Genomic DNA, 70198 nt, shown 5'->3' on the forward strand with positions numbered 1-70198 from the left:
AAAGATTAAAGGAAAACCGAGATTTATTGGAGGAATAATGGTCTTTTTTAAATCTAATATTTCACGGCGTATTCTACAACTATGTCTTACCTCGTGAGGCTTTGAGCTGTCAAGATGTGATAGCAGGTATTCCTCTACATCCTTTTCACTAACAAACATGCGGGTTCCATATAAGGCTCAACCGCACTTGTCCCTGAGCTTTGCTTTCTCACAAGGCCAAAGTTGGCATCCAATGTCACTATCACATCTCCATCCGCCTGGAAGACAAACACTTACAGTAATCCTGGTTTTGTATATGCAACAGGTTGATACACTTATACTATTACTATTCTATTATAATTCTTTATACAAAAAATTAAGAAATTTTTCAATTTTTATCAATTCAATGCCATAAGGTAATGGAGAATGCATTTATGGTTAATCAAACAAGTACCACGCTGGAACTAGAACCAACCTTTGGACATGCTGGACATGTGGTCCCATCACCTAATTGTGGGCAAACATCTACCAAACTTATTTTTCGGAAGTGGTGATGCCTAAAATGAGATATGGATTCTCCCACCAGGGCTCTGTAAAGTGCGTTAACCTACGGTATAAGCAGGAGTCAGTGAAAACATTACTGTATCCCACACTCACATCTGTAGACTGTGGTTCACTGAGAAGTTGTTATTTTATAGCAAAATAGCAAGAATATGTTTGCAAGCAACTGTAAATCCAAGATGGTTTGTCTATATGGACTCATCAATATTCTATGAAAGTAACAGAAATGTTCACATTATAGACAGGACTTCAAACTGACCTCTGAAAACTGGCTTACCTCTGCAAGTGTAAGGTTATTTTTCCAGCGCAGGGTGTTGCAAAAACCCTCAACAGAAACCTGACACTCCAGTGACAGACAAACAAAAAGCTCTAGCAGAGGGATGGAGAAGGCTGTCTGATGCTTGTCGGCTGTTGCTGGCCAGAGCCCATACCTTAGCAGAGTGCACGTTTCTGGTTCACACGCACACATATTGACTGTGACGGTGCAGAGCCGTCCTGCAAAATAAAAAAAAACATAAGCAAGTACTACTATAGAGACCTTATCAGTATAGACTAAATCCCTTGAGTGTGTCACTAATAACTTAATAACGCAATAAGCCTGCGAAGCAGTGCATTAAAGTGAGTTTTATAACAGCTAAGGGCGTTGTGGCACGATGCTAAACAAAGTCATTAAAACCCCCTTTGCTGTTATAAAACACACTGTTACCCCCTGCTTTTAATCAAATAAAGTAAACGAAGTGTTATTAAGGCTATGTAATTCAGTCAGCTTGTATAAATCGGGGTACTTTATAACGTTTTAGAATTTGGCTCAGCCAATCAGAATCAAGGACCAGAACTGACCATTTTATAAATATTGTTACTATAATTATTAGATATTTTGACAAATTTTGATGAAATCCTTACTTCACATTTAAACGGATTTGATTCCTTTACCTTTTAAGAAAATTAAATGAATTTGTAAAATGACAAACCTGTGCTGACAATGACCTTCATGTCCTTTGTGTAGAATGCATGGGTGCCATGGCCTTCAGGTAAAATATAGGAATAACCTCAGGGTGGATGGTTCATAGTAAGCATTCTGTAAGAAAGAATTATAGCTCTAACAAAGTTTTTAAAACAATAAACTTGAGACACGAACAGCTACATAGTTCAAAAACAATTTGAAGAAATTAATGAATAACTGTGAGTTTATTGTCTGTGTGTATGACTGCATGCTATTATTCTTACGTTCCACTTATCAGGAAGGTGCAGTGAATTTCTGTGAGTCCTTTTCAGAAAACACTGCAGTGGTGCTGCACTCAACACACCTATAATCTCCATGTTCTTGGCAGACAACACACTGGGTAGTGATTGGTGCTGAACCTTCAAATGACACCTTAAGCATGTCATCCTTAACTGCATCTCAGGCATGAAGCTCTCTCTTCTTTGCCTTACTGTACGCAGTCTCAGAACATGAGCTGCAGCTCGGTACCACATCATCAGGTTCAGCCTGTTGAGGTGTAATAGACCTGTGAGGGTCTGAAGGGGGGGTCAGTTTGCAGTTGGGCTCGGGGAGACCTTGATATAGGTAAGAAACCTTTGCAGGGCCAGTGATAGACCTCCTCAGCACCTTAATCTTAACGCTCCTGAAGCGTACGCCCTTAACTGCTTTTCCCATATCTAAAATCAGAATTTTTGGCAATTATTAGTTAAGGCAAGCAGCAACCAATACTTCTCATCACAGCCTAAAAGACATAAACACCTCATTGAACATGGGATGCAGACGAGGTATATGTATTTGGTGACACTATTAGATAGACAGACAGATATACACATTTAAACACATATAACTTTATTTGCTATAAAAGTACGTCTTGGGTTTGAATACTTCACGCAATACGAGTATAATATAACGTTAGCTTCAGTGAAGCGTTAACGAGTAGATAACTTAACGTTATAAAATGCAATAAACTGTCTTACAGCATGAAACAGTTACAGAGTAATATTGCGTTAAACTAAACTTCAGACAGCAAACGTTAATGCTAACATAAAGCATGTAACTATAACGCAGTCTACTATGAAATCTAAATCGTTATGTCATGTCAACACTCATGTCACGCCAATTAAAAGACATTTTCTGCATTTATTTACTTATTGGCAAATAAGTTAGTTTAAATCCCCAGTTTATCATTTAAATGGTCTTACCTGAAAGTAAGTGAAAAATGATGCGGGAGTGAAAATATCAAGCGGGAAAAAGCGTAACGTCACCACGTTATCTTGTAGACGTTCGATCAGCTGAGCTGGATTCCTCTGGGACTGGATCTGGAGTCTTCTCTTGTATTTGAAACGGTGGTTAACCATTAGGATGGATGATAACAGCCTTCTGAGCCTACCAGTAGCCCCATCTGGACCATATGAATCAGCTGATAACCACTGACAACGCCCATTCAATCCACTGATAACATTCGAAGCGGGTGATTTTCCCCTGTACGAGCATTTTGGCGCGCGCGCTCATTTAGCAGCCGCTTATAGAGCGCAGTTTAATTGAACACTGCGCGTGCCCGCTGTTGATAACTGAGGTAAAATAAAAAAGATAAAAAAACATTTTTAATTGATCTTTAGATACAGTGCAAATTAATTATATTCATTACCAATGTTGGGTATGTTTCCTCAAAATGTAATAATTACTAATTACATCGGGCTACATAAAGTACACTCTGCTTTATACAAAAACTCATTAACCTAGTCCACATTGACAATATAAATATTTTTTTAATAAATTAAACATTACATGTAACAAACTGTGACCATTAGTAACCCTTATTTATTTCAGTAAAGTAACCGAATAAAAGGAAATATTAATATAAAAATATTAAGTCAATTTAACAAATGCAAGTACATTACAAATGACTAATAAATGAAGAGTAATCCCCTCTGTTACATTTTATTACAGTAATTAGACTCTGTAATCATAGACACCAAACACTAATGTTAACACACTTCAATAAAACTTTATTCTTTTGTTCAGTTGTGCTTGATGTGCATCTTAAACATTGACGTCATCAAGATCGCTTTTAATTGATGCGCTTGATCGGTTTCCATAGTAACAAGCAAAGTTTTGTTTAGTGTTGCTATTTGATCGCTGTTCACGAGAGCACCTTTCTACATCCTCGTTGTCGTCTGATTTTAACTTCTTATATTCATATTTGTGTTATTAATATCTATTATTGTTGTGATTAATTACTTGCCGACCATTATCTGTTCATTTCTATTGTATTTCTGCCAATTTATTACATTCATTGCATCTGTTTGTGTGCAGGGGCATCAGAACGCAACATGCCGTGTGTTCATTATAAGTTTGTCAGTAAACTTACACACGACACTGTGATCTTTGAGGGCCTTCACATCACTCTCGGAGATTTGAAACGACAAATCATGAGACGAGAGAAACTGAAGCGATGTGACCTGCGCATCTCCACCGAGCAAACTGATGAAGGTAAGTTCAGCTATTTTACATGTAAACTTTGACTTATTTACTCTCTTTAACGGGTATAAAGTATTAAATGTGATTATGGAAAAATAGTCACGGAGGGCAGAGGTCACAGGCTTTATCCTTTTATCATTTTGATAAATGATTAAATGAACATTAAGAAAAACGCTGCAGGTCACCTCCGTTTGGTACACTCACTAGTATGTATTGTATTGTATTATATTGTATGTTTATTATAAACTAAGGTTGTAAATAGTATAACTATATTATATATTGATATGTACTGTGGTCGGTATACAGTATCCTGGTATTATTTTAGTTGGTGTGGACAGACTGTAAATAAGTGTGTGTTTCCCACAGAATACACTGATGATGCAGACATCATCCCCAGTAACACTATGGTGACAGTCAGAAGAATCCCTGGCACTGGGGTGAAATCCACATATAACAGACCTGCAAAGTAAGTCACTTGATGATGTTATGAATATGAATCTTTTAATGAATATCAATCAGTCATTAAGTCTTTGTTGTTTTGATTTGCAGTAACTGGTCTAAACCATCAAGTGGATCTTCAAAAGCAGTATGTAAACAAAAGTGTTGACTTGAATGTTTATATTGTGCTGTATGATCTCTTTAAGCTGGTCAGAGTTAACCATGAAGAAGCCTTGAACAATAGGCCTGAGTTTATTTTTACTGTAAAATTCAATAAGTTAAAATTCATTGTTTAAGTAATTCATGTCATCTTGTTTTATATTTTCTGTCATTAACTTATTTCAATATAAATATGTTTGTGGTTTAGCTAATATACGTGCGTTTAAAACTCTCTACTAAAGTATTGCTGTAAAATGTCATTTGGTGGGTTTCTGTTTACATTGTGTTAAGTGTCTTTAGTTTGTCTTTCTGGGTGTGATGGGGTTCTGAATGGTAATAAATCTCTTTGGTCTTCTTTCAACAGCAAGTGAATGGTTCTTTAATGTCACTTGAGCAGCTTTTCAAGGTACTGAAATCCACTAAACAATATGAAAACTATGTAAACTGTATGTTTGTGTAGAAAAAGGCGTATAAATCATTTATTTGTAAATGAACAGACGGAGAATCTGGCTGAGGCAAAGGCATCAGAGGAGGACAAAATTAAAGCTGTCATGTTCCAGTCCAGCCGCTGTTACTATTCTACCAAGTGAGTATAATAACGCTCACATTGTGACCTGAATTTTCAAGTGCTCTCCATCATGACTCTCATCACTTACCAGTGAAGCACTCAAGCTGGTTGGAGGCCTTCCACCAAACTATGTGTGCTATAAATGTGGCATACCTGGGCATCACATCAGAAACTGCCCAAAGACACGGGTAACACATAACTAACTGTGGACAGGATTTGTGTGCACGTTTTGCAGTGAATGTTAATGCAACCTTGCTTGTGCCGTCACAGGATCCAGCATTTATTGGGAGCAAGCGCATACGGAGAAGCGCAGGAATTCCTGTCAGCTTCTTAATGGAGGTGGATGACCACAACATGAAGGGAGTGATGCTGAGCAGCAGTGGAAAGCATGTCATTCCCATTATCAACGCGTAAGTTTACAACTGTAGAGACCTCACCACTGACACACATTTGCATTCGGTTAATAATTGTGCGCTTGTTCTGTTTAGTGAGGCTTATGCAACTCAAAAGAAAGAAGATCCGCCCTTCTTAACCAGGAGTGAGTCCTCCTCATCCACCCCAGATGAAGATCCGGTGCCCGATGCTCTGCTGTGTCAGATCTGCAAAGATCTCATGACTGACGCTGTGATGACGCCCTGTTGCAGCAACAGCTTCTGCGATGAGTGTGAGTCTCTACACAAGCAAATATCACTCAGTTTTGTTTGACCTTTGAGAACATATGTGATTGTTTGGTCGCAGGTATTCGAACGTGTCTGCTGGATTCAGATGAACATGTTTGTCCCAGCTGCACAAAGTGTCATGTGTCTCCTGATGATTTGAATGTAAACATGTTCTTACGGCAGGTAAGATTGTGAAACTGTACATCAGGCTTTTGTCAAGCATCAAGCTCTGTCTTCTTTTCAAACCGGTTTTTTGGTTCTTGCTCACACAGGAAGTGAACTGTTTTAAGAACAGAGCCGAGGGGTCTGGTTTCTCACACACTCGAAAACCCCTGAACTCTTATACGGCGTGTTCCTCCACAAGCCAAAGTCTCAGCCATCGGTCCAGCTCAGTCGTTTCTGAACCCCACGATTCCCGCACCAACTCATCCTCCGGTAAGAGGCGACGGGGTTTGCGTGATGATGGCAGTGAAGACAATGACTCCGGACCTCTGCTCAAGAAATCCAAGAATGCTTTCTGATGAAGAACATCCAGGGAGATTCATCATTATGTATATATTATGTATATAGTTACAGTAGATATCATAGACATATAGAATTAATAAATATTTTTAATTTTACATTTTATTCAGGTTTGAAAAGTGTTTTTGAAGCCGCACACGCACACACACACACACACACACACACAAAATACTAAAACAAAAACATTCATTATTATTTCTTACCTTTAACTATAATTTAAAGAAATCTAAATCATTATCACTTTGAACAGACAATAAGAAAAATAACTTAAAATACAGAAAAGTACCCAAGTCCTGCATAATTTTTTTAATTATTATAAATTATTTTTGGTCCCTATACTGAAGTTTTACCTTATATATATATTTTTAAATATATTGTATTAGCAGCTGAACATATAAAGTGTGACTTTATAAGAATTTGCTCACTGGGCCACATGCAGCAATACATTTTTATGGTGTGCAAAACACTTCTTTATTAAGATTTATGTCTTTTTTAAGCAGGATTAAAAGTAGTGTCTTGTTCTTATTGGACCAGGTGAGTCTTTGATTTAAGACAACTAATAGCTGTCTCGCTGCCATAATTTGACCAAACTCCCCATAACATTCATACTTTATATAGATTACGCCTTTCCTGTCAGATGCTTTTCCAGCTGATGTGCTTTGGAATAATAGGCTGTATAAAAAGAGCTCACAACTAAAGTTAAATTAATTATTAAAGTTAAAATGTAAATGTAATACTAAATATAATTTTATATTAAATTATTATTAAAACTCAAAAAATGGCACTATGGTCGAAAATGATTTAATCATGTTCAGTGGTTCCACATGTTAGAGTCATGTTTTCTTAACATTAAATTAACATGTAGCAAGAAAATAATTTAATTAAGTAACCTCAACATGAAATTAATATGTAGAAGATCAAACCATCATTATTGTGATCAGTGTTTGCTTTCGCTTTGGATGAAAGCGTCTGCTAAATGACTAATGTAAATGTAAATGAAACCGTCTGTAACAGAAACATTTCAAAAGATATTCAACAAAAAATAATCATAATAAAGGTAATCATAATAAATAATTATATCCAGAATAAATTCCAACTTTGAATTACATTCTTGTACTATCAAAACCTTTTTGAACATCTTGTTGCGATGTGGATATTACTTTATTTCAACACCTAAATATAACTTGTCACAAGAGTTACTGTTTGGTCTTGTTTTATTTTCGTAGTAAATACACATGATATCTACGTTTTTAAGCTACTTTAAGAAAACAGACCACTTTGGTATTTATTTGACATTTTAAAAACGTTTTATTTGGGTTGCATGTTTTTAAATATAGGCTGTATTTTTTTAAACGTTTTAAACGTTATACTGCAACATTATCTAATTTCAGTTCGTAACTAAAATCCAACATTGTCAAATGTTGTAAAATGTTTTGTGTTTGGTTGTAAACACCATTTAAATAATTGATCTTCAAAACGAATTATCAGGTTTACTGTTTGCAGAAAAAAACAATATTTTATCCCTGTTGTGTCATTATTTACAAACGAATAAACAACATTCACAGCCTTTCTGAGCAATAGTGCCGATAACAGTCTCTTCACGCCCCCTGGTGGTAAAATCGCGAGTTCTCGTGTGACGGTCTTTAGTTACAAATCTTTGATTAAATGAAGATGTCACAACATGAGAGAATGTAGCAGCTGTAATGTTTGATTGATTAAGTTCTTCAGATAAATGTTCTAATAAAATAAGTCCAATGATGTTCAATCTTAACATGTTTAAATTGTCTGAACCGCAGCATGGAAACATTAAATTGATGTATGGCACCTTAGCATAAAGGGAAAAGTTTTTTTTATTTAACATTAAATGATTTTTCTGCTATTTACAGTCAGTGTGATGGCCAAAAAGCGCTCACTCTAAGCGAATTATGAGACAAATTTAACCGATAGTATTTTATTGTTTTATAAGGGAGCCTAAACCACGCCCCCTGTTGACATATGACGCATCTGAGGCGTGAGCACGTGTGTAGCAGTTAAACTAAGGAAGTTTACTGCTGGACTGTTTATGTGGATTCTGTGTTTTTTCTGTGTTCACGTGTGAGTTTATTCATCTGTTGTTTATGTTCACGTGTGAGTTTTTATTCATCTGTTGTTTATGTTCACGTGTGAGTTTTTATTCATCTGTTGTTTATGTTCACGTGTGAGTTTTTATTCATCTGTTGTTTATGTTCACGTGTGAGTTTTTATTCATCTGTTGTTTATGTTCACGTGTGAGTTTATTCATCTGTTGTTTATGTTCACGTTTGAGTTTTTATTCATCTGTTGTTTATGTTCACGTGTGAGTTTATTCATCTGTTGTTTATGTTCACGTTTGAGTTTATTCATCTGTTGTTTATGTTCACGTTTGAGTTTATTCATCTGTTGTTTATGTTCACGTTTGAGTTTATTCATCTGTTGTTTATGTTAACGTGTGAGTTTATTCATCTGTTGTTTATGTTCACGTTTGAGTTTATTCATCTGTTGTTTATGTTCACGTTTGAGTTTTTATTCATCTGTTGTTTATGTTAACGTGTGAGTTTATTCATCTGTTGTTTATGTTCACGTGTGAGTTTATTCATCTGTTGTTTATGTTCACGTTTGAGTTTTTATTCATCTGTTGTTTATGTTAACGTGTGAGTTTTATTCATCTGTTGTTTATGTTCACGTGTGAGTTTTTATTCATCTGTTGTTTATGTTAACGTGTGAGTTTTATTCATCTGTTGTTTATGTTCACGTGTGAGTTTTTGTTCATCTGTTGTTTATGTTCACGTGTGAGTTTTTATTCATCTGTTGTTTATGTTCACGTGTGAGTTTTATTCATCTGTTGTTTATGTTCACGTTTGAGTTTATTCATCTGTTGTTTATGTTCACGTTTGAGTTTTTATTCATCTGTTGTTTATGTTCACGTTTGAGTTTATTCATCTGTTGTTTATGTTCACGTTTGAGTTTTTATTCATCTGTTGTTTATGTTCACGTGTGAGTTTATTCATCTGTTGTTTATGTTCACGTTTGAGTTTATTCATCTGTTGTTTATGTTCACGTTTGAGTTTTTATTCATCTGTTGTTTATGTTCACGTGTGAGTTTATTCATCTGTTGTTTATGTTCACGTTTGAGTTTATTCATCTGTTGTTTATGTTCACGTTTGAGTTTTTATTCATCTGTTGTTTATGTTCACGTGTGAGTTTATTCATCTGTTGTTTATGTTCACGTTTGAGTTTATTCATCTGTTGTTTATGTTCACGTTTGAGTTTATTCATCTGTTGTTTATGTTCACGTTTGAGTTTATTCATCTGTTGTTTATGTTAACGTGTGAGTTTATTCATCTGTTGTTTATGTTCACGTTTGAGTTTATTCATCTGTTGTTTATGTTCACGTTTGAGTTTTTATTCATCTGTTGTTTATGTTAACGTGTGAGTTTATTCATCTGTTGTTTATGTTCACGTGTGAGTTTATTCATCTGTTGTTTATGTTCACGTTTGAGTTTTTATTCATCTGTTGTTTATGTTAACGTGTGAGTTTTTATTCATCTGTTGTTTATGTTCACGTGTGAGTTTTTATTCATCTGTTGTTTATGTTCACGTGTGAGTTTTTGTTCATCTGTTGTTTATGTTCACGTGTGAGTTTTTATTCATCTGTTGTTTATGTTCACGTGTGAGTTTTTATTCATCTGTTGTTTATGTTCACGTTTGAGTTTTTATTCATCTGTTGTTTATGTTAACGTTTGAGTTTATTCATCTGTTGTTTATGTTCACTAGTGAGTTTTTATTCATCTGTTGTTTATGTTCACGTGTGAGTTTTTATTCATCTGTTGTTTATGTTCACGTGTGAGTTTTTATTCATCTGTTGTTTATGTTAACGTGTGAGTTTTTATTCATCTGTTGTTTATGTTCACGTGTGAGTTTTTGTTCATCTGTTGTTTATGTTCACGTGTGAGTTTTTATTCATCTGTTGTTTATGTTCACGTGTGAGTTTTTATTCATCTGTTGTTTATGTTCACGTTTGAGTTTTTATTCATCTGTTGTTTATGTTCACGTGTGAGTTTTTATTCATCTGTTGTTTATGTTCACGTGTGAGTTTTTATTCATCTGTTGTTTATGTTCACGTTTGAGTTTTTATTCATCTGTTGTTTATGTTAACGTGTGAGTTTTTATTCATCTGTTGTTTATGTTCACGTGTGAGTTTTTGTTCATCTGTTGTTTATGTTCACGTGTGAGTTTTTATTCATCTGTTGTTTATGTTCACGTTTGAGTTTTTATTCATCTGTTGTTTATGTTCACGTTTGAGTTTTTATTCATCTGTTGTTTATGTTCACGTTTGAGTTTTTATTCATCTGTTGTTTATGTTCACGTTTGAGTTTTTATTCATCTGTTGTTTATGTTCACGTTTGAGTTTTTATTCATCTGTTGTTTATGTTCACGTTTGAGTTTTATTCATCTGTTGTTTATGTTAACGTGTGAGTTTATTCATCTGTTGTTTATGTTCACGTGTGAGTTTATTCATCTGTTGTTTATGTTCACGTTTGAGTTTTTATTCATCTGTTGTTTATGTTAACGTGTGAGTTTTTATTCATCTGTTGTTTATGTTCACGTTTGAGTTTTTATTCATCTGTTGTTTATGTTCACGTTTGAGTTTTTATTCATCTGTTGTTTATGTTCACGTTTGAGTTTTTATTCATCTGTTGTTTATGTTAACGTGTGAGTTTATTCATCTGTTGTTTATGTTCACGTGTGAGTTTATTCATCTGTTGTTTATGTTCACGTTTGAGTTTTTATTCATCTGTTGTTTATGTTAACGTGTGAGTTTTTATTCATCTGTTGTTTATGTTCACGTGTGAGTTTTTGTTCATCTGTTGTTTATGTTCACGTGTGAGTTTTTATTCATCTGTTGTTTATGTTCACGTGTGAGTTTATTCATCTGTTGTTTATGTTCACGTTTGAGTTTTTATTCATCTGTTGTTTATGTTAACGTGTGAGTTTTTATTCATCTGTTGTTTATGTTCACGTGTGAGTTTTTGTTCATCTGTTGTTTATGTTAACGTGTGAGTTTTTATTCATCTGTTGTTTATGTTCACGTGTGAGTTTTTATTCATCTGTTGTTTATGTTCACGTGTGAGTTTATTCATCTGTTGTTTATGTTCACGTGTGAGTTTTTATTCATCTGTTGTTTATGTTCACGTGTGAGTTTTTATTCATCTGTTGTTTATGTTCACGTGTGAGTTTTTGTTCATCTGTTGTTTATGTTAACGTGTGAGTTTTTATTCATCTGTTGTTTATGTTCACGTGTGAGTTTTTATTCATCTGTTGTTTATGTTCACGTGTGAGTTTATTCATCTGTTGTTTATGTTCACGTGTGAGTTTTTATTCATCTGTTGTTTATGTTCACGTGTGAGTTTTTATTCATCTGTTGTTTATGTTCACGTGTGAGTTTTTATTCATCTGTTGTTTATGTTCACGTGTGAGTTTTTATTCATCTGTTGTTTATGTTCACGTGTGAGTTTTTATTCATCTGTTGTTTATGTTCACGTGTGAGTTTTTGTTCATCTGTTGTTTATGTTAACGTGTGAGTTTTTATTCATCTGTTGTTTATGTTCACGTGTGAGTTTTTATTCATCTGTTGTTTATGTTCACGTGTGAGTTTTATTCATCTGTTGTTTATGTTCACGTGTGAGTTTTTATTCATCTGTTGTTTATGTTCACGTGTGAGTTTTTATTCATCTGTTGTTTATGTTCACGTGTGAGTTTTTGTTCATCTGTTGTTTATGTTAACGTGTGAGTTTTTATTCATCTGTTGTTTATGTTCACGTGTGAGTTTTTATTCATCTGTTGTTTATGTTCACGTGTGAGTTTATTCATCTGTTGTTTATGTTCACGTGTGAGTTTTTATTCATCTGTTGTTTATGTTCACGTGTGAGTTTTTATTCATCTGTTGTTTATGTTCACGTGTGAGTTTTTATTCATCTGTTGTTTATGTTCACGTGTGAGTTTTTATTCATCTGTTGTTTATGTTCACGTGTGAGTTTATTCATCTGTTGTTTATGTTCACGTTTGAGTTTTTATTCATCTGTTGTTTATGTTCACGTGTGAGTTTATTCATCTGTTGTTTATGTTCACGTGTGAGTTTTTATTCATCTGTTGTTTATGTTCACGTGTGAGTTTTTATTCATCTGTTGTTTATGTTCACGTGTGAGTTTATTCATCTGTTGTTTATGTTCACGTTTGAGTTTATTCATCTGTTGTTTATGTTCACGTTTGAGTTTTTATTCATCTGTTGTTTATGTTAACGTGTGAGTTTTTATTCATCTGTTGTTTATGTTCACGTGTGAGTTTTTATTCATCTGTTGTTTATGTTCACGTGTGAGTTTTTATTCATCTGTTGTTTATGTTCACGTGTGAGTTTATTCATCTGTTGTTTATGTTCACGTTTGAGTTTTTATTCATCTGTTGTTTATGTTCACGTGTGAGTTTATTCATCTGTTGTTTATGTTCACGTGTGAGTTTTTATTCATCTGTTGTTTATGTTCACGTGTGAGTTTTTATTCATCTGTTGTTTATGTTCACGTGTGAGTTTATTCATCTGTTGTTTATGTTCACGTTTGAGTTTATTCATCTGTTGTTTATGTTCACGTTTGAGTTTTTATTCATCTGTTGTTTATGTTAACGTGTGAGTTTTTATTCATCTGTTGTTTATGTTCACGTGTGAGTTTTTATTCATCTGTTGTTTATGTTCACGTGTGAGTTTTTATTCATCTGTTGTTTATGTTCACGTGTGAGTTTTTATTCATCTGTTGTTTATGTTCACGTGTGAGTTTATTCATCTGTTGTTTATGTTCACGTTTGAGTTTTTATTCATCTGTTGTTTATGTTAACGTGTGAGTTTATTCATCTGTTGTTTATGTTCACGTTTGAGTTTATTCATCTGTTGTTTATGTTCACGTTTGAGTTTTTATTCATCTGTTGTTTATGTTAACGTGTGAGTTTATTCATCTGTTGTTTATGTTCACGTTTGAGTTTTTATTCATCTGTTGTTTATGTTAACGTGTGAGTTTATTCATCTGTTGTTTATGTTCACGTGTGAGTTTATTCATCTGTTGTTTATGTTCACGTTTGAGTTTTTATTCATCTGTTGTTTATGTTAACGTGTGAGTTTTTATTCATCTGTTGTTTATGTTCACGTGTGAGTTTTTGTTCATCTGTTGTTTATGTTCACGTGTGAGTTTTTATTCATCTGTTGTTTATGTTCACGTGTGAGTTTTTATTCATCTGTTGTTTATGTTCACGTGTGAGTTTTATTCATCTGTTGTTTATGTTCACGTGTGAGTTTTTATTCATCTGTTGTTTATGTTCACGTGTGAGTTTTTATTCATCTGTTGTTTATGTTCACGTGTGAGTTTTTATTCATCTGTTGTTTATGTTCACGTGTGAGTTTTTATTCATCTGTTGTTTATGTTCACGTGTGAGTTTATTCATCTGTTGTTTATGTTCACGTGTGAGTTTTTATTCATCTGTTGTTTATGTTCACGTGTGAGTTTTTATTCATCTGTTGTTTATGTTCACGTGTGAGTTTTTATTCATCTGTTGTTTATGTTCACGTGTGAGTTTTATTCATCTGTTGTTTATGTTCACGTGTGAGTTTATTCATCTGTTGTTTATGTTCACGTGTGAGTTTTTATTCATCTGTTGTTTATGTTCACGTGTGAGTTTTTATTCATCTGTTGTTTATGTTCACGTGTGAGTTTTTATTCATCTGTTGTTTATGTTCACGTGTGAGTTTTTATTCATCTGTTGTTTATGTTCACGTGTGAGTTTTTATTCATCTGTTGTTTATCTTCACGTGTGAGTTTTTATTCATCTGTTGTTTATGTTCACGTGTGAGTTTTTATTCATCTGTTGTTTATGTTCACGTGTGAGTTTTTATTCATCTGTTGTTTATGTTCACGTGTGAGTTTTTATTCATCTGTTGTTTATGTTCACGTGTGAGTTTTTATTCATCTGTTGTTTATGTTCACGTGTGAGTTTTTATTCATCTGTTGTTTATGTTCACGTGTGAGTTTTTATTCATCTGTTGTTTATGTTCACGTGTGAGTTTTTATTCATCTGTTGTTTATGTTCACGTGTGAGTTTTTATTCATCTGTTGTTTATGTTCACGTGTGAGTTTTTATTCATCTGTTGTTTATGTTCACGTGTGAGTTTATTCATCTGTTGTTTATGTTCACGTGTGAGTTTTTATTCATCTGTTGTTTATGTTCACGTGTGAGTTTTTATTCATCTGTTGTTTATGTTCACGTGTGAGTTTTTATTCATCTGTTGTTTATGTTCACGTGTGAGTTTTTATTCATCTGTTGTTTATGTTCACGTGTGAGTTTTTATTCATCTGTTGTTTATGTTCACGTGTGAGTTTTTATTCATCTGTTGTTTATGTTCACGTGTGAGTTTTTATTCATCTGTTGTTTATGTTCACGTTTGAGTTTTTATTCATCTGTTGTTTATGTTCACGTTTGAGTTTTTATTCATCTGTTGTTTATGTTCACGTGTGAGTTTTTATTCATCTGTTGTTTATGTTCACGTGTGAGTTTTTATTCATCTGTTGTTTATGTTCACTTTATGTTCACGTGTGAGTTTTTATTCATCTGTTGTTTATGTTCACGTTTGAGTTTTTATTCATCTGTTGTTTATGTTCACGTTTGAGTTTTTATTCATCTGTTGTTTATGTTCACGTGTGAGTTTTTATTCATCTGTTGTTTATGTTCACTTGTGAGTTTTTATTCATCTGTTGTTTATGTTCACGTGTGAGTTTTTATTCATCTGTTGTTTATGTTCACGTTTGAGTTTTTATTCATCTGTTGTTTATGTTCACGTTTGAGTTTTTATTCATCTGTTGTTTATGTTCACTTGTGAGTTTTTATTCATCTGTTGTTTATGTTCACGTGTGAGTTTTTATTCATCTGTTGTTTATGTTCACGTGTGAGTTTTTGTTCATCTGTTGTTTATGTTCACGTGTGAGTTTTTATTCATCTGTTGTTTATGTTCACGTGTGAGTTTTTATTCATCTGTTGTTTATGTTCACGTGTGAGTTTTTATTCATCTGTTGTTTATGTTCACGTGTGAGTTTTTATTCATCTGTTGTTTATGTTCACGTTTGAGTTTTTATTCATCTGTTGTTTATGTTCACGTTTGAGTTTTTATTCATCTGTTGTTTATGTTCACGTGTGAGTTTTTATTCATCTGTTGTTTATGTTCACGTGTGAGTTTTTATTCATCTGTTGTTTATGTTCACGTGTGAGTTTTTATTCATCTGTTGTTTATGTTCACGTGTGAGTTTTTATTCATCTGTTGTTTATGTTCACGTGTGAGTTTTTATTCATCTGTTGTTTATGTTCACGTTTGAGTTTTTATTCATCTGTTGTTTATGTTCACGTGTGAGTTTATTCATCTGTTGTTTATGTTCACGTGTGAGTTTTTATTCATCTGTTGTTTATGTTCACGTTTGAGTTTTTATTCATCTGTTGTTTATCTTCACGTGTGAGTTTTTATTCATCTGTTGTTTATGTTCACGTTTGAGTTTTTATTCATCTGTTGTTTATGTTCACGTGTGAGTTTTTATTCATCTGTTGTTTATGTTCACGTGTGAGTTTATTCATCTGTTGTTTATGTTCACGTGTGAGTTTTTATTCATCTGTTGTTTATGTTCACGTGTGAGTTTTTATTCATCTGTTGTTTATGTTCACGTGTGAGTTTTTATTCATCTGTTGTTTATGTTCACGTTTGAGTTTTTATTCATCTGTTGTTTATGTTCACGTTTGAGTTTTTATTCATCTGTTGTTTATGTTCACGTGTGAGTTTTTATTCATCTGTTGTTTATGTTATTGTTCCAGATTTGATCATTAATTCGCCAAACAATCGAATCACAAACTACGTCGTAGAAGTGAAACGAAAGTCCGTGTGACCGTAAGCTTGAATCTTAGTGCATTTCTGTTGAAATATGATTTATTTTTAATTATTTTAATTGTCATTTTCACATTATTCAGTCATTATTGTTTAATAAGTAATCGAGTTTCTGACGTTGCGTGTCGTTTTGTTATATTCGGGGACACACAACATCAGTGCAGTCCTGTCATGATTTACTATTAGTTAATGTGAACACCGCACATACACGACATTTATGTTTGTCCATACATTATATAATGATGTGTCGCTTATATATTTACAACAGTTTTATTTGTTTCTTTTCTAGAGAGATTTCGTGTTAGTTTTACTGTAAAATAAATAATGTAACATATAGACTGCTTCGCAAGATGTAAACACTGGTCCAAGGCACTTCCCGTTTCATTTTTTAAAGTTTTTAATTAGACATGTACAATTAATCTTAGTGTTATGGTTAAATCCATATCATATTCAACATGATGTTGAATTACATATTTATTATATATACAATGTAGTGTAGGTTTTACTTTTGGGGATTCCTGTACTATAAATTCATCATTTTATTTAGTCTAAACATCAAAAATAATTGGTGTTGGGAAACAGTTACCCTGTAAAAAAAATGTGGATAGTACTAAAGATCATGTGCTCAACTCATTGTTGATTCAGTGTTATTCAGGTAACATATATATCTTTATATGTATGCAGGGCCACTAAACAACTTTTTACAAACTAAACAAAATAAATCAAAGGCCTTATAAGTTACAAAGTGCAACATTGATGTTCATTTTGTGTTCACTTTAGAGATAATCTGCTACCACAACTTTTGTACAATTGACCTATTGGTAAGTCTTGCCCCCCTTAGATACTGTTGCTAACAGTGTCTTTCAATGGCAGTTTTATAAAGATACCTCTTCCACCTGCCATTCGTAAATTCTTTCGTGTATGAGATCATAAAATCCACACTAGGACTGCTAGCACAAGCTGGTCATTAAATAAATGGGTGTAGCCCCCTTCGTCGAGTTTAACTATATTAATAAATATTGACACCTGCTGCACCATCTAAAGCAGTGGTTCTCAACCTTTTTTGAATACTCTGAGATAGCACACATACATCTGGCTTATGTCTGTTTGATATCAGCACTTACATCTGCAAGACATCTCCAATACATAGTTTGCTCATCTGCAATACGTCTCAAAGATGTCTGCTGTCAGACGTCATATGGACATCTAGAAGAAGCTTTAAAAAGCTTTACTGGTGTGCATTTTGAGACCAAACAAGGGCACGTATATAATTAAAAAAAATTCACTACAAGCCATTTTCAGTTTTGACAACTCTAACATTTACTTCAATCGTAAACCCTGTCTGAGAGTAGAGGTCAACCGATATTGGATTTTGCTGATAATGTTAACTAATGTGGTCAGTACCCACCTATACCGATTAATTACCGACAGATTTTTAATGGTTTATTTAAACAAAAAATACACAAGGTAAATTAGCAATGAAGTGTATCACATCAAAGAACACGTTGCTTGAACCACTAAACTATATTTTTGATTTATTTGAACTGTATGATTTAAACAAAACTTTAAGTAGGTAATTTCTAAAATGTTAATAATTTAAAACATTCTTGGCACCAGACTAGCAGAATGACGGATCCATTGTAATAGTTTACAATATATACTGTTCTGTTCACATGCGCGCACACACACACACAATACAGACAAATGCATATCCATAGTTACAATAATACCATTTAAACATTTCTGCGTGTATTTTTGTCACCATGTTATAACTTTTTAAGCTAACGTTAAAAGGCTGCTAATGTTAGCGCGCTCTCAGCCCTGTCGGCAAAAATATTGCTTTTCCCCATTGAATGCAGCATCCATAGTCAATAACTTCTTAACATCATGTTTACTGCAACTGGCTCTATTGTCATTGTGAAACTTTTATACCCCTATCTGATGTACTCCGCTCCCCCAAACCAAACAGGCTGTCTGTTTAATTTCCACCTCTAGAGGTCGCTGTTTTACACTTTACTTGGAACTCTCCACCTTCATATCACAGTAGAGCTTTCCCTACTGCGTCTGGATCAAGCTCAACCGGGAGAAACTATCGGTGGGGATTATTGCCGATAGCTCAAATTATCGCTATCGGTTCCGATTAATCGGCAAAAACGATGAATCGGTTGACCTTTAGAGTTTTTGGCTTCATTCAACTTAAGGATATCACCCAGCACCCGATATAATACACAAATACTTCAAAACACCTTCCATTATTAGCAAACGGTGGATAAATCCTTGAAAATGTTCATATGAGCCCATCAAATCACAGAGATGGCGATTCGCAGGCTTAAGATCACAGACAACCTCTGCAATTAATACAAATGACTAGAGGTCCCCAGGTAATACTAATCATGTGTGAATTGTGCTCAGGGCACATCAAGAGTTCTGTAACAAAGCAATAGTGACGCATAGTACAAATATGTTTTACTCACATAAGATTGCTGCGCCATTCCTATTGGATCCAATACTGAAGGCACAGCGATGCTTTTTAATTTAGTCTCTCCACAAATTCAGTGTTGTTCACGAAGGAATCCTCGGTGAAACGAAATTAACAAATGCTTCATATTTTCCTCGCGTGAGCTGGAACGTCTTTCTGTTCCTGAAAATCATAGCGCCTCAGCGGACCTCAGCCATAACTTTTGTTACATACACAAGATATGAGCAAAATAAATACTGATTTGGAAAGGGCTTGAACATGGTATCAAAAACTGTTATCTGTGAACATAAACATTAAAAGATATATAAAAAAAACTATGGCTTAATTGGGCATTTGGTTGTATTAAAATACAAGTTCCGCCTGATGATGTCACGAACATACTCATTACCACCTAATGCCACCTTGCACCGTAGTGAGAGCCTGTCATTCAAAATGATGGACAATTAAAAATTATAGCGCAACCTGTGGTGTGTACGTTTGAAGATGCGTGTGCTGCAAGTGAGCAGCCTAATGCTGTCAGTTAAACAGAGTGGATGTAGCCGTGGATGATGAAAAGAACGATTGACAACTTTTTCGTGAATAATGTTAAGTTAAGGCCTGATCCGTCCGAAATTCATAAGCAATGCTCTGACACGAAGCCATCAACCTCCCAGGTTATGTCAAGCCCTGGTCCATTTATCTGGAGATCTTTTAAGTTAGGGTTAGGGTTATTAGTTAAATGCGATGCAGTCGAAAATTTGGGTGCACCTACGTTTTGTAAGAAAAGAAGTTAGGCTAACCAGTCTAACCAGCGTAAAAAGTCAGTCTAGAGCCCTGGAAGCGAGTCTATTCTTTCCAACTAGGATGACAAAATACTTAGATATCTTTAACGGTATGTTTGTTCATTGCTTGGTCGCTCTATCTGATGGGCTGGGCTAGATAAGTATTCGTTGATATTTTTCTATAGAGGTGGTGATCAACCAATCAAAGATAAATGCATTCCAGAACCTGCCGTTCGCTGGGCCTGGTGTCAATAACAGATGTAATCTCAGTAACAAGGGCGTTGTCAGTTCTAACACTTATATGATGTTCGTGTGAATACGATTCCCTCTTATATAACAAGAGCTTGGGTTAAAATTGTGATTTTTATTCATGCCTCCTTTTAAACCGTTCTTCCAAATATGGTGGTGAGCTCATTTTGGTGAGTGGTCAAATGTCTCTCTGCATCATCTCAGTGAGCGGCAGAAGTAGCACATTCATCACCAAACCGCAGCCAACATAAACGATTGTTTGTTTCCTTTACTATAAAACACATCCAGCTTTTCATCTGAAAAATCACGGACAACAAAACAAGATAGTGGCCTTTAGGAAGGGAACGGGATGTTTTACAGAGTGTCTCTGTTAAGTGTTTGTGTTGTTTGTCTTTGTCTGTATAGTGTTTGCCCAACATCACTGTCATTTCTCTCCGCTCTTCTGATGATGTGCTCAAATCTGAGAGACAGACTGGAGCATTTCTAAATACAAGAGATGGAAAATACCCCTGATAGACGTGAAGTTTTTATTCATCATCTCTTTTCAGTGTGTTGAATTGTAGAAATACAAATGGTTTCAATGTACATTATTCTGACTAACATGTTTGTTTCTCAAATTAAATGCACAGAGATTATTTCCAGTCCTGAACCCAAGACCAGAGATCAGTTCCTTCAGTGTAAGTTACTATAACTGCATGAATACATCCATTAAATCTCTTATAGATCATAAAACAGACTAAATTCTACTGACTTTATGGACAAATGCTCGTTGTTGACTCTTTACACTAAATGTTAAATGCTCCATCATTTGTAAATTTCTTTGGATAGAAGCATCTGCTAAAAGAATAAATGTCTCTTAGCTTTCCTGTAGCCCAGTGGTTAGAGCATGGTGCTGCCAAGGTCGTGGGTTATATCCCAGGGATTACACATACTTCAAAACAATTGTTTAGTATAATGCAATGTAAGTCACTTTGGATAAAAGTGTTGGCCAAATCCATTAATGTAAATGAATCCTGAAACTTCTAAACGGTCAATAGCAGCCTTTGTAAGAATCAATTCTAAACTAAATTTGATAAATTTTTTCAACAAAATACAACAAATATTTGTAGACTTTTCATGTGAACCTCCTGGACATAAACATGTTTGGTGTAAGCCCACGGTTGGACTACATTGAACTTCATCCTGACCTGTGATAAAATGTACACCTCATGCACAATCTAAAACTACGACAGGGCACAGCTACGTTCTGCTTAGACGACACACGATTCAACCGCATTAAGAGTGATTTTCTTACTGCATCCAATGCTTTAAAATTTTAAAAGTAAATAATATAAGAGTAGAAAATTTGAATTTCATGAATCAGTAATGTGTTCCCTGTGTGTTTTATGTTCCACAGACTCTCTTCAGCTGACACTGGATCCAAACACACTGTATAAACACCTCCGTCTGTCTGAGAGGAACCGAGTGATCCAATTCTCTCGCACAGACCAGCGGTACCCTGATCATCCAGACAGATTCGACTGTTGTCAGGTGTTGTGTAAGGAAAGTGTGTCTCAACGCTCTTACTGGGAGATCAAGTGGACTGGTGGTGTAGATATATCAGTGGCATATAAGAGCATCGGGAGGAAAGAATTGGGCCATGTGTGTCATTTTGGACGTAATGATAAATCCTGGAGATTGTACTGCTCTGAATCCAGATTCTCGTTCAGTCATAATGACAAATGGATTAATCTCCCTGTAGTGTCCAGCTCTGATAGAATCGGAGTGTATGTGGATGAGAGAGCAGGAACTTTGTCCTTCTACAGCGTCTCGGACACAAATATGACCCTCATCCTCAGCATCAACACCATATTCACTCAACCACTCTATCCTGGATTTGCAATCGTTTCAATTCATTCCAAAGTGACACTCTGTGATCTAAGAATGTAGATGATTCAGAAATTAAACAAATTATATAATTATCTTAAAGTGCTTGAAAAAACATAACAACTAAAGTGACCATTATGTTCTATTTTAAATGCAGGTTTAAATGCATCCACGGTCAAATAACGCTAGAATTTTATCCACACTTTTCTCAAAGATCTCTAAACAGTTCCCTTCAAGCAGTTCATGATTCAGTTTCTCTAAACCCCACCGTTCCACAAGTCCACTGTGCTCTGATTGGTCCGCCACCCCAGTCTGTTACGATTTGTCTTTCCGCATAGACGCACAACTACATTTCAGCTCTTGGAGGCTTATAGTTACCTACACAGAGATTATTAGTACACGGAGATACTACACTAACTATTTGTGTTATAAGAATAATGACAATTCTGTATGTGAAATAACCCACAGCTAACACAGTACACTGTAAAATCTAATAGTTGTCCTCACTTAGAAATTATTTGTTAACTTTAGTCAGTTGTCAAAATGTATATATCTTACTAGTTTTTATTAAGTTACGATTACTTGCAGGGGAAATCAAACTACTTACTTTTCGCATTTAGTATATTTTACTTAAATCAAGCAAGTAGCGGCAAGCGAAGCCATTACTTTACTACACCAGCGAGAGGCAGTGGAGAGCAGATCTTGCCTGTACGCAGAAAAGATTCCCAACATGCTTTGCGCCAGACTGCATTAGGAGAGTAGTTTTTAAAAAATATGATTATTTTATATGTTTTAAGTTAAATTAAAGACTTGATAGTGTTTAATGTTCACTTCTCTTAGATATTTAGAAGAGTTTGACATATTTTTCAGTTTTGTGGTTACCACTGTTTAGAAGATAGGTGCATGTGATTATGGTCTGCGAACCTTATGTGTTTGATACCAATGAGCATAGTCTGTGCATACAGTTCTGAGATCAGTGTCCTCTTGCTCGTTTTGTGTTGCACAAGTCAAGGTGTTTGATTTATGCATTTTTAGAATTACATTTATGTGAAATAAAAAAAAGGAATTAGTGAACTTAAAACTCTAATGATGAATGCAATAAATCCAATGGAAATTATTAAATTGGCAATAATAGTTAATTCTGAGTACTACACACTAAGTCAAAGTACATCTGAACTAATTTTTTAAGTTACTTGAACTCAACAATACCATTTCACTTTACTTAGTATTTTTAAGGCAATCGGTTTGCATGCTTTTTTTAAGTAAGATCAACTAATTAGATTTTACAGTGTATATTAAAGCCATGTTAATGCATAAGCCGCAATTCTAACGTGACTGACAACAAAATCTATCCATATCCTTTCTCATAAATCAAGAATAATATAAACAACAGACACTCTACATTAAACGACACATTTTTAGACAGTATTGGGCTCACACCTGATTATCAGAACTATTTCAGAAGAACAATAATAGCTGCTGTAAGTGTGCATGAAAAACACATCGTCTCCGCTACAGGATGTAAACACAGATCAGAGTGTATGTGTTTCGCTGGCATTATGCAGATGTGTTTATTTTTTGAGTGTAAAGATTACACTCCAAAGACCAGAAAGCGACTTGTTCAGGGTCTTCTCCTTATTTTGGGAGACAATATCTTTATTTATCATGGACTGTTTTGATGAACAACTTTGCAGAGCTTTAACATTGAAGGAAATCTGAGTTACACAGTGAAATACAGTGTTGAATACTAGTTGTTACTTGTATCCGTAGTTCCGAATATGTAGGACTCGATGGGGTGTTCCATCAAAAACACTGGAAGACCAATTCCTTTCTCTTCTTTATCAAATAGCCATCAATTTGATATGCAAGATCAACTGAATAGCAGGTGCACAAATAATCCTCAAACATGTAGGAACGACAATTGAGGAGATCAGCAGGTACTGGAATACATGGACATAGGTTGGACAGGATGGTTTGATGTCACTACAAATCAATACAATTCCAACAGAAACATACTCAACCAAACAAATCATATGGAAAACACACAAGCAACAACAGTTCAAAGACAAGCATAAACATTGTTAACATAGTAATATACACCAATAAGGATAATAATCTAAACATACATTACACATCCTTCTAGGAGGATTTGATGACGAGTGGCTTCAGCTGTAGGACTCCCACATCACATTTTCAGAGAACAATGGCAGGAAGTGAGACCTATTTATAGCCATGGCGCAAAGCATTATGGGTAATGTAGACAGCAGAGTATCTAATAGGAAGCTGAATGAATTAAATGTAGAAGTGTAGGTGGAATAATGTTGACAAACATAAAGAAGGAGGTTCAATTCACAACAACAGTCAATTTAATCTTTAAAACTGTAAAATGTACACTGTGATAATCGTATCTGTAAAATAACAGTAAATTACAGACAGCACAGACACCAATTATCTACTATAACACTCCGACCAAATAGTGCCACGAACACAAACAAGTTTCAACAATAAATCACAATTTTAACTCAAGCTTTTGTTATGTAAGAGGGAATCGTATTCACCGAACATCATGTAAGTGTTAGAACTGACAACACCCTTGTTACTGAGATTCATTGGTGGAGCACCACCTCCATAGAAAAATATCAACGACTATTGCGGGATCCCGTTTCGTCGAGTGTAGATTCGTTGTTCTCTCGCAGAAGTTATTTGCGTTTCTTTTTGACATTGTAATGCCGTCATACAACTACTTCTCTAGCCCCGCCAACTGGTTCGCGCATTACAGAACTGAAATGCCACAAGTAGACCGGTTCCAGATACGAGCGAGGGCAATAAACAAACATGCCGTTAAAGATATCTAAATATTGAGTTATCTCTGGTTGTGGAAGAATACAGACGCTGCATAACCTTCCTTTGGATTCCGATATTAGGAATGCGTGGTAAAAGTTAAATTTTAAAGACGTTCCAGCTAAAGTGGGTAAAACATGGAACATGGTGATCTTTTGTCCGGTTCGGGATCACGGGTCTCAAATGTTGACAGGTACAGTCATATATCATTAAACACCACACAACTATAGACTAGACAAACTGTAAGCAAAGCCATGCCATCACATCTAGGAAATTAGTCAATAAATTTGAGTAAAATCATCCTGTGCAAATGCTTCACATGAAATACTGGTGTGGGGAGGTCATTTATAAATCACAGGAGGTCTTCAGATAGTACTCTGAATGGTGCTAATGTGTAACACAACATTATGTCTCAAACCAAATTCACCGAAGGCTCCAACTACGCAAAATGTTATCCAATCAAAGCAGTGGGCGTCTACTTCAAAGTTCCTTCAATGCGGCACACCCATAAAAACCGAGTGTTTGTAGAGCGGGCCTCAAAACCTGGGTAGAAAATAGCCTATTACTTATTGATTTGGATGTTTTTGGATGTAAAACCACACAAACTCCATATGTAGACCTCATATAACAGTATAAACGATAAACAAGCACATTTCATGAGACCTTTAAAACAACACACTCATTACTGCAGTCATATTCATATATCTAATCTCCTCTAAAATTTGTTTTTTTGAGTGCCATTTTGTTTCTTCAAAAACAAAGCCCACAATCTGTGTAAATCTGTGGCACAGATTAAGACGATGACATGTGACAATGTGAGTTAACTGTTTATATTCTGTCTGTTTTATCTTGTGTGTTTGTGTTTGGTGAGGCTGAACCAGCTGGACATGTAATGAGCAGCTGAATATGTAATGTTTTTAGATAAAACGTTATAATCTGTTTCAATACAAACACTAGTAACCGTGTCTGAAGGGCAAATTCAACATTTTAAAAACAGTTTTGAATCATTTGGTTATTTGAGAACATGAATATAAATTAAAGCTTCTTTATAAACTGAATAGACAAAATGATCTGTGAAAATATTTGTATTGAAGTGAACTGTTCATATAAATTATAAAACAGAAAAACACAATTCAAAAACTTGTTTAATATGTGTCTCCGCAATCGCTTCTGTCTCTCAACAACACAATAAGATATTTTTATATTTTGTGTAGCCCAGGGGCGGAGCCAGCCGATTTTGCCGGGGCTTCAGCCCCGGATGTTTTGAGTGTAGCCCCGATTCCCGAACGAGAAAAAAAAAAAATCCCTTTTTTTTTTTTTTTTTGAGCCTATGTAAACCCGCGAAATCATAAGTTGTCCTATTTGCGCTTTGGCTTTGCACGTACTGCATAGTGCATACAGCCTGTAAAAATAGACCTTAAAAATAATCTAGCCTAGAGTATAGGCTACATTTCTTTGCTGTCGTTTCTTCCTGTTGAATATGCAGCAGGTAGGGGAGGAGCTAGCAGCAAAGTCAAGTGTCTGAGAGAGTGTTGTTAATAACGACAGACAGCAGGCAGGAAAAATGAAGCAAACGAGACTGGGGATTTTTTGGAAAGAAGTCAGTGGGTAAGAATTCATTTTTTTTAATCCTTTAAATCTAAAGATCATCATCTGGATGTCTTCTTTCACTGTATGTCTATTTGTTTAACTAGCTATTAGGGTACTAGCATCACTTGTATGTTACTAGCATCTGATAGAAGTTAGTAGGGGTGTGTGCCAAAAAATCGATTCACAGAAGAATCTAGATTCTCATTTGCAACGATTCAGAATCGATCTGAAATGTCCAATAATCGATTTAATAAATTAATTAGGGCTGGGCAAATTAACGCGTTAACGCGGGCGATTCATTTTTTCAGCTTAACGCATTAAAAATATTTAACGCAAATAACGCAGCGTCCGTTTTTATATCCATTTTGCTTAGCGTTACATGATCATCACGCTTATTCATGTAAATACTTCCAAGCGTGACAAGACACAAGAGAACGCGCTGTATGCCAATGTCCTGTGTGTGTGTCCTTCAATGCTGGAAACACCCCTGGACTCTGTGCTGGTTTGTTTTGGCCGCCTCCAGTTTCCTTTTATTTATGATGTGACGTAATTGTGATGTTGTCTTAATAAATAGAAGCAAACTTAGTAACTAAATATTTGAATTGGAGAAAAAGATAATATTTGTACCACAATTATACTGATCATATGAAATGACAAATATATCCCAAATAAACACTTAAAACTCGAAAATAGTTTGTTGTCCGCACGATTGTAGTGGTTTGATTGTTTATTTCTACTCATTAAATGTGTTATTAAATCAACAACATTTTCCTTAACCATTCATTTAAACAATTCAATGTTAGGTTTTTCTTATAATTTTGACGTCAACAAAATAGCTTTTACATTAGATACAGTTCATAAAAAGTGAGAATTAGATAAAGAAAAATATGTACAATCAAATTGTTTTGTTGAAAAGAAAATTGTATATTCATCGTTTTCAAACAGCCTTTGAATGAAAAATGTTAGAACAAAACATGCCAAAGTTTGGCTCCTAGAACTTTCAGTTTTAAGTTGTACAAGAGAATTGAAACGAAATTACAAACTGGGCCTTTATGTTGAGATTAAAGACAACGAGATTAGTTGCCACTTATTGACCCCCTACACAGACACATGAACATTCAATTGTTCTGCATCTATATTGTCAAGGCACGTGACGATCTATAGTCTGGATTTAAACAAACTGGTGTTCCTCATTTGAGATACAACACGAGACGGAATATTAACTTATTCGTATAATAAAATAATATAAATGTTTATCAACGAGACGTGCAAAGATTCAACACGACTCCTATAAACCCAATATTAGAAGCTCTTTAGTGACGTCATGGGTGGCTCTTAAAAGAGCCTTTGTGTGCGGCGGATGAAAGCGGCGCTTTACTTGGAGCTGGTGTACTTGGTGACGGCTTTGGTGCCCTCGGACACGGCGTGTTTGGCGAGTTCACCGGGCAGCAGCAGACGCACGGCGGTCTGGATCTCTCTCGACGTGATGGTGGAGCGCTTGTTGTAGTGCGCGAGACGAGACGACTCACCGGCGATGCGCTCGAAGATGTCGTTGACGAAAGAGTTCATGATGCCCATCGCCTTGGAAGAGATGCCGGTGTCGGGGTGGACCTGCTTGAGCACTTTGTACACGTAGATGGCGTAACTCTCCTTCCTGGACTTTCTGCGCTTCTTTCCTCCCTTAACGGCGGTCTTGGTGACGGCCTTTTTAGAGCCCTTCTTGGGCGCGGGTTTGGCTGGTTCAGGCATGATGCTTCTTCACAGATGAGTAAATGCTGAATGTTGAAGAGTCCCTTCGCTGTGGTATTTATTCACTCTCACATGCAAATGTTTAGCGTCACGGAGCCTGTTGTCTGATTGCGTGTCTTCGTCGGCCGAACCCATAAAATGTGTTTATTGGTCAGCTCATAGTTTGACGGGTCGGATAGAGAGCCAATGAAAGTGTTTCCCGCCCACAGTCTCGTGTTTGAAGGTGACCCTCCCACAAGCGATTCAGTTTCCTTTGTTTGCACTTCCCGCTCTTTATCGAATTTGAATTAAAATAAAACTTTTATTTCTGTATTAACTCTACACTAGAAAAGAATTACGTCATCGTGTCATCAAAGTCAATTAAAGATTTCGAGCAGAAAATCATTTCACCCTTTTATGCTTTATTCACCAGCTTTGGGCGTGTTTACGTTTATATAGTTGATATGATGGAGTTTCTTCTTCGAGCGAGAGAAGCGTTTAACACAACAGATTAATCTCATCAGTTAATAAAGAACGAGATCTCAGAAACAAAACCGGGATAATAAAACGTGACTTTCACAGCATTTCGTTTGATGATAGAACTTCTGAAATTAAACTCCTCGAGTGAGACAGTGTGTGGCTCTTAAAAGAGCCGTTGTGTTCAATGTTTTACTTCAGAATAAACGCGTTTAACCTCCGAAGCCGTACAGAGTGCGTCCCTGTCGCTTCAACGCGTACACGACGTCCATGGCGGTGACGGTCTTTCTCTTGGCGTGCTCGGTGTAGGTGACGGCGTCACGGATAACATTCTCCAGAAACACCTTCAACACACCGCGAGTCTCCTCGTAGATGAGACCGGAGATACGTTTCACTCCGCCGCGACGAGCAAGCCGACGGATGGCAGGCTTGGTGATGCCCTGGATGTTATCACGCAGAACTTTACGATGACGCTTCGCGCCTCCTTTTCCGAGTCCCTTTCCGCCTTTGCCTCTTCCAGACATGATGTTCGAGAGCACAGATACAAACGTTATGCTTTAACAAAGGACAGCGGATAAAATGTGTATGTACCTACAGGACCTATTTGAAACACACGCGTGCGAGGGCGGTGCTAGTGGCACGTCACTTTTTTATTTTTCTCACCGCTCCTTCAGTAAATCATTAAATATACATTTATGTATTTAGCAGATGATTTTATCCACAGTGACGTACATCACATTATTTTATACATTTGTTTCTGAGTGTTTAATCCCCTGAGATCGAACACATGACCTCGGCGTTGTTCTATTCTAGACCGAGTACAACATAATCTAATGTACAAAGAAGCGTGACTTTTAAGATTTTATGAGAAACAGAATAAAATTGAACTATAAATATTTCTCCTGACTTTATTTTATACTGCTGTCATTTTATCTGAACAGAAATTTGCAACTTTTGCAGATCAACAAACGTGACGTCACGATAAAAAGATTATCGCCTAAGATTTAAAATAACATTTCTTCACATCGCATCATAAGTGCAACATGAACACATTTACTGACACAAGCGCTCAACTTCTATATATGAGAGCCGGTTATACATGACTCGGGAGACTACAAATATTCTTCAGCGGTTTGACTGACTCGATTAGTCGTCTCAGGCCAGTAATAATCCAATACAGGTTTATGAATTGAAAGCAGTATGTATAGTTTTAGTCTGTAATTAACCTCCAGGGAGACACAGGAATCGCATCGCTCTCTTATAGGTGAAGTGGGTGGCTCTTAAAAGAGCCTTTGGTTTGAAACGAACTGTCGCCCGTTTACTTGGTCTTGGCGGGCTTATCGGTCTTCTTTGGCAACAGCACGGCCTGGATGTTGGGCAGAACGCCGCCCTGAGCGATGGTCACTCTGCCCAGAAGTTTGTTCAGCTCCTCGTCGTTGCGCACCGCCAGCTGCAGGTGACGGGGGATGATGCGAGTCTTCTTATTGTCACGAGCGGCGTTTCCGGCCAACTCGAGGATCTCAGCGGTCAGATACTCGAGCACGGCGGCCAGATACACTGGGGCGCCAGCACCCACACGGTGCGCATAGTTGCCTTTACGGAGGAGCCTGTGGACGCGACCCACGGGGAACTGAAGTCCCGCTCTAGAGGAGCGAGTCTTGGCCTTAGCTCTCGCTTTGCCGCCGGTTTTGCCTCTGCCGCTCATTTCCTTCAGCTGTGGAATTTTACTTAGTAGGTGGGAAGGAAAGACGAAGCTTCTGCTCTGCAGTTCTCAATATTTCAAACCCTCTGCCTGTTGACTATTGGTTGGAGTCAGTAATACTTTTAAACCAATCAGCCAACTTCCCTCCAAACTCCCAACAGCCCAACCCCCTCTTTCTCCTCACAGATGCTGTGTGACGCACAACAGTTTTGATATAATGAGAAAACTTTAAGTGATAGTTCATCCAAAAATAAAAAACTGTCTTCATTTACTTACCATCAGATTGTTCCAAAACTAACACTAGGCTAAACACAAAGGATGCTTTTTGGAAGAATTTCAGTATCCAAACAGATCTCATCCCCCATTTGCAAATTTAAACTGGAGGAACAACCTGTGGTTGAGTAAATGATAACAGACTACTAAATTTGGGGTGAATTATCATTTAAAGTCACATCTCTCTTTCTCATTAAGTCAATTATTTCCTGATTATCATTTAAAGTTGAATCAACTCTGTCACATGTTTACACTTCTGCAGTCTCAAGGCAGCTAAAGAGATGAAGGAGGTGAAGTTTATTGAATAGGCTTATATTATTTGTGTTCTTTAAAGATTATAATATAAAATATTTGTCCTGCAATAAAGAAATGCCACCACATTCTTTTCTTATCAACACACACTAAAGGGGAAATTCAATCAATGTCACACATCACTCCTCTCTTCATTCAGTTACATCGACTCCTGTAGTCTCTCTCATCAAACTCAAAGCTCTGCTCTCGGCCTACAAGACCACCACTGGTTCTGCAGCTCCATATCTTCACTCGCTCATACAGACTTATGTACCCACAAGATCCCTGTTCTCTGCTCATGAACCACGTCTTGTGCTGTGATCACAAAAAGGTCAAAAATCTCTCTCACTCATCTTCTGTGGATCTGTTCCACATGTGTGTTATGATCTGACCGCTGCTATAAGATCATCAGATCCTGTGTCTGTCTTTAAGAATCATCTGAAAACACATCTCATCTGTCAACACCTGATCCATCAGTTCTGACTTCTGTCTCTTTTCTATCAACAAAACATCTTATCTTTGTATACTGAGTTAAACTATGAGACCAGTTTTACTGCACTTAAGCTTTTTGTTGTCCTCTTGTTCTTTCAATTGCTTCTATTGTTTACCTCATAAAAAAGTGTCTGCTAAATGAATAAATGTAAATGTAAGCACATATTTATAAAATGTAATGTACACTACTGGTCAAACGTTTTCAAACACTTAATTCATCATTTATTTGTATTTTTTCCACATTTAGAAAAAGGCCACTGTGGACTGAAGATGTTGTGACTGAAAAAATCTAAACAATCAAATAAAAAATGTTATATATCTGCTACAAACCTGTTATATACATCTTCAATGTAGTCATTATTTGCATGAAATTTGCAGAAATTTATTTTATCATCAACTACTTGAGGTTTCTATAAGATGCTTTTTAAACAACACTTTTCATCTGAGCTTTTATTGGTTGCTCTCTTTCATTATTTAGTCAAAGTCATCCATTTCAAAAACGTTTTTATATACATATACAAATATATTAGTTGATAATGAAGACATTTAAATTAGCACATTTCCTGTCTATGTATAATTTCAGACATTTAAGCACCTTCAGATTCAGATTGTGACAGTATAGTGACTGAATAAAGCAGTTTAATTAATAAAAGATTAATCTTTAAAACAAGTCAGTTTATGTACATACAGTCATTGCCAAAAATGTTGACACCCCTGAAATTTTTCCAGAAAATCAAGTATTTCCCACATAAAGGTATTGCATTAACACATGTTTTACTATACTCATGTTTATTCCCTTAGTGTGTATTGGAACAAAGCAAAAAAAAAACGAGGGAAAAAAGCAAATTTGACAATGTCACACAAAACTCTAAAAATGGACTGGACAAAATGATTGGCACCCTTTCAAAATTGTGGATCAATAAGATTGTTTCAAGCATGTGATGCTCCTTTAAATTCACCTCGGGCAAGTAACAGGTGTTGGCAATATAAAAAATCACACCTGAAAGCAGACAAAATTGAGAGAAGTTGACTAAGTCATGTCATTGTGTGTCTGTGTGTGCCACACTAAGCATGGACAGCAGAAAGAGGAGAAGAGAACTGTCTGAGGACTTGAGAATCAAAATTGTGGAAACATATCAACAATCTCAAGGTTACAAGTCCATCTCCAGAGATCTAGATGTTCCTTTGTCCACAGTGCGTAACATTATCAAGAAGTTCGCCACCCATGGCACTGTAGCTAATCTCCCTGGACGTGGACGAAAGAGAAAAATTGATGAAAGGTTGCAACGCAGGATAGTCCGGATGGTGGATAAGCAGCCCCAAACAAGTTTCAAAGAAATTCAATCTGTCTCAAGGTGCATCAGTGTCAGCGCGAACTATCCGTCAACATTTACATGAAATGAAACGCTATGGCAGGAGACCCAGGAGGACCCCACTGCTGACACAGAGACATAAAAAAGCAAGACTACAGTTTGACAAAATGTACTTAAGTAAGCCAAGATCCTTCTGGGAAAACGTCTTGTGGACAGATCAGACCAAGATAAAGCTTTTTGGTAAAGCAAATCATTCTACTATTTAAAGAAAACGGAATGAGGCCTACAAAGAAAAGAACACAGTTCCTACAGTCAAATATGGTGGAGGTTCAAGGATGTTTTGGGGTTGTTTTGTGCATGAAATCTGAGGATTACCAAAGGATTTTGGATCGCAATGTAGGGCCCAGTGTCAGAAAGCTGGGTTTGCGTCCGAGATCGTGGGTCTTCCAGCAGGAAAATGACCCCAAACATACTTCAGAACTCTCCAGCGCTTTGTTGCCATCCATTTCTGGGTGCTTTTTGAAGTGGCCAGCAATGAGTCCAGATCTAAATCCTATTGAACACCTGTGGAGAGATCTTAAAATTGCTGTTGGGAAAAGGCGCCCTTCCAATATGAGAGACCTGAAGCAGTTTGCAAAGGAATAGTGGTCCAAAATTCCTGATGAGGGTGTAAGAAGTTTATTGATGGTTATAGGAAGCGATTGATTTCAGTTATTTGTTCCAAAGGGTGTGCAAACACATATTAAGTTAAGGGTGCCCATAATTTTGTCCAGCACAATTTTGGAGTTTTGTGTGACATTTTGTCAAATTTGCTTTTTTCCCTCCTTTTTTTGTTTTGCTCCTATACACACAATGGAAATAAACATGTGTTAATGCAATAGTTTTCTGTGAGAAATACTTGATTTTCTGGAAAAATGTCAGGGGTGTCAACAATTTTGGCCATGACTGTATGCCAAAGACATCAAGACAAGACCGATTCAGAGCTTTCTTTTACAGACAGACTCATAATTTAAAGTTAAGAGTACTTGTGTTCAATATGTCTGCCAAAAAAAAAAAAAAAAGAATTTAGAGAAGATAAAACACTAAATAAAATTACAATAATAACTGTTTTAACGTTTCAATCATTCAGAACCCAAGACTGACTGCAATTAGATTACTTGTCTGTAAGAAAAAAAGAAATAGATAAATACAACACAAACAGTAATTTTCCCATCTCTAGAAAACACACAGACACACACACATACACACACACACACACACACACACACACATAGATCATTCGATGTGTGAGCGGTTTCATGTCAATACTGGACAAAAAGGTTTAGTTTTTATTATATTTAATCCATATTTACTCTCCGTTTTATCGTTTCGTCAGTCTGAATATAACACATCTACACATCAGTAACACAAACAGCGTTGTGTCATTCACACAAATACCTCGAGAGTGTTCGTGTGTTTCAATCTAAACAACTTCTGTATGAAACACTTTACAAGTCCCTGAATGACATTAACTTAACTCAAGTCATTTATTACATGTATGTTAAATAAACAGAAAACATGTTTAATGTTTCATCAATGTTTACACAAACAAATCACATGAAATTCATGCGCAGTTTTTCTCCAGAGATCGATGCTGGTCGTGTTTTTAATGTAACAGTGAAATAATAAACCCTTTACTGTCGTGTAGTTTAGTCTGTGAATAAAGCTCTGGATCTCTGCTCTGTGTTCACGCTGTTTTCACTCCGTCAAATGATTTTAAAACTCTGATATTTACTCGAAATGTCGCAGGAGAAAACACAAGAGTTTGCGGCTCACAGAGGCGCGCAGACACTGACAGGACGAGCTGAGTCTATATGGTTCTCATGTAGTGTTTAAGAGCGCAGCGCCGCATTATTGATCAACTGTAGTGTGACAGTACAGATCTGAACAGAGAAATGGCAGAAACCGCTCCAGCTCCAGCAGCCCCGCCGGCGAAAGCGCCCAAGAAGAAATCTGCAGCCAAACCCAAGACAGCGGGTCCAGGCGCGAGTGATCTCATCGTTAAAGCCGTGACGGCCTCCAAGGAGAGAAACGGTGTGTCTCTGGCCGCCCTGAAGAAAGCTCTCACCGCCGGCGGATACGATGTGGAGAAGAACAACTCCCGCGTCAAGCTCGCCATCAAGAGCCTCGTGACTAAAGGCACACTGGTCCAGACTAAAGGAACCGGTGCTTCAGGATCTTTCAAACTCAACAAAAAACAAGTCGAGACTAAGAAACCAGCGAAGAAAGCCGCTCCTAAAGCAAAGAAACCCGCAGTGAAGAAGCCCGCTGCCGCTGTTGTTGCCAAGAAGCCGAAGACCGCAGCGGCAAAGAAGACCGCCGCAAAGAAATCTCCCAAGAAGGCCAAGAAACCTGCCGCCACCGCCGCTAAAAAGGCAACGAAGAGCCCCAAGAAGGCGAAGAAGCCAGCGGCCCCCAAGAAAGCAGCCAAGAGTCCGAAGAAAGCAGCTAAAAGCCCCAAGAAGGTCAAGGCTGCAAAACCCAAGACGACAAAGCCCAAAGCAGCGAAGCCTAAAAGGGCCGCCCCGAAAAAGAGGTAAATTACTTCTCCAGAGTTTCTATTACAAAAGGCTCTTTTAAGAGCCACCACCAGCCCACTAAAGAGTTGTGTTTCAGAGATATAATGATGTTATCATGGTTGTGTTCTTACATTTACAATTACGTATTTGGCAGACGCTTTTATCCAAAGCTACTTACTTTGCATTATCCTTTACATTTATACATAGATATCTGCAATCCCCTGAGATCGAACCCACAACCTTGCTCTTACCACTGAGCTACAGGAAAGCTCTTAATAAATTAATATGCTGAGAAATCTGGTTCAAATTAAGAACACAAGATATAATCGTCAGAGCATTTAATTCATAATCGGCGCAACATCTGAAGTTATGTTGTCAGTATAAATGTTTGCTTTTGTTCATACTGTTGTTTCCTATAGACGTGTCTGAAAAGACCGCAGATATAAGATTTAATGTAGTGAAAGATCACGTGATCAAAAACTGAAACAAAACCAGGCAGATGGGAAGAATTGGGCGGGCTTTGGTTTTTGGAGGGAAGTTCATTGATTGGTTTGAACTTTTCACAGAATCCAACCAATAAGCGAACGATAGGCACCTTATAAGTGCTGTATACCACAAACTCCATATCATATTTCCTTCGTGTTTTTATAATCGGGGAGATTTTGTATCTCAAGTAACAATGAGTGGAAGAGGTAAAACCGGCGGTAAATCAAGAGCGAAAGCCAAGACTCGGTCATCCAGAGCGGGTCTTCAGTTTCCCGTCGGCCGTGTTCACAGGCTACTTCGCAAAGGTAACTACGCACAACGCGTCGGTGCCGGAGCTCCAGTTTATCTCGCCGCTGTCCTCGAGTATCTCACCGCTGAGATCTTGGAGTTGGCCGGAAACGCCGCTCGGGACAACAAGAAGAGTCGGATCATTCCCCGCCATCTACAGCTGGCCGTGCGTAACGACGAGGAGTTAAACAGACTTCTGGGCGGCGTGACCATCGCTCAGGGTGGTGTGTTGCCCAACATCCAGGCTGTCTTACTGCCCAAGAAGACCGACAAACCCGCTAAGACCAAGTAAACGGGGGACAGATCGTATCGTTAAACCAAAGGCTCTTTTAAGAGCCACCCACATTATCAGTGAGAGAGCGACGAGGTTTCTGTTTTAATCCATCGAGTTTGTATATTAATGCATTATCACAGACCTGCTATAAATGATGTCGAATTCTCCAGATCAGTATGTGTAGCAACTGACCCAAATGTTATATAAGATATGCTTATTTTTCTCGTACAATAGCTAACAAGATGCCTTTGACGTTTTATTAGAGTAAAATAATAATTGTTCAGCGTATTGTTTCAACAGGTTTAAGTAAATAAAACGCGCTGGAAGGCGGAACGCTTCTGTCCTTAAAAACTTTGTTGCTGCGCTTGTGATTTAACATGAAGAATTATTTTAATTTTTATTTGTAGTTAAAGAACTTTCTATCTTAACTTTGTTAAATAGCACCGTGCAAATGTCTGATCAGAGGAATAATACACGAGTATTAAATAAAGAGATAAGGAGAAATTTTGTAATGATCTTGTCTTGTGTACGTGACGCGTGATCTAAACAAAGGAAACACAATGTCCCGCCAGTATCATTTGAACGCATATCGCGCGGCCATTGGCTCATTGTCTCGCGAGGACGTCACACATCAGCCAATCGAGTGTCTCCGTGCCCTTGACGTGCTGCGCGTTCCAGCCTTTAAAAGCAGGCACACCGACACTACAGACATATTCTGAACTGAACGCAAAAGATTCAGCAGCGATGGCAAGAACCAAGCAGACCGCTCGTAAGTCCACCGGTGGCAAAGCCCCGAGGAAGCAGCTCGCCACCAAAGCCGCCCGTAAGAGCGCCCCCGCCACCGGCGGCGTGAAGAAGCCTCATCGTTACAGGCCCGGCACCGTGGCTTTGAGAGAGATCCGCCGCTACCAGAAGTCCACCGAGCTGCTCATCCGCAAATTGCCTTTCCAGCGCCTGGTGAGAGAGATCGCTCAGGACTTCAAGACGGATCTGCGCTTCCAGAGCTCCGCCGTCATGGCTCTGCAGGAGTCCAGCGAGGCTTATCTGGTCGGTCTGTTCGAGGACACAAACCTGTGCGCCATCCACGCTAAGAGGGTCACCATCATGCCCAAAGACATTCAGCTGGCCCGCCGCATCCGCGGAGAGCGCGCTTAAGTCCCGCTTTAATAACAACTCAACGGCTCTTTTAAGAGCCACCACATCAACTGAACGACACGATTTCCACCGTTTTTTACAAACATAAATAATAACGCAAGGTGACACAATGATTAATAATATTGTGGTAAACGTGATTGCTCAATATTAAGAATGATCATTATCTTATCAGTCTCTTTAAACCGCAGAGGTACCCGTGTGTTTTTATTCAGTCTGCGCTAAATCATTCCACTTAAGAGCGTCTGATCACATGTTCTTCCTCAAACACACTTGTAATACTCATTTTGGTAGTAAATAAAAACGAGGCAAAATTATGGCTATTGGTCGTCTATCATTTCTAACTAATCTATTATTTTCTGAAATCAGTTTAGATAAGAGGTTAGAGGTTAGTTCACTAAAAAAGGAAAATCCTATAATTTTCCTTGTTCTGATATGAATATTTGCAATTTTCAGTTCTGTGACATCATCCACTACCATAGTATTAAAAATATTTCTGTCGAACACAGAGTGAGATATTGTGAAGTATTTAGGAAAACAAACCCTTTAGTGCATCTTTGACTACCATTGAATTGTTCCTATTGTGGCAGTCAATGATGTCACAGAATTAAAAATTTCTAACATTCTTACAAATATCTTTACCTGTGTTCGTCAGAACAAAGTGCATTAAAACATGTTTGAAATATCATAAGGCTGAATAGTTGATGACATCATTTTATTGGGTGAACTATCACTTAAAGTGCATTGTTTAGTTTCTTATTAAATCTTAAACATCGTGCTTTATGTAAGTTACACCGTAAAGAGATTTACTGAGAGCTTTGTGAGGGCAGAGGCGATAAGAAAAACGTGTAAATGACGTGGGTTGGTCCCGCCCTCGTGCCCCTGTTTCTACTAGGTCCTATAAGCACATGTTTAAGCCCTCCGCTCACAGGTCCCCCTATTGATAAACCTTACCCTTAGCTAACATTGCATCATGTCTGGAAGAGGTAAAGGCGGAAAGGGACTCGGAAAAGGAGGCGCGAAGCGTCATCGTAAAGTGTTGCGCGATAACATCCAGGGCATCACCAAACCCGCTATCCGTCGTCTTGCTCGCCGCGGTGGTGTTAAGCGTATCTCAGGTCTCATCTACGAGGAGACTCGCGGTGTGTTGAAGGTGTTTCTGGAAAATGTCATCCGTGACGCCGTCACCTACACCGAGCACGCCAAGAGAAAGACCGTCACCGCCATGGACGTCGTGTACGCGCTGAAACGACAGGGACGCACTCTGTACGGCTTCGGAGGTTAAACGCGTTTATTCTGAAGTAAAACATTGAACACAACGGCTCTTTTAAGAGCCACCCACTGTCTCACTCGAAGAGATGAATTTCAGAAGTTTTATCAGCAAACGAAATGCTGTGAAAGTCACGTTTTATTATCGCGGTTTTGTTTCTGAGATCTCGTTCTTTATTAACTGATGAGATTAATCTGTTGTGTTAAACGCTTCTCTCGCTCGAAGAAGAAACTCCATCATATCAACTATATAAACGTAAACACGCCCAAAGCTGCTGAATAAAGCATAAAAGGGTGAAATGATTTAATGCTCGAAATCTTTAAGTGACATTCATGACTCGATGACGTAATTCTGTTCTAGTGTAGAGTTAATACAGAAATAAACGTTTTATTTTAAATCAAATCTGATAAAGAGCGGGAAGAGCAAACAAAGGAAACTGAATCGCTTGTGGGAGGGTCACCTTCAAACACGAGACTGTGGGCGGGAATCACTTTCATTGGCTCTCTATCCGACCCGTCAAACTATGAGCTGACCAATAAACACATTTTATGGGTTCGGCCGACGAAGACACGCAATCAGACAACAGGCTCCGTTACGCTAAACATTTGCATGTGAGAGTGAATAAATACCACAGCGACGAGACTCTTCAACATTCAGCTTTTTCTGATCTGTGAAGAAGCATCATGCCTGAACCAGCCAAACCCGCGCCCAAGAAGGGCTCTAAGAAGGCCGTCACCAAGACCGCCGTTAAGGGAGGAAAGAAGCGCAGAAAGTCCAGGAAGGAGAGTTACGCCATCTACGTGTACAAAGTGCTCAAGCAGGTCCACCCCGACACCGGCATCTCTTCCAAGGCGATGGGCATCATGAACTCTTTCGTCAACGACATCTTCGAGCGCATCGCCGGTGAGTCGTCTCGTCTCGCGCACTACAACAAGCGCTCCACCATCACGTCGAGAGAGATCCAGACCGCCGTGCGTCTGCTGCTGCCCGGTGAACTCGCCAAACACGCCGTGTCCGAGGGCACCAAAGCCGTCACCAAGTACACCAGCTCCAAGTAAAGCGCCGCTTTCATCCGCCGTACACAAAGGCTCTTTTAAGAGCCACACACTTAATCCTTTAAAAGAGATTCTTATGATTGTAAGCATTTATTGATTGTTTATTATGATTTAAATTGTGACGCGATATACAGCGTTTAAAATGGCAACAAATCGTTTTATCTTAAAGAAATCATGTTTTAAGGTAAATATAAATGTAAAGGTTTGACTTTAGTTATTGTTGCGCGATTATCGCAGAATGTGGCGGTATTGTACCGGATATAAGCTATCAGAGTTCGGTCTTCAGCTGCTTTAAGGCTGAAATACACTACAAGACTTTTGCTCAGTTTTCAGTCTGGACTTGTTACAGAAAGTCTGTGTCAGTCTGCAGATTTGATCAGTTTGTGTTTTTATCTGAAACTTTAATAAAGTCTGAAACTGTTTGATGTCTAGTTGAGATTCTTGTAGTGTTTTACAGACATAGAGGTGTTTTATCATCACACACATTCATGTCATCTATAGTATTTATGATCAAGATCTCTCTTCACTGCTCTTGTGTTTGATCTTCATACAAAACTAAACACAGTCGTGTGCAGAACTGAATCTTATTCTATAGATCTATGAAGTGTAAATGTGACATAGGGAGATGATTTCATATGAAACATTGAATGTCAAATATGTTTACATTTGATGGTTTTCCCTTCGATAAAATAGGATTTAATTTGTGTGACAAAGTTATTAAAAATGTTATTAATTTTGGTGCATTACGGGCACTAATGTTAAACTTACTGCAGTAAAACACAATAAGTCTTTTAAAAGTCAAATGTATAAATTTTTCTTACTTGCACATAATCTTGATATGTATTTAATTTAAATATGGTTTGAAGATGTCTTTATAGATTACCACTGATAAATAGACAAACAATTGCTCAACTTCAAATAAAGTAAACATGTGTTATTTTGATAAGATGTTTTCTCAAAACTTAATGGGCAATTGAATGAAAACTTCACGGGTTTTTCAGATATTAAATACAGTGATAAATCCAGCTACTCTTTCACTGAAAATATGAGAGATAATCCTGACAGAAAGACAATTATATATGCAGTTTAGTGTTTAATGTTGTATTTAATTTACGTTGGTGAGAGTTGAGATTCCGGCAAACACAAAGCGTTCCCGTAACATTAGTATAGTGAATATTACAACTTTTCCAGAACTGCTTTTTATAACGTGTCTCTCACTGCAAATGTGTGAGTTGGTAATCCTGATCAGGGGCGCCGCCAGGAATTTTGGGCCCCATGACAAAAAATCAAATTGGGCCCCCTTTGTGCAGTTGTTGTCACCACATCTCTAGGACCTCACTGTCCAATCAATATATTTACATAACTCTAATTAAAGGCTTGCAACTGTCTTGCTTCTTGTAGTTCAATTCTAGTACTAGCACAATATTTACTGCTGGTGATTTGTACATGCATGCAAGTCTAGTATGCAGTTCCCTATTTGAAGCAAGATTAAAAGCAACCATAAAAAATGTGTTGAAGGCTATCTTTTACGGTCTCTAAGTATTTTTATTGTAAAATTTGACAAAATGGAAAATTCTCTTAACAGGATTATTATTAATTACTATTATAATTATTAATGAAAGATTACATCATCCTCTCAAAACAATGAAGCGGCAGATATTTTTTACTTAGCTGCTCATACATGCCAACAAGAAAATAAAGTGGACTTGTAAAATGGAATTTCCACACCAGGGTTATTATAGTGCTAAACGTTTTCCTGCACCGATTAAATGGTAATTAAATGCAGGCTAACACTAGTATGTTGCTAGCTAGCTTATTTCACTATGGACATTAAGCCATCAGGTTATTACCACTCACAGACTCTAGGCCAGTGGTTCTCAACTCTGGCCCGAGAGATCCATTTTCCAGCAGAGTTTATGAGAAGGGGGAGTCTGCAGACCTGGAGCATGCAGTTTTACGCCCCAGGCAGTTTTACGCCCTATGCAGTTTTAGGACCCTGTTGTTCCTTATTTCTCCAGTAGGGGTTCGCTGTTCATTATGAACCACCAGCACAGACCTAACAGATAACTTCGTCGTCTATCACGAGTTAGAGGTATGGTAAATAATCGTTTTTCTTACTGAGAAATGGCCCAACATGCATATTTTTATAACGATTAATTGATATTGTTATGAATTAATTTAAACATCTTAATATATATATATATATATATATAATATAGATATGTGTGTGTGTAATTTAAACTCAATACAATACAATACAATAAATACTTATTGGCGACCAGGGGCCCGTTCTTCGTACGTCGCTAACTCGGTTAGCTGGATTTGATTGTTGACGATTTGGCATGATCTTGGATTGTTTGGTTCTTCGAAGCTCATCCTAGACTTGCTGTCATAGCAACAGGTCCGTAAGCTTGATCCTGCTCGGGAGCAGGCTTACTTCATGTAAACAGGATTAGATTGCGGCTTTATAAGAGGAGAAGATAGATTAGTCTATCGCAGCCATGTCTTGTCCGTTTTTTCGACAGCAACCTGTTGCGGAAGGTGCAAGAATAATTCGCAGAGCTTTTTGAATTAATCGCGTATTGCGGGATAGACAGGATCCTTTAGCGCAGCGCGATAGCGTCATTGTTGAGAGATACCGATTTTCTCGTGAGGGTGTTATTTACATCATTCATTTGTTGGAACCACACATTACGTGTTCAACACGGAAGAGCCGGGCTTTAACAACAGCACAGACTGTGTGCATTGGCCTGAGATTCTTTGCGAGTGGCACGTTCCTTTACACTATTGGAGATGCAGAGAACTTGGTAAAAAAAGTGCTGTCTGTCGTGACATTCGCAAAGTTTACCTGGCGCTCAAGCAGTTTTTAGGGGTTTTTGTGTTATTTCCAAGCCACTTAAAACCACAGGTTGTAAAGCAGAATTTTTTTGCTATTGCAGGTACATTTATAATTGTTAATGACATGCAATCATGACCATACCAATAAGTATGACTAACAGTATGTGTCCTTCAGGCTTCCCTAACGTGATTGGTGCCATAGATTGCACACACGTCCCCATCAAGGCCCCACCAGGCCCCAATGAGGGGGATTTTGTGAACCGAAAGGGGGTTCACAGTGTAAATGTGCAGGTAAATTACAATTACCATTTATAATATTCCTCTGATTAGTAATCTTTTACTTGAAAAAACAGTAATGAAATCAAAAAGTATGCAGTTGACTGACTAAAATCTCTTAGATGGTGTGTGACTATGTTCCACATCACCAATGTGGAAGCAAAATGGCCAGGATCAGTGCATGACTCAAGAATTTTCAGAGAGTCACATTTATGCACATTATTTGAACGTGGTAAGGGAACATACATTTCAAGCTCACAGTATTATACACAGTATTATGCTGAGCCTAACAGAACTGCATTTTTCCATTATACAGGGGATTTTGACGGGATCCTGCTTGGTGACAGGGGCTATGCCTGCAGGCAGTATTTTATGACGCCCTTCCCTGAGCCAAACCCTGGACCTCAAACCCGCTACAATGCAGCTCTAGCCAGGACAAGGGCACGCATTGAAATTACCTTTGGGCAACTAAAGGGAAGATTTCAGTGTCTGAAAAGTCTGAGGGTTGCACCTGACAGGGCCTGTGACATTATTGTTGCATGTGCCATATTGCATAATATTGCCACCATCAGAAAGGAGAGGACCCCTGTGGTGGAGGTGCAGCCTGATGATGACCTCCAGCCAGTGCACTTGGACCAACCTAGTGGCAGAGCTGCACGGGACAGAATTGTAGAACACCATTTTTGAATTTAATAAAAGACAAGACAAATATGCTTAGTTCCTTGAGTTTTATTGAAAATATTCTTTATAAAGAAAAGCCAGCAAGTCATCTTTTGCATGCAATAAGAGATAGTTATGTTAAGTCAGAAATACTACTATGTGTGAAATAGTGTATTAGCACTTACTCTGAAGGTCCTTTTGAAGCAACTCTATCTCCAGTGCAATTTTTCTCTTTTTCAAGTTGTCGAGTTCTATTTCTCCTCTTAATTCTTCTTTTTTCAACTCAAAATACTCAATTTTCTGTTTAAGATGACGTTTATATAGGGTACGGATGTCCCCCTGTGTAATTTCATGAAAAAAAGGGTCAAAACATGCCTCATGCAACAAAAGTAAAAGTACAACACTGCCCCACCTCTGTATCAGCAGTTCTTTGTGCAGACTGTTCTGGAAGCCTTTCTGTAGGATTTTCTCTAGGTGTGGACTTCTGCAACTCATGTTGCAGACAGAAAGAATAGGTACACAAGTATATACAAATTAGGGTACAGTTATTTATGCACTTACAATCTGAGAGGGTTTCTTCACTGTCCTGTGCAATGGAAATAAATGGGTATTACAAAGTGTTGCACTCTTTCCTTTTGATGTAAAAGTTAAAAAAACACAACTTACTGCATATGCTTCAGCCACCACTTGCTTGGGAACAGGTAAAAGTGTTGGTGTATTATCTAAAACTGCACAAAAGAAGGGGGACATAATGTCATTACAATTAACTACACTGTAGGCAAAATTGTGATTAATAACTGATGGCAACATATTTTATATGAACTAAAAGTTTAGAAGTTTTGACTTTCGCAAACATTTCAAATGACTGTACCAGCCTGGCTTTGGGTCTAAGGAAGAGCTCCCCCCAGGGATGCCCTCCACAATGGGTCGGTTTGAATTCAACCCAAGGGCCAGCTCTTCTGCTGGGGTATATTGTGGGGGTGCAGGACCACCACCTGTTTTTTTTCTTTCAGCCTTTTTCTTGGTGGCTGTTATAGACAAACACATCATTTAACAGTGGCTTTTAAAAGAGGAAAAAAGTGGCTTTTTAAAATAAGGACTGTATAAGAAGTAAAGGCTACCATTTTGTAGAATATTTTTGTACTTCACTTTTACTTGTTCCCATGTTCTAGTGGATCCCGTGGTGGCTCTGACATAAAAGAACAAAGTTTATGAAATAAAAAAAAAATGCACAAATACATACAGTAGAAAGTGATAGAAACATCTAACATGTGGACACCACTTACGCATTGAATTTGTCTGCTACTTTTTGCCAGCCCTCTCTCCTGGCTTTTGCAGACTTTGAGGTGTTCCCTGGTGTTTTAATTAAACTTTCAAATTCGGCATAACCTTCCATTAAAAGCTCTTGTTCTGCTTGGGAGAACAACTGGCGCGTTCTTTGGCCATGCTGAACAGCCAATAACAGCGTTGCTGATCAATGTTTCTACGATCGATACATATCCCCTTTTAAACAAGCGCAAGAACGCGCAATAATCTCAGATAACTCAATCCAGCGATACTAATCATAAACAGCAGGTGTGTTCGAAGAACCCAATTAGCCGGATCATGATTAGCAGGATGATATCATCTTGGATGTGTCATTTGATCTCGGATGTAATAAGCGACGTACGAAGAACGGGCCCCAGGTCAATGTTGTGTCTGGATCAACCTTAGCTAACCACGTGTATGCCAACTCGATATCTCTTACTCATCTTCATATTTATTTTCTTTATAATTTATTCTCATTTTGTCTCTGTAGTCAATGCGAAATGGCCTTTCCTAGTAAGATAATTTTCTGACCCTGTTAACTTGCATTATATATTATATATAAACCATTTCAGTTTAGCTGCACACGCATTCAAGTTTATTATAAAAAAACAATAATTGAGCACCAACAACCACAAACATGTTCAAACTCAAATTGAAAACATATAATTCCCATATGGATCTTGATTTGTTAAAGAGATGATCCAATATTCTATCGTACATACAATATACCTCTTTGATATTTTCCATTGGATATTTTAACTTAATGATCTGGATTAAAATGTATGTTCACCTAATGTGGGTTTTATCACGTTTGTGGTTGTTAGTGCTCAATAAATATTGTATCTTGTTTTCTTAATACATAGTAGTTGTTAGCTGGCTAATTAGGTATATTGTGTTGTGATATTATTGATCTCATTTGTAATAATACTTGGAAATAATTAAAAAAAGATTAAATAATCATGAAGTTGTATGGTCTTGTTATTTCAAAACGTTTTAGAAAAATAAATCTCTATAAACTTGTATGAATCATACAGCAGGGGCGTAAAACTGCATAATCCCCCTACTGGAGAAATAAGGAACAGCAGGGGCGTAAAACTGCCTGGGGCGCAAAACTGCATGCTCCAGGTCTGCAGACTCCCAATATAGGAGTTTATTCCAAACTCTGATATAAAACACCTGAACAAGCTGATCAGCGTCTTTAGAATAGATGCGTTCAACTTAATGCGACGCTGCGCAAATCTATCATCGTTTGACATTAAGTATTGCAAAAGAGATTCAAGTGCAGATTGCGTGGTACACAATTTAATGTGATATACCAAACAATCTGCGCTGCCCAACATTAAGTTGAACACGTCTTTTCCTGAAGTCACTGGTTAGAATCTTCAGGTGTTTTGTCAGACTTGGATGGTTACTTTTTAGTCAATGGGGATTTGCTTTGACTGGCAAAAACAAAGATATCATTAATTGTATTATTTTATAAATATATATTATGAATGATGATGGTTTGATAATGTTATATAAGTTTTTACCTATTTTGGGGCCCCTGTCAGTCATGGGCCCTTGGAATTGTCCTAACTTTCCCCCCCTATACAGCGCCCGTGATCCTGATATAATCACAGAGTGAATCAAACACAATTTCTCCCATTTTTCTGTACACAAGGTTATACACTCCACAATTACCGAAGTGATTCACTAAACCCCCGACGATAGACTTCAGACACCAGTAAACTTCAGTCTTTATATGAGTTTTCAATAGAGGGAAGATGTTGTCGTATCTTGTACTTGAAAGCGTTTAGGTTTATAACTTTATTGAACATACTGTAAATATGGCAAAATAATAAAGATTTGTGCAAGATCTTCAGCTGACACTGTGTATATATCACTCTCTCTTAACAATGCATTACACAACAAAACACACCCCCACTGACCTCTGCTGGTCTTCTGAGGTATAACAATAACACAACACTACAAATGAATGAATTATGTGGTGACAAAAGAGGATGCATGTTCTCGAGAGACAACATTGTTGTATATCTGTGAATCCAGAAGCAATAATATTCAACAAATGGAGAAGTGATGTCTCTTCATAGACCAAAACGTATTTAATTGTATTATGTTCTGTTTTCTTGTGCTCATTTATGAGAAATATACGTCAAACCAAAATGTATTCAGACATCTTCAACATGTTTCATACGATCACAGTTTATTCGCTATAGTTTAGAAAACAGTAATAAAATATGTCAAGAACTCAGAGTTAAACTGTGTCAGAACTAAACCATGTTGATAATGTCAGGTGACTTTGACAGAAAGGTTTGTGTTAGGTTAGACTCATGTCTCTCACAGGAGTGAGTGGTTGTGCTTCTGTGTTTCACTCCTCTAGTTTTGAGGAGGTAGATGAGATGTGGTGAGAATGGATTCAGGGGATGTAGACCAGTCACACACATCTTGTGTTCCGCCTATGAGGAGCTTGTGGAGGCAGTCGCTCAGTTAAATGTTTCCCCTAGTTTAATGTTGCCCTAGACTGATCCTTCATGAATTCGCTGCTAGACTTTTTATTTGCTCTTTCAGAGGTGTGTGGGGCACTTATGGCCACTTTTCTCTCATTGGCTAGTGAGTTTTTGATTGACAGCTCCCTGACCAGTGGATTAGAGACAGATCTGCATGCAGTTTTCTGTTTAGTTTTTTTATTTAGTTCTTGTACTTAAATCACTTTCTTATTTGATAATAATTAGCAGGGTTGATAACTGTAATGCATCTAGGGTGGGACACATGCTTTCAGGCTTTATCACTCTGTGACAACAAGCCAACGTCGAGTAAATACAGGATTGTTTACGTTCATTTTTATTGACACAAAAAACACTCCAAACATTTTCAGCCTAATTTTCCCCCTCAAGCAAATATCTACTTCAATATTGCTGGTGTTGCTGAACACGGGTGATGCATCAGTTAGAACAAACACTAGCTAGCTATCTGTCTCCTGCCTCAACATCATCCCTGAAGACTCCTGTCCTGTCACCCAAGCCGTGGAGAGTTACCCATACCCATGTGTATGTATCAGCTAGTCAGGTTGGTGCGTGCCAACATATCACATTACTTCTACAGGTGTAACAGGCTAATTTATGGGAGCGGACGGCGATCGGATGGATTCGGACGCCATAAAAAAATCTTGAAACTTTCCACGGATGTATTGCTGTGAATGAACCGGTCAGGCTGACAGGTCATGTAGTCGCTCTATGGCTGTGTTGGTTGTCAATGAGAGGCATCTATGGCTTAACCTCTCTGATATTAAGACATCTGACAGTTTTGACACACCGTCGTCGACAGATTTCAGTTGAGTTGCTATATCATTTTAAACTGATCCAGGTTCTGGTTTTGGGGACTCTTAAACCACCAAATTTCCCATAGACTTAACATTGGGAAAAAAAATGACGGCTAATAACTCAAAGTAAGGATGTCGTATAAACTTGTGAATTACCACGTTTGAAGAGTCTGGTAGGCTCTATAAGAACATATATCACAATTTGGTGTCAGTTGCACCCTTGGGGTGTAAGAGCCCCCCAAAATCCCCCCTATACTTATGACGGAGGAGGAAACATGCCAATATAAGGCGTTATAACTGTTCCGTGTTAAATATCTTTGCAGTGCAACCACTCAGAGACAAGGGGGGGCTCATTTTACTCAGGCAACCAATCGGTATCTCAGAAACTTAATTAAGTCACGAAGCCACGCCCATAGCAACCATTTATAGCAACCTAGCAACTGCTCCCATAGACTCCCATTATAAAAAGTCCTGATGCATATCTTTGCAGCACAGTGTCGTAGAGACAGGGGGGTGGACTCATTTGACTAAGGCAACCAATCAGTATCCCTGAAACTTCATTAAGCTACGAAGCCACGCCCAAAGCAACAAAAGATGTTAAATTAGCAACCGTTTAGCAATACCTATATCTCTGCATCAGAACATCATAGAGATACAGGGGTTAGTTCGTTTCACTCATGGCTTGGAGTATCATACTAGCAACATGCTAATTATGCTAGCGAACATGCTAATGATGCTTACAACATACTAAGCCCAGTTTTACACACTGGTGTCACATTATTTTTTCATTATGTTAGAAAAAGTTGAACAATAAAACTTTTTCAAACTCTTCGGGACAGGCTTTGTCAAGCCAACATAAAGTTTGTACTCGAACTTTAAAATCTAGTTTAATATATATTATTTTAGTAGTATATTAAATATACTAATAAAGATTATAATAACATTTCAATGAATACAACATCTGAGTGACACAGTCGTGTAGGGATATTTATTGTCCACCAGATGGCGAAGTAGAGCACTGTGTCATAAGCGTCATAGCACTGATGTTACTGAGAACCGTAAACTACAAATAAACAAGTTTTAAGAATCAAGTGCCTAACTTAAGAAAACACTGATCAACATTTTCTGCAAAGCAAAGTTCTGTTTCATCATCTGGTGAGATCTTGACAGATTTCATGTGTTCATCTGTTATTTACACTTGATGTTCATCTAAAGTTGTGTGACTGTTAGTCAGTTGTAGTTGTTGTGTTTTGTTGATCTTTTCTTCAGTGATTCTGCTTGTTATCAGTAAATGTCATCAAGGATCTTCACTTCATTATTCACTCTCATTAATCTTTACTGCGTAACGTAACACAAAAGCAAGATGACTGTTTCACAGGATTATACTGTAATGTTAGTGTTAACAATAAATACAATATTTAGTCAAATCTTTTGAAAACCTGTCAATTTTTTAACAGTGTGGGTGAAGAACAATCGAATGTTGAACAAGTGGCAACAACATGTGGGATACACACTCGTATCTACATTATAATGTGTATTTGTAAATATTTATGTTTTATTAATGTGTGTTCTGAGCCTGTTTAAATTATTACTGTAGGACACTGAGTTTAAAACAGTGCAATACCGCCCTCTGCCATAAGGGGGCGCTTAGGGGTTGTCATGGTGACGTGTGTGTGTTTATCTAAGACGCTGTCAGACGCATCTGAAGAAAGACACAAAGTGTTTCTTGTGTTTATTTCTCATGAAATTTCAGGTTTTTAATCTGCCTACGAGTTCCACAGACGGGACCCGTAACACAAACTCATTGTGTTAACAGAGCCGCTCCAGACATGGGCAGGGTGAGATGAGACCACCTAAACGTATGTGTTGCCCACCCCAATGAGAATTAAAATAATAACACCAATAATTCAGTATTTGTCTATTGACTGGAATCAACGTCACTGTTCACTCACACAGCGGCTTTAGTTTATAACAGAGAAGCTACATGATATGGAGAAAGAAAAATACTGTGCAAAGGATGTTTAGACGCACTGCACACTTGCTTTGAGTTTATTATAAACAACATTTAAAAGTAATTGTAAAGTCTGATTCATTTATTATATCTGGAGTTTTTGCAGTTTTATTTTATTTTGTGCTGTTAACAAACAGCTATTATTTGGTTGCAATAGGCGACAGTTTAACCTGTTGAGCGTGATGATTGATGATTAATGATGAACACCTGCTGTTAACAAATACAGTGACTGAAGAAAACATGATAAATAACATTAGATGTTAAGATCACTATTATAGTGAACAGTGATCCTTTAGTTAATCTCTTACTCTTAGACTATTGATATATGTTGATGTTAATTTGTTCAGTGTTGCTGTAATAAAAACACAAATAAATCACAATATTACACCTGAAGATAAACTTTCATTACTGGAAAACAAAGATCAAGAGCACAACTAAAGGAAACACTTAACACTATCAGAGTGAATTCTTATTGTTGATGTTTCTTCAGTGATTGTGTTTGTTATCAGCAGTTGTTCATCATTAATCATCAATCATCACTTGTAATGTGAACTCAATTGATTATTTAACTGCATGAATAAATGAACATTTCACACCAGAAAGACTCTGCTTCAGTGTAAGTTTAACACTAATAGGTATGAACTCATTTTTACACCAGAGACTTTACTGTGCAGTGATGGTCCAGTGATGGGGATTGTTCTGAGCCCACTTTACAGGCTTCTGTTTATGTCCAGTTTACATAACCACTTTATTAATGAGTAAAAACATCAGTAAAATCAAACACACACAATTACTATATAAAGGACTATAATCAACAATAATTATTTCTGTTTTAATCTTTTAATCTTCAGTTATGAATGCGTGTTTTCTATATTTTTAACATCCTAAATCATTTAAATCCTGCACGTATTGCAGTCATATATTTCAGTGTTAGTTGAATTCTAACAAAAGCAAACCTTAAGAAAGTCTGAGATCATGATAATAATTAATAATTGAATAAAAAATATCCGGGTTATTTCATAACACATTATTTTCATACTTTTTCTAAAATTTACAAACATTAGTTTTGTGTTGCTTAAACTAAATATGAAGTAGTTTTATCTCCAGTTCAAAAATAAAACATCTTTATATGGAATTTAGGAGAAAAGTTGTCAGAATTTTACAGAAATAAATAAAGATTATCATTTACCAAAACACATTCATTAAAAATTGTTTAATTCAAAATAAAGCGTTTGGGGAAATGTTTAAAATTCACAAGCACCACATCAGAAGGAATTTCCTGTGAATATTAAATCATCTTAAAGCTTCTGTTAACGTCAAAATTGTAAAAAAATTAAGATTACATTATTTAAATAAATGTTAATGGAAAACGTTGTGGATTAAATAACACATGAAATGATTTGAATGAAACATTAAGAACACCGCGATCATGCAGAAGACCACAAACTATTTTCAAAGCTTTAGGTGTTTATTTGGGATATATTTGTCACCTCACATGATAAGTATAATTGTGTTACGAATATTATCTTTTTATCTAATAAAGGACCCCATTAAAAACATTCACTAATATAATTCTGTTATTCTGTTATTCAATTATTTAGTTATTAAGTCTGCAGATGTTTTTTCCAAATTATGAAGTAAACCAAAGTGTAAACGTCACACTTACGTCACAGCATTAGCTGGAGGAAAAACCAAAGGAAAACTGGAGGCGGCCAATACAAACCAGCACAGAGTCGACTACACAAAATATACAAATATCTTATTGTGTTGTTGAGAGACAGAAGCGATTGATGAGACTCAGAAAAACATCATTCAACAATATGTTTAACATGTTTTATTATTTATTTATGTGTTTGCACAGTTCACTTCAACACAAATATTTTCATTAATCATTTTTTCTATTCAGTGTTTATAAAGAAGCTTTAATTTATATTCATGTTCTCACACAACAAAGTGATTCAAAACAGTTTTTCAAATGTTGATTTACCCTTCACACATGTTACTACTATATATTGTGATACTACTACTGTATGTTGTAAAGTTTTTATCTAAAAGCATTACATGTTCAGCTGCTACTGTCTACAACACCTCACCAAACACAAACACACAAGATTAAACACACAGAATATAAACATTTAACTCACATTGTCACATGTCATTGTCTTAATCTGTAATCATTAGATTGTAGTTTAATAGATTGTCACGCTACTATCACTATAATATCATTAATAACACACATCTTCAAAGCTGAATTATAAGATCAATCAAGAATAACTAAATATATTTGACTGGATATCAAAATAATGAGACTAACTGAAGTTATTATAAACGTTTACATGTAATTGCAAATCCTATAAAACATATATTTCAAAGTTTCTCTCAAGTGATGAAAACACAACGACTGTGTTGTGATCAGTCAGAAGTCTGAACACACTTTTTGTTCCTCTTCATCTTCATCTTCATCTTCATGTTTTGGTGTGAAAACATTTCCATCAGGCTGCACTCTCCAGGTCACTGTTGTGTCATTGTGTACGCCCAAATCTGTCAGTTTCTGCTGAATCTACACAACACAAACAATCATGACACACACTCTTAAGCCCATTGCACAATGAGTCATTAAAAAATAAATATGACCTCACGTTGTGTCAATCACATTTACACACTTCCTCCGATATTTTCGTTCTTCATGAAAAAATTCGGACCGGGTATGATTTCTGCTTTTTTCACATCCGTCAATCATTTTGAGTGTCTTTTTATAACAAGTCAGAGACACCAGACAAACTAGAGCCAAATATGAACAAACAGATATGGGAACATTCTGTACATACTACAGGAGTCAATGTGGATGAGATCTGTTTGATTACAGACATTCTTCTAAATATCCTCATTTGTGTTCAGCAGAAAAATTTATAGGTGTGGCTATTGTCTATTATATTTTCTATACAATTTAATTTAATTCATGTTAATATTCATTTATTTTATTGTTTTATTGAATGACAATTGTATACAAAAAAAACTATTTGTTCCATGGCTTCTGTAGTTTAGTGGCATTTAAAGAAACCGTCTGGTACACTGACATCTAGCGGTTGATCTTCCTCAGCTTTCTACAAGTGCTCATGAATCTAACAGAGTTGAACAATCAAATGAAAGAAGACGAGAGTCGCTTTTGACAGAAGTCCAGCTGCAGACCCACAGTTACTCATTTAACACAATCCAGACCAGCAGTCTCAGGACAGAAGGTGTTTTCTGACAAAGTCAAACGCATTGACAGCATGAAGGAGAGCAGAGTCAGTTCTGACCGGTTTTTTGTTTATGTTGAGAAAAATTAATATTTATATTAAGGTGTTTATCGCAACTATAATGTGCACGTCTTTAACATGTTATATTTGAAGTTTAAAATCTGTGTAGTATTGTGTTTTATTTCTGCTGACACTCAGCTTTCTTTTTAGATAGACTGTTGCGAAACAAAAGCCGCTAATGTTTGTCGATCTTTATTATTGGTTATCAATTCTTTATTATTTTTATTTCCTCAATGCATAGCTAATTTATTTATGGTTTGTGTGTTTGTAGTACATTACAATTAAGGCACTTAACTGTTAGTTATTCTGTCAGTTAGACAGTGAATATGTGTGTTATGTATTTTTCAGTTCATCTATTCTAGAGACTGTAACAAATCTCAATAAAATGGAATGAAGGAGGCGGGAACCGGCAAACATTGAAACATTTAATAAAGTAATATAACAGCCGGCGGCCCCTCACGGACGACCGCCGGCGAACAAACATGATATAAATAAACTCAAAGTGACTTCAGTCATTAAACTCTGTACTGATGATGAAGAAATGACATAAACATGAAATTTCCCAGATAGCAAATTTTTGCGGCCCAAATCTGGCCCACACCTTACTCCCCATACTTTACTCATCTGGCCCACATATGGCGTGGAATGATGGGACTTGTGCGGTCCACTCCTGTTTGCCAGATTTGGGCTATAATACTATAATACTAATGAAACTCAATACAAATTCTGTCAAACTGGAGCACAGAAAGGTGATGGTTTTGGGATAAATCTGGGCCAGAATTGAAATGAACTGTTGTTTATATTTGGTTCAGTTCTGCTTTATTTGTCTTGATGTTTGACATGTGGCATAGCTTTGGCATGCCTGTGGCCCAAATCTGGCAAACAGGAGCGGGCCGCACAAGTGCCATCATTCCACGCCATATGTGGGCCAGATGAGTAAGTATGGGGAGTAAGGTGTGGGCCAGATTTGGCCCGCAAAAATTTGCTATCTGGGGTAGTTCAAGTGTCGCTTCTAAAATGCGTGCAAAACACTGCATATGTATCACTTTCTTCCTCTTTCCACATCACTCTGGAGTGTGCCTGCGAATGTTAAATGTCGAAGGTAAAATCCAGTCTTGTAAACTACAAAACACTGAAAAGCATTTAAATGTTTCAGGTCATGTCAGTGTGACAAGACAAAAACATGTCCAGACCTTCGCTAGTTCACACTAAAGCATGTGTCTTACTTAAGTGTGTTAAGGTTGTGGTTAAAACCGCCAAAATGTTTGCAAATATTTCAAATGCATCACTTATACACACCAAATAGGCCAGTGGTAAATGAACACTGCTAGGAGTTTATATATGTCCACACTATATGGTGTTAAAGTCACACTGAAACAGTGTTGAAGAGAAAAGAGATAATGAAGTGATTAATGAAGTGATGATTGATCATTAATGATGAACACCTGCTGTTAACAAACACAATCACTGAAGAAAACATGAACAAGAACAGTTGATATTGAGGTCACCATTATGGCGAACAGTGTTTCCTTTAGTTAAGATCTAGCGTTGGACTAATTATGTTATTCTTTACTCTTCTTTCTGCTTCATTGTTGTTGTCTTAATGACACTTGAATGATGTTGTAAATAGAGAATATCTACTGATGTTATAACACAGGGTCAAAAGAGAAATTTAAGATCATCAAAACTTATTCAGGCTAATGTGTCTGCTATTTATTATTTTCCAAAATAATCATTGAACTTATTTCAACTTTGCTTTCGCCGTAATACATACACCCATAAACCACAATATTGAAACTGTAGGAAAAACTTGAACTATTGGAAATCAAGGATCAAGAGCCCAACTACTATCAAGGTGAAATCTTATTGTTTCTGTTTTCTTCAGTGATTGTGTTTGCTAACAGCAGGTTTCATCATTAATGATCAATCATCACTTCATGAATAACTTCATTATCTCATAATCTTCAAAACCATTTCAGTGTTACTTTAACACCCTATAGTGCAGGTATCTCAAACTCAGTTCCTGGAGGGCCGCAGCTCTGCACAGTTTAGCTCCAACCAGCTCAAAACCACAACTGCTTGGAAGTTTCTAGCTATCCTGAAGATGTTGATTAGCTGAATCAGGTGTGTTTGAAAAGGGTTGGAGCTAAACTGTGCAGAGCTGCGGCCCTCCAGGAACTGAGTTTGAGAACCCTGCTATAGTGTGTTCACATATAGACACCATCAGTGTTTATTTAACACTGGACAATTTGCTATCTAAATGAATATTCTCATTCTGTCATTCTGTTTAAATGTTACCTGTCTTAAATCATTAAAAAAATTATCTGCAACTTTTGTAATTTGATGTCTATGTTATTATTCAAAAAGTTAAAGGGATATTTCTCTCAAAACTGGACATTCTGTTATCACTCGTTTACTTTCATGTCATTTCTAACCCAAATGTTCTTTCATGAAATATAGATTGTGTAATATTTCTTGACCATGAGTTTACATTTTTACTGACGCTGATAATAATGGGGAAGGCGTCCAGGGGGCATCCGGAAAAGATGCCCGAGCCACCTCAGCTGGCCCCTCTCGATGTGGAGGAGCAGCGGATCTACACTGAGCTCCTCCCGAGTGACCAGTTTCTCACCCTATCTCTAAGGGATCGCCCGGCCACCTGCGGAGAAAGCTCATTTCGGCCGCCTGTATCCGGGATCTTGTCCTTTCGGTCATGACCCACAGCTCATGACCATAGGTGAGAGTAGGAACGTAGATTGATCGGTAAATCGAGTAAACCTTCTTCACCACGACAGACCGGTACAGCGACCACATTACTGCAGAAGCTGCAACGATCCGTCTGTCAATCTCCCGTTCCATCCTTCCCTCACTCGTGAACAAGACCCCCAGATACTCGAACTCCTCCACTTGTGGCATGAACTCTCCACCTACCTGAAGTGAGCAAGCCACCCTTTTCCAACTGAGAACCATTGCCCTTAGATTTGGAGGTGCTGATTCTCATCCCAGCCGCTTCACACGCGGCTGCAAACCGACCCAGTGCATGCTGAAGGTCCTGGTCTGATGGGGCCAGCATGACGACATCATCCGCAAAGAGCAGAGATGAAATCATGTGGTCACAACGCCCTCCAGCCCCTGGCTGCGCCTAGAAATTCTGTCCATAAAAATTATGAACAGAACCGGCGACAAAGGGCAGCCCTGCTGGAGTCCAACATGCACCGGAAACAAGTCTGACTTACTGCCGGCAATGCGAACCAAGCTCCTGCTCCAGTCGTACAGGGACTGGATAGCCCTTAGCAAAGGGTCGCGAATCCCATACTCCCGGAGCACCCTCCACATGATGCCGCGAGGGACACAGTCGAATACCTTCTCCAAATCCACAAAACACATGTGGATTGGTTGGGCAAACTCCCATGAAGCCTCCAGCACCCTGGAGAGGGTATAGAGCTGGTCCAGTGTTCCACGACCGGGACGAAAACCAAACTGTTCCTCCTGAATCCGAGGTTCTACCATCGGCCAGATTCTCCTCTCCAGTACCCAGGCATAGACTTTCCCGGGGAGGCTGAGAAGTGTGATCCCCGATAGTTGGAGTACACCCTCCGGTCCCCCTTCTTAAAAACAAAATGCAAAATTTGCATGCGTATGTATGGAAGTCAATGGAATGAAGAGTCAAGTGTGACCGTGTCTTAAGCCAATAACAAACATGTTTGAGTGAGTCTGAAAAACGTCTCGGGTTACTTGGCTGTAACCCTGTTCCCTGAAAAAGCGGGAACGAGATGCTGCGTTTCAAACGGTATGGGAGAACAGTCTTTGTTCAACCGGTTGTGAAGCACGTGTGTCAAACACGCCAAAAACTATTTTTGCTTTAAATAACCTCGGCAGGTGACGTGGCTCATTACACCCGCACCGGCCGGTTATAAATACGCGTGAATGCGGACGCGTCATCAGGTTCCAACTTTGTCTGAAAGGACGTCCGGGCACGCTTACAGTGCGGCATTGAGGCGCAGCATCTCGTTCCCGCTTTTTCAGGGAACAGGGTTACAGCCAAGTAACCCGAGACGTTCCTTATCAAAAGCTACACTCGATGCTGCGTTTCAAACGCTATGGAAACGAGAAAACCAACGCCGCCACACTGGAAGTGTCTGGACCCCCCAGGTTGTGTGATGTGTGTGCACAGTCCGAGAGGAGGCCTCAGATATGACTCTGGGATGTAGACTCCAGGACACGTGATCCGGGAGTGGCATGGACATCCAGACTATAAAATCTAACAAATGTGTGCGGAGAGGACCTGCCCGCCGCATCACACACTTGCTGCAAGGGGACACCTCTTGCTAAGGCCATAGAAGATGAAACCCCCCTTGTGGAATGAGGTCTGACTCCTAGAGGTGAAGCTTGAACACCCGCCTCATAGGCCAGAGCAATAGCATCCCTCACCCAATGTGAAATTGTTTGCTTGGTTGCAGCCACCCCTTTGTTGCGGCCCCCATAGCATATAAAAAGTTGCTCTGATTTACGCCACTGGCTAGTGCGGTGGATGTAAGTCTGAAGAGCACGTACTGGACACAGTAGGTGTAATCTTTCCTGCTCCGACGTCGTGAACGGCGGAGGGCAAAAGGCCTCAAGAATAACCGGATCCACGGTGGAGAACGGAACATTAGGAAGATAACTCGGGTGAGGATGCAGAATAGCTTTGACCATCCCGGGGCAAAATTTAAACAGGACGGCGAGGTCGAGCGCCTGCAAATCTCCGATTCTCTTAAGAGAGATGATTGACATTAGAAAAACCATTTTAACGGTCAGAAGGCTGACAGGCGCTGATTCCTTAGGTTCGAAGGGGGCACTAACTAGACTCTCGAGCACTGTCGCTAAATCCCATGGACGGTCCTTCTAGAAGGAGGCATCAGTCACCTCGCTCCTTGAATAAAGCGGACAACTAAAGGGTGCTTTCCCACAGTAACCCCTTCAATCAGGGCGTGGCAGGCCAAAATGGCGGCCACGTAAACCCTTAGAGTACCAGGGCTTATCCCTGAGGACAATTTCTTTTGCAGAAATTCCAACACTGAAACTATCTGACAGTGAATTGTGTCTGCATGGTGCGCAGGGCACCATCTCTCAAAAACGCTCCATCTAAGGGCGTAGCACCTTCTAGTGGAGGGAGCCCTAGCACTTAGAATAGTCTCTACTACATCAGGCGGGAGCCCAGTGCCTCTCAGCTGGTGCCCTTCAGGGGCCAGACATGGAGGTTCCAGAGCTCGGGACGAGGATGAAACACTGTCCCCTGTGCCTGAGATAAAAGATCTCTCCTGACTGGGATCGCCCAAGGAGAGCCGTCTAGGAGGGATAATAGGTCCGAGAACCAGATTCTGGTTGGCCAACGGGGAGCTACCAATAAGAGACCCCTTCGCCAGGACCCCTTCGTTGACGGACCTTCGCCAGGACTCCCGGGAGCAGAGCTGTCGGAGGAAATGCGTAAAGACGCAGTCTGGGCCATGTATGGCCCATTGCGTCCAGACCCAGGGGAGCTGGATGACTCAGAGAGAAATAGAGGGGACATTGTGCTGTCTCCTGTGTAGCAAAGAGGTCCACCTCTGCTTCGTAAAATCTTTCCCAGATTTGTTTGACTACTTCCGGGTGGAGTTTCCATTCCCCGTTTGTCAGAGCTTGTCTGGACAGTAAGTTTGCTCCCACATTCATATGCCCCGGGATGTGAATTGCTCTGAGGAACAGAAACTTGCCCTCTGCCCAGGGCAGAATCTGCTGGGCCAATTTGTTCAGGTGGCGCAACCGCAGTCCGCCCTGGTGATTTATTTACGAGACTACTGAAGTGTTGTACACCCGCACTAGGACATGGTAGCCTCGCAACTGCCGGAGGAATTATTTCAGGGCCCGAAATACAGCCATCATTTCGAGGCAATTGATGTGCCAATCGAGAAGATGACCTCTCCAGATCCCTTGGGCTGGACGGCCATTTAAGACCACACCCCAACCCGTGAGGGATGCGTCTGTCGTTAGCATCTTGCGACGACAACACGGACCGAGAGTGGGACCTAAAGTCAAAAACCGAGGTCTGAACCACATAGAAAGGGTGCGAAGCCCCTGGCGCGTCACCCTTATATGCCTCTGGGGGTTGGCCCTTGGATGAAACCCCCTGGCTCTGAGCCACAACTGAAACGGTCTCATATGCAGGAGGCCCAGAGGTATCACTGTGGAAGCCGCCGGCATGAGACCTAGAACTCTCTGAAAGTAATGATTTGTCACTTTCTGGCCAAACCTGATGCTCCTCATGGTGTTTTGTACGGACTCGACACGTGCCAGAGACAGTTGTGCCTGCATTTCGGTCGAGTCCCATATGACCCCGAGATACGTTGTATTTTGCGTAGGAGAAAGAACGCTCTTTTTGATGTTGAGTCTCAACCCTAGAGCTTTGAGATGAGCTAGGACGACATCCCGATGTCAAAGCGCTAGCTCTCGAGACTGAGGTAAAATCAGCCAGTCGTCTATGTAATTCAAAATGCGGAAGCCCCGGAGTAGCAAAGGAGCCAGAGCAGCATCCATGCATTTTGTGTATGTGCTGGGTGACAAGGCTAGGCCGAATGGAAGAACCCGATACTGGTAAGCTTCGCCCCTGAAAGCGAACCTCAGGAATCTTCTGTGTTGTGGCAAGATCTCTATGTGAAAATATGCGTCCTTGAGATCGATCGTCACGAACCAGTCGTGACAATGAATTTGAGACACAATCATCTTCATTGTCAACATTTTGAACTTGAGTGTCTTCAAGTACCGGTTCAATCCGCGAAGATCTAGAATTGGACGCAACCCCCCATCATTCTTGGGGACTAGAAAATACCGGCTGTAATAGCCTGACTCTCTTTCTGATAGGGGAACATGTTCTATGGCCCCTTTGTCCAGCAGAGCTTGTAATTCTGTGTCAACAGATTCACTCGCTCCGGTTCCACGGAAGTGGAGGCCAAGCCGTTGAAACACGGAGGGCAATATGCAAATTGAATTCTGTAGCCTTTGGTTACAGTTCTTTCTACCCATGGAGAGATACCTGGCAGTAGTTTCCACGCTCACAGATTCTCTGAAAGGGGTATCAATGTTGACACTTCGTCCTGTTGGGGGGATGCCAGACATTTGGTGCCCTGCAGTGTGGCAGGAGACGACCGAATATTTAGCATTTTTGAGACCGCTAATCCCCGAAAAGCTGGTAACTGCGGGGATTGCAAAGCGGCCCTGTGAGGGTACCGAAGAGGAGCCTCTAGTTTCTCTTGAAACTTTGGGCACCCCTCCCGGGGGGGAACCCCCACAGTCCCGGGCACACATGTCTCAGGATTTCTTCTTTTTAGAAGAGATAAAGCGCCTCAGGTCCGGCCCTCCCGAGGTGGCCTGAGGGGCACGGTGGGCCGCTCCCCTGCCTCTGCGAGGGGGGGCGCCACTCGCCACACTCTCCCTGAGGACCTCACACCTCAGGTAGACAGGACCCACCCGAGACTGTGTGCCTGGCCGGGACTGGGGAAATGATCCTGAGTGGGTGGCCGACACTCCAGACACTTGAGCACGGCGGGGTAGATATTTGACGAAAGCCTCCTCATGTCACCTTGCCTCCCGGAACCTGGTGACAACGGTATTAACCGCATCTATTAACCGCTGCCTGAAAAGCCTTTCCCACCAGCGCAGATGTAACTCTGCAAGGCTTGGCGGGAAGAGAAGGCTTTTTCAGGGATGACGATGTCCCAGGGGAGAGATAGCTAGCCAGCGTCTCTTCCACCCTGGGCATCACAGTGTATCTCCGTGTCTTCGCACCAACGATGGTCGAATAAATCGACGTCGATGGCACAAAAACACGGGAGGAGTGAGGTTTCTGCCATGAGCGAGATAGCTCGCCGTGGAGATCCTCAAAGAAAGGGAGAGCCCGATTCTGGGGCTCCTCCCTCCGGCCACCCGACAGATATCTGTGGTCAAGCTTTGAATCCTTTGAATCCTCTTGTTCCTGTGGCCAGTCGAGGTGGAGCCTGTCAACTGCCTTGGTTACCGCCCCGATTAGATCCTCAAACGCTTTAGAATCGCGAGGGGAACGCTCGGAGGCGGTGCTATCTAACCCCGCAGAAACAAGAGAAGCCTTGTCCTCCGCAGGCTCAGAAGAAGTGCCGTGGCACGCTCCAGAAGCAGACGCGATGACATCGCGGTTCGCCGAATGCACGGGAGATGCAGACGGATCCGCCTTCCGTGCCTCAGCAAGCTCAAACCGCGAGCCCCAGGATGAGGAAGAGGCGGCTCGGTTTCCTTTAAAAAAGGCGAGCCGAGCACACAGAACTCTGAAATCAAAGATATCACAGAGGTCACACTCTCCCTCAAGTCCCTGGGTGGCATGGTCAGCCCCCAAGCATTCAAAGCAAAACTCATGCTTATCGAAATCGGAGAGCATCCTCTCACAGGGAGGAACACATCTCCGATCCGAGTCAGTCATTGTTTTGTTAAATGTTCCTGTTATTCTTTCACTAGGCTAAGTAACTAAGCGAGCGCTTGGTCACAAATGTAAGAATCTAGGTAATATCTAATTTGTTTAACGTGAAAACAACAAAGAGGGATACTTCTCCCTCACAACACACGCACACACAAAGCGGTCCTTGAAGACAAAAGAACCTGATGACGCGTCCGCATTCACGCGTATTTATAACCGGCAGGTGCGGGTATAATAAGCCACGTCACCTGCCGAAATAATTTTTCCCGTATTTGACACACGTGCTTCACAGCCGGTCGAACAAAGACTGTTCTCCCCATAGCGTTTGAAACGCAGCATCGAGTGTAGCTTTTGATAGGGAACTCGATTATCTGTGTGTCAGCTCAATATGTTGTTGTAGGACACACTTTCAACACAAATAGTTGAATACTCACCGACTGTAAGATGGTCTTCATCACTGCAGGATCATTGACATTCTGACCAGATTTCACCTCAAATCTCACAATCTGCTTCTTGGTCTGTGCTGGAAGATTAAAAGCTGTATTCATTTTCAACTCATATAAAGTGTGAAGAAGACAACATCACAACAGTTACACAAATCTTCAGTCAATGTTTCTAACGCAAGAGATGCATGTGTTTAATACAAATGGAACTAATCATTTGTCAACTTCTCGTATTGTTATAATAGCAGATGTTCTTTAGGATACACTAAAGAAAAATGAATAAATAATAATACTTAATTCATCATATTGTCTCCCGAGTGTTTCTGGTGGAATTTCCACTAGCCAAAAATAACAGATTAAGAAAATCTGAGCTCATTAATAAATCTTTATTATGAATTGTTTAGTTTAAATTATCTTTCTTTACTCCTTCATCCTTCAACGTTTTAACCAAAACTACATTTCAGAAGAACAAATCAGATCAATAGTAGAACACTGCCGCATCTGACAGTAAAACAGGATTTTCTTCTCTTGTGTTGACTTGTTGTTCGAGGAGACTTTCTTATTACACTGGGATAGTTACAACAGACAAGTCTCAACACTTATTATTATTTATAAAATTGTCATGATTCCACTATCATGTCATGTTTATTCTTGTTGTTTGAGTGGAGTCATGGCATAACCTATGGTTTTGTGTGAGATTGAGTGATCTTTCTCGTGTCTCGTCATTGTTCCCTACATCTCGTTCCTCGTCAGCCTCTCCTTAGTGCTAATCCCCAGCACCTGTTGCTCGTTATGATCCTGTGTCTGTCTTCCCTATAAAGAGTCCTCATGTTTCATTGTCCTGTGCGCGTTCATTGTAGATGTACCTGGTCCTCGTCTGAACGTTATTCTATGCTTGTCATCTTGTTCCTGTTTCCTCCCTTATAGTAAGTGTTAGTTTAGTGTTTGTTTCAAGTGTTTGTTTTATAGTCTAGTTAGTTAGTGTTCTTGTCCTTGTTAAAGTTTATATTGTTATCCTGTCTTGTTTTACCCCATCGTGGGTCTTTGTTTTGTGTTTCTTTGTTAATAAATTCCCTTGTTTACCCCCACGTCTGAGTCCTGCCTGCAATTGGGTTCTCACGCCATGTCTCAAAGAGAGATTCATGACAGAATGAACGCGCCAAGATTGAACCCAGCAGGCATGGAGGCGAGACGCGCAAGTCAGGCACGTCGCCTGTGTACTGTTCGTCAGGGATACGGCGACGTGCTTGGCTTCGCGGATTGCTTCTTTGAGACTGCAGGGGAGATGGTCCATGATGAGCAGGAACAGATGGTCCTGTTCAATGGCGGCCTCAACCATCCTCTGACGCGGGAGGAGATGCAGATGCTGAGACCGCTGGGCTTCACCGAACTGATCAGGTACGCCATGAATCGGCCGAAGCCCAGGGTCTCAGTCGAGTCCTGCTCTCCTTCTCCGCTGGCCGCCATCCCCGAGGGTCATTCCCTAGAAATCGGGGTCATGGGCCTCTCCCCATCCTCTGCCGCCGCACCAAGCCCGGTCCAGAAGAGACCGTCAAGTCCGGCTGCCCAGCCGCCGTCAAGCCCGGCTGCCCAGCCGCCGTCAAGCCCGGCTGCCCAGCCGCCGTCAAGTCCGGCTGCCCAGCCGCCGTCAAGTCCGGCTGCCCAGCCGCCGTCAAGTCCGGCTGCCCAGCCGCCGTCAAGTCCGGCTGCCCAGCCGCCGTCAAGTCCGGCTGCCCAGCCGCCGTCAAGTCCGGCTGCCCAGCCGCCGTCAAGTCCGGCTGCCCAGCCGCCGTCAAGTCCGGCTGCCCAGCCATGGTCCAGCCCAGCAGTCCTGCAGGGGACAAGAACAGTTCCCCCCAGGACTACCCCTGTCAAGCCTCCTGGGGCTCCGCGCCCTGGCGCGTCCCCAAGGGCTGGAACTTCCCCACCCAGCCCTACCCCTTCTGGACTTCCCACGTTTTCTTGTCTGCCCCCACCCCCCCCTCCCTTGTTTGCTATTTTTGTTGTCTCACCCCAACCCATTTGTTATTATTTCTTGTATGCCCCTTGTCATGTTCACCTTGTCTGTCTGGTTTTTGTCTGTTTCCCAGTCAGTCTTGTCTCGTTAGTTACCCCTTGATGAACACCTGGAGGTGCTCATTAAAGGGGGGCTTATGTCATGATTCCACTATCATGTCATGTTTATTCTTGTTGTTTGAGTGGAGTCATGGCATAACCTATGGTTTTGTGTGAGATTGAGTGATCTTTCTCGTGTCTCGTCATTGTTCCTTACATCTCGTTCCTCGTCAGCCTCTCCTTAGTGCTAATCCCCAGCACCTGTTGCTCGTTATGATCCTGTGTCTGTCTTCCCTATAAAGAGTCCTCATGTTTCATTGTCCTGTGCGCGTTCATTGTAGATGTACCTGGTCCTCGTCTGAACGTTATTCTATGCTTGTCATCTTGTTCCTGTTTCCTCCCTTATAGTAAGTGTTAGTTTAGTGTTTGTTTCAAGTGTTTGTTTTATAGTCTAGTTAGTTAGTGTTCTTGTCCTTGTTAAAGTTTATATTGTTATCATGTCTTGTTTTACCCCATCGTGGGTCTTTGTTTTGTGTTTCTTTGTTAATAAATTCCCTTGTTTACCCCCACGTCTGAGTCCTGCCTGCAATTGGGTTCTCACGCCATGTCTCAAAGAGAGATTCATGACATAAAATGGTCAGTTCTGGTCTTTGATTCTGATTGGCTGAGCCCAGTTCTAACCTGTTATAAAATACCCCGATTTATAATTGCTGACTGCACTACATAGCTTAAATATCATTTTATTTACTTTTATTTTATAAAACCTTGATAAACATATGGATTCACCGTTTTATAAAAGCAATAAACCGTGTGAAGCAGTGGGTTACAGTTCATTTTAAAACAGCTAATGTGGTTTTAATGATTTTGCTTCATGTCGTACAACAACGTCCTTAGCTGTTATAAAATACACTGTAACCCACTGCTTCATACGACTTATTGCTTTATTAAACCCTGATTGTTTTACATCAGTTTTTTTTCACTGTCCCTGATGTTTAATACAAAATGGAAATAAATATTTTCAACAGTACATTTGTGGTCAGACTATTTATTTTGACTATCAACAGCTATGTTTTTCTAAAGTCTCTTCTCTCATTCTGTGTATTTATGATGTTTGTGTTGTGAGTAGTTTAGTATCACACACAAAAACTTACGTGTCTTGCAGATGAATGGAAAAGTATTTGAACACAGTTGATCATCTATAAGACCATCAGGATGTATAACACCACAAGGCTGGTTCAAGTTCCTCAAGTCAGGTTGTCCAGTCATCCAGTTAATGGAGGACACGTCCACAACATTTATTTCATCTGACCACTTCCATGAGTCTCTGAACAGACCAATCCATGATTCACTAATGTCTGTCATTGACATCTTCTGCGTCAGCACTTGATCCTCAGTTTGAATGTGAATGACGGCCAGATCTGTGTAATGTTGTCTGCAGTAACTCTGAGCTTCATGCCAGCTCATTGGGATATTAACAAAAACAAACCTGTCAGCTTGTGTTTCATTCTCTGGAGAAAGAAGAGATTGAAAAACACCATTAGAGAACAACTTCAAAGAAATAACATTTTCATGTGAGTTTAATTTCCTTTTTTTACTATTCATTTTCATCTCATAGTTTAGACACACAGACACCTAGAATCAGTTTATGCATCTCAACACTGGTGAAGATCTACAAACTATTCACGTCAACGGATCAACACTCAACATCAATAAACAAGATGGACAATTGAATTGATCTTTTTTTGATTATTTGATAATTAGCTTTAAGAACTTTGTTTGGTAGACCGGTTCTTATCTCACAGAGCACGCTGCTTAACTTCTGGTCCAGACCTTTGTGATCTCTAGACTGGACTAATGCAATGCTCGTCTTCCTGGTCTTCCTGGGGTCTGTTTCATAAAACAAGATATAAGAAAATAAGACAGGCTGAGTTGAGTTTGTCAGATTTATTGTAAGTGGATTCGGTTTCATAGAGCAAACTTGAAATAGTTCAAACTCAGTTACTATAGCAACTAAAAGTGGGAACAAACCAGGGACCAGATTCACAAGAGCTCTGTTAACACTGAGCCATGATGCAGAGCAAAACCTCCAGTGTTAAATTAACACTTTGGGTGTTTATATAATTCTCACTCAGAGTGTTAAAAAGTAACACTACAGTAGAGTTTAAGTTAATGAGATAATGAATGTGATTAATGAAGTGATGATTAATGATGAACACCTGCTGATAACAAACACAATCACTGAAGAAAACATGAAAAATAACAAGTCATCATAATAGTGTTTAGTGCTTCCTTTAGTTATGCTATGATCATTGTTAATTATTTACTTTATTTTTGGTTAGATGTCACAGTGTCTTAATAATGCACATTTATAAAAGGAAAACAAAGATAAATATTATTGACCACTTACTTAAGGTATTTGATACAGTTATGACTTTCTTAAGCTGAATGTAGGTGTGTTTTATAGTTTTCATACTTTATTTTGAGTTCCTGACTCTGATTTACAGCAGTGATATATTTTATAGTGAACGAACACTCTATATAGATTAAAAAACAACTGTTAGACATGAAGAATCAGTGTATGAATCTCAACAATGGTGACGGTTAACAAAAGAAAGCTAAATGCTGCAATCCAGAATTAGTTTAAGAATCTGCTCATGAGCAGACGGGGGGAACCGGAACGCGAGGGGGTGTGTGGTGCGCTGCTCTTGTAAAAATTTCCAGGGTCACTTATTAGTCCTTGCCTCATAGACAATACACAGTAGCATCCACTAAATGCATATATAGCACCCACCATGGTGCGTGTTTGCGGTTTAATAAAAAAGTGAATATTGTCGGATTAAAACACAGCTGACATCAGTTACATGCTTTAATGGTAAAACTGTAACAATTCGCGTGAATCCACAAGCATTTTGCCAATAAGCCCCGTTACTTATGTCACGTTAACTGCGCGTAAGCATCGCATCATAAATAGACTCGGCGCCAAAATGACCACAGCACTGCTGCTTCCACGTGCAGTATGAATGTTCTAACCTGTTCTAATATGTTTCATTTTCTCTGATTTCTGTTAGAAAATTAGCAGGCGCTGATAACGCGCAGGGTAACATCTCTCGCGCCTTAGTTAAATAACATTATTTAACCTCGTTTTAGCAATGCCAGGCCCAAAAGTGTCAGGGAAATGTTAAATAGTGAGGCTAAAGGAAATGCTCAATGACTAAGCTAATCGAATAGCAAATCGGAAAAGGAAAGGCAGCACGGTACGACAGCGCTTTAGTTTCAAGTTAAAAAAATTAAAAAATCCACGATTTTGAGAATAAAGTGGAAATGTTACTAGAATGTGACTTTATCATTCGCCTATTAATATTTTAATTTAAAAAATGAGTTAAAAACAAATGGATTAATGCCTATTTTTTATTGTAGAATTAGTTTTTATACAATTAAATGCTTTTTTACTTTACACACGACTCTTCTGGTCCTCCATAGTGTTCAGCCCAGACAAAAAATGTCAAAACATTTTCTTTACAACAGAAATGGTGGTGCGATTAAACATCTTGTTTTTATGAATCAAGAGTTGAACTATAGCAGTTGAGAAGGACATTTTTTGTGTTATTTTTGAAGAATTTTTGGAGTCTGATGAAATCAGTATAAATATGTGTTCAATACTGCAAAATACATGTCTTCGTTGCCTGTACCGATTTTGCGAGCCTATTCTTTAATACTGTGTGGGTTATTTACAGCCTGTTGGGTGGACGGACGTTCTCCCAAAGAGAAAACGGCTCTCACACACGTTGCAAACTATTTCCAGGAAACGTGTTGTTCAAAACGTTGCGCAACGGTTTGAAATTGAAGATGCCCCAGTTCTAGCTGGTTCTTGAATCTGATTGGCTGAGAGCCATGCGACATTCCTCCAGTATCACCACTGGAAATACTTCACTAACTGTGTTTATCACTCCGCCACTAAACTAACTCTCAACTGCAACCCTATGAAGAAACTGGACAGCTAGCTAACAACAAATACACATGCAAATAATACAAAATAATAGTAAATAAACTCACAGGCAGACTAGATCTTTCTCCAAAGCAAAGATTGTTTGTGTGCTGAACTGAAATTGATGCTGCAGGTCGATCGAGATCTAAATCAACACTGTGCAGTGTGCATGTATAGAAGAACAGAGTTCAATACTGGTAAATGGGCACTAGGTGGCAGCATAACACCAGATAATGGACGTAATACACATTTATAAAAGAGAAACTGTTGACAGTGTCTCTCAGCAATTTATTCACAGTGCTCACGGTTTAAAAATGACATCATGGGCTCAAGGGTCTCCATCAAGTGCTTTAGAGAACAGAAACTGTCACGTCAACTTGCAACACTACACAAGCGCATGATTTGGCTTTTAAAAGTCTCTCTCTATCATTTCAACAACACTTTTCTAAGTGACTTTTATGAAACCAACCTCTGCATGGGTTATTAAACCACTTCAATTAAATCAAAACACAGTATTTCTGTGTGTCTTCCAGAAGTCCAAAACATCACCCTTAATCTCTCTCCACTAGTCGTAGGACACATCAGGTTTAAGTCACTAATGCTCATTCTCTTCACTGCTGGAATGATCTTTCAAAGTCAGGCCCGTTAACCATCTCTCACAACATTCAAAAACAATTGAATTTTTATTTCTGTGAATATTTGACTTCATTGTTTGCTAATTCTTGTAAATTCAAATCTTTCAAATTAGAGCATCTGATAAATGCATTCAGCTCAATGAGGGGATTAACTCATATTACGTAGTTGAATTAAATGCAGTCACAATACATTAACTACTTAAACTATTCATGTGATTGACATGTGTTTGTCTTATTTCTTACCTATGAAGCAGATAAAGCGACGTTCAGTAGAGCAGCCTGCATCATGCCATCCACTAGATGATATAATGACACATTCCTCTTTTCCATCAGCGTTGTTTGGTTCACTTCCAGCCCATCCGGAGAATGAAATGTCTTCATTTTGATATGACCACCGCCAGCTTGAAATGTCATTGTAGAGTCCAATCCAGACGGCTGAAGTCAATGCTGGTTGAACTGCTCTCTGTACATTCGTCAAGTCTTCATTGTTCTGAACGGTGACCAGATCAAAGTGATGCTGTCTGCAGTAAACCTGTGCCTCATTCCAAGTCATCTTCTCCAGTATCAGAACATATTCACATGAGATACTCTGAATGAACAGACAGAGTACTGTTGTGAGAGAGAGAGAGAGAGAGAGAGAGAGAGAGAGAGGGGGGGGGGAGAGAGTGAGAGAGAAAGAGAGAGAGAGAGAGAGAGAGAGGGGGAGAGAGTGAGAGAGAGAGATAGAGGAGATAGAGAGTGAGATAGAGAAATAGAGAGAGTGAGAGAGATAATATAATCGTAGGTAAATGTTGATGAGAACAGTGTTGTGCTGCTGAATGTGTGATAGTAGAGAGTGAGTTTCAGCTGTTTTGAGACAAACATATACAATAAAGATCTTCTAAATGAATTACACACATAAACATTGAAACAGTTTATAATTAAGACTCAGTTTATGAACCTCAACAATGGAAAGAATAAACTGAGAAGCTTCACGCTGCAATGCATGCTAGGAGTCATGAATGAGTTTTGAACTATGATGTTAGCCAGCATGCCTTGCAGCGCGAAGTTTTCGTTCAAATGATTGTCACAATTGTTGAGTTTAATATGCTGATTATTGATGTATTTGTGTGTAAACCATTTCTTGTAAAATATGTGAATAATTCATTTAAAAACCTTTAAAATATCTGCACATCTCAAACCAGCAGAATCTCACTCTCTACTATCACACAAACTGACAGTTTTCTTATCAACATTTACCAATTATAATATTATCATCCAAGACTCCTTTGATATAACTTGATGTAAACAAATGTGCTCTACAATAGTGAACACACAGTTACAGCAGCCAGAGGAAGAGAAGTCAAACACTGTAGAGTCAAGAGCTCAACTAAAGCAAACACTCATCATCATAATGATGACTTCAAATGACAAACCAGTCACATCTAAACCTCTAAGA

General features: G+C 38.7%; 10 protein-coding genes, 1 long non-coding RNA gene and 1 pseudogene across 14 annotated transcripts in view; 8 read left to right on the forward strand and 4 right to left on the reverse strand.

The window, feature by feature from the left end:
* LOC130420824 (uncharacterized) overlaps nt 1-2862 on the reverse strand; it is a 3122-nt gene extending 260 nt beyond the window's left edge. The window contains exons 1-6 of the long non-coding RNA XR_008906697.1: nt 2725-2862; nt 1768-2199; nt 1512-1618; nt 818-1035; nt 455-586; nt 91-257 (exon numbers count right to left, since the gene is read on the reverse strand). This is a non-coding gene — a long non-coding RNA (uncharacterized LOC130420824). The remainder of the gene's footprint in view (nt 1-90; nt 258-454; nt 587-817; nt 1036-1511; nt 1619-1767; nt 2200-2724) is intronic.
* A 754-nt stretch (nt 2863-3616) lies between these two features.
* LOC130420683 (E3 ubiquitin-protein ligase RBBP6-like) lies at nt 3617-6454 on the forward strand. The gene is made up of 10 exons (XM_056748172.1): nt 3617-4015; nt 4370-4469; nt 4553-4589; nt 4965-5006; nt 5098-5186; nt 5260-5356; nt 5439-5578; nt 5657-5832; nt 5907-6010; nt 6100-6454. The coding sequence occupies exons 1-10, from the start codon at nt 3856-3858 to the stop codon at nt 6346-6348; spliced, it is 1194 nt and encodes a 397-aa protein (XP_056604150.1). The 5' UTR covers nt 3617-3855; the 3' UTR covers nt 6349-6454.
* Nucleotides 6455-16008: 9554 nt separating this feature from the next.
* On the forward strand, nt 16009-21778 carry LOC130420719 (stonustoxin subunit beta-like). Of its 4 annotated transcripts, XM_056748226.1 has the most exons (4): nt 16009-16331; nt 20223-20335; nt 20447-20494; nt 21214-21778. In XM_056748226.1, exons 2-4 carry the CDS (start codon nt 20314-20316, stop codon nt 21744-21746), a joined length of 603 nt encoding a protein of 200 aa, XP_056604204.1. In that variant the 5' UTR covers nt 16009-16331; nt 20223-20313; the 3' UTR covers nt 21747-21778. The 4 variants fall into 4 exon arrangements, with proteins under 4 accessions (XP_056604204.1, XP_056604201.1, XP_056604205.1 ...); XM_056748223.1 differs by having other exon boundaries at nt 20223-20494; XM_056748227.1 differs by lacking the exon at nt 16009-16331 and having other exon boundaries at nt 16338-20335.
* A 5040-nt stretch (nt 21779-26818) lies between these two features.
* On the reverse strand, nt 26819-28464 carry LOC130420781 (histone H2B-like). Its single transcript, XM_056748295.1, has one exon. The coding sequence runs from the start codon at nt 27861-27863 to the stop codon at nt 27489-27491; it is 375 nt and encodes a 124-aa protein (XP_056604273.1). The 5' UTR covers nt 27864-28464; the 3' UTR covers nt 26819-27488.
* Nucleotides 28465-28526: 62 nt separating this feature from the next.
* Nucleotides 28527-28965, reverse strand: LOC130420805 (histone H4). Its single transcript, XM_056748319.1, has one exon. The coding sequence runs from the start codon at nt 28841-28843 to the stop codon at nt 28532-28534; it is 312 nt and encodes a 103-aa protein (XP_056604297.1). The 5' UTR covers nt 28844-28965; the 3' UTR covers nt 28527-28531.
* Nucleotides 28966-29637: 672 nt separating this feature from the next.
* Nucleotides 29638-30163, reverse strand: LOC130420758 (histone H2A-like). The gene has a single exon (XM_056748272.1). The coding sequence runs from the start codon at nt 30022-30024 to the stop codon at nt 29638-29640; it is 387 nt and encodes a 128-aa protein (XP_056604250.1). The 5' UTR covers nt 30025-30163.
* Nucleotides 30164-34115: 3952 nt separating this feature from the next.
* On the forward strand, nt 34116-34969 carry LOC130420715 (histone H1-like). Its single transcript, XM_056748217.1, has one exon. It carries the CDS (start codon nt 34325-34327, stop codon nt 34967-34969), a length of 645 nt encoding a protein of 214 aa, XP_056604195.1. The 5' UTR covers nt 34116-34324.
* Nucleotides 34970-35476: 507 nt separating this feature from the next.
* LOC130420756 (histone H2A-like) lies at nt 35477-36060 on the forward strand. Its single transcript, XM_056748269.1, has one exon. It carries the CDS (start codon nt 35628-35630, stop codon nt 36012-36014), a length of 387 nt encoding a protein of 128 aa, XP_056604247.1. The 5' UTR covers nt 35477-35627; the 3' UTR covers nt 36015-36060.
* A 193-nt stretch (nt 36061-36253) lies between these two features.
* LOC130420736 (histone H3-like) lies at nt 36254-37554 on the forward strand. Its single transcript, XM_056748250.1, has one exon. It carries the CDS (start codon nt 36741-36743, stop codon nt 37149-37151), a length of 411 nt encoding a protein of 136 aa, XP_056604228.1. The 5' UTR covers nt 36254-36740; the 3' UTR covers nt 37152-37554.
* A 565-nt stretch (nt 37555-38119) lies between these two features.
* LOC130420806 (histone H4) lies at nt 38120-39079 on the forward strand. Its single transcript, XM_056748320.1, has one exon. It carries the CDS (start codon nt 38122-38124, stop codon nt 38431-38433), a length of 312 nt encoding a protein of 103 aa, XP_056604298.1. The 5' UTR covers nt 38120-38121; the 3' UTR covers nt 38434-39079.
* Nucleotides 39080-39087: 8 nt separating this feature from the next.
* Nucleotides 39088-39476, forward strand: LOC130420795 (histone H2B-like). Its single transcript, XM_056748308.1, has one exon. The coding sequence runs from the start codon at nt 39102-39104 to the stop codon at nt 39474-39476; it is 375 nt and encodes a 124-aa protein (XP_056604286.1). The 5' UTR covers nt 39088-39101.
* Nucleotides 39477-41974: 2498 nt separating this feature from the next.
* LOC130420467 (putative nuclease HARBI1) lies at nt 41975-43169 on the forward strand (annotated as a pseudogene).
* The last annotated feature ends 27029 nt before the right edge of the window (nt 43170-70198 follow it).

The sequence above is a fragment of the Triplophysa dalaica genome, chromosome 5, assembly GCF_015846415.1.
Source record: "Triplophysa dalaica isolate WHDGS20190420 chromosome 5, ASM1584641v1, whole genome shotgun sequence".
Taxonomy (NCBI): Eukaryota; Metazoa; Chordata; class Actinopteri; order Cypriniformes; family Nemacheilidae; genus Triplophysa; species Triplophysa dalaica.

Bases quoted from the DNA above. Each gene is read 5' to 3' on its own strand.
- LOC130420683 (XM_056748172.1), top strand. From the start codon at position 3,856: ATGCCGTGTGTTCATTATAAGTTTGTCAGTAAACTTACACACGACACT. The intron at 5,579-5,656 runs GTAAGTTTACAA...TGTTCTGTTTAG, and splicing joins GTCATTCCCATTATCAACGC to TGAGGCTTATGCAACTCAAA. The intron at 5,833-5,906 runs GTGAGTCTCTAC...GTTTGGTCGCAG, and splicing joins CAACAGCTTCTGCGATGAGT to GTATTCGAACGTGTCTGCTG.
- LOC130420719 (XM_056748223.1), top strand. From the start codon at position 20,389: ATGGTTTCAATGTACATTATTCTGACTAACATGTTTGTTTCTCAAATT. The intron at 20,495-21,213 runs GTAAGTTACTAT...TATGTTCCACAG, and splicing joins CAGAGATCAGTTCCTTCAGT to ACTCTCTTCAGCTGACACTG.
- LOC130420781 (XM_056748295.1), bottom strand. From the start codon at position 27,863: ATGCCTGAACCAGCCAAACCCGCGCCCAAGAAGGGCTCTAAAAAGGCC.
- LOC130420805 (XM_056748319.1), bottom strand. From the start codon at position 28,843: ATGTCTGGAAGAGGCAAAGGCGGAAAGGGACTCGGAAAAGGAGGCGCG.
- LOC130420758 (XM_056748272.1), bottom strand. From the start codon at position 30,024: ATGAGCGGCAGAGGCAAAACCGGCGGCAAAGCGAGAGCTAAGGCCAAG.
- LOC130420715 (XM_056748217.1), top strand. From the start codon at position 34,325: ATGGCAGAAACCGCTCCAGCTCCAGCAGCCCCGCCGGCGAAAGCGCCC.
- LOC130420756 (XM_056748269.1), top strand. From the start codon at position 35,628: ATGAGTGGAAGAGGTAAAACCGGCGGTAAATCAAGAGCGAAAGCCAAG.
- LOC130420736 (XM_056748250.1), top strand. From the start codon at position 36,741: ATGGCAAGAACCAAGCAGACCGCTCGTAAGTCCACCGGTGGCAAAGCC.
- LOC130420806 (XM_056748320.1), top strand. From the start codon at position 38,122: ATGTCTGGAAGAGGTAAAGGCGGAAAGGGACTCGGAAAAGGAGGCGCG.
- LOC130420795 (XM_056748308.1), top strand. From the start codon at position 39,102: ATGCCTGAACCAGCCAAACCCGCGCCCAAGAAGGGCTCTAAGAAGGCC.